The 65,000-nt window shown below is 44.8% G+C and overlaps 2 long non-coding RNA genes across 2 annotated transcripts; one reads left to right on the top strand and one right to left on the bottom strand.

The window, feature by feature from the left end:
- Window positions 1-19,793: 19,793 nt before the first annotated feature.
- Window positions 19,794-21,561, bottom strand: LOC134461194 (uncharacterized). Its single transcript, XR_010037247.1, has 3 exons — window positions 21,245-21,561; window positions 20,575-20,735; window positions 19,794-20,452 (listed from the first exon to the last, which is right to left on the bottom strand). It is a non-coding gene; the product is annotated as an uncharacterized LOC134461194 (long non-coding RNA).
- Window positions 21,562-29,303: 7,742 nt separating this feature from the next.
- LOC134461200 (uncharacterized) lies at window positions 29,304-31,865 on the top strand. Its single transcript, XR_010037248.1, has 5 exons — window positions 29,304-29,340; window positions 30,476-30,531; window positions 30,988-31,057; window positions 31,271-31,357; window positions 31,734-31,865. It is a non-coding gene; the product is annotated as an uncharacterized LOC134461200 (long non-coding RNA).
- Window positions 31,866-65,000: the final 33,135 nt, after the last annotated feature.

Below are 65,000 nucleotides of genomic sequence, written 5' to 3' on the forward strand. Positions count from 1 at the left end.
CATAACCCTCCTTATCCTCCTCATCGCGCCCTGCTTCCCCCTGCCCCCCCCCTCCTCCCCTACACCCACACCCATTCAGACAAAATATATTTGTATTCACAGATCCCCAGTCGTCGGCAGCCAGCAGGCTCAGAGGGCTGAAACCTGGCATAGCAGCACATCATGTTCTCGCATGCCAAAGCAATGGGGGAACAAAACGAACCGACAAATGCAATTCAATTCAATTCACACAGACACAGGCAAGTCAAGTCAGACACAGGCAGTCTCTTAAATAGAGTGAGCTTGCTTGCTTGCCATGTCTTACCTGTGGTAGTAGTAGACCGTGTCACTAAGAGCAGAGAGAGTAGAGAGAGAGAGGTTCCATTGGCCCATTGTTTCCGGGTTCTATTATTGCAAGGGGGAGGGGGGGGGGGGGAGGGGGGGGGAGGGGGGGGGGGGGGGGGGAAATCCCCCTTTAGGCAGACCTAGGCAGACCTAAGGACTGTTCTATTCAATGCTAGGAGTATTATGACACACCCCTTTAGGCAGACCGGAACCTGGTCACGTTAGGTGCCCATAGCAACCTATTACATTGGCATATCTCTATATGCTTAAAGAATCTCTGGCTAAGAGCCCACCAGAGATTCTGTGCGGAGCCAGAGGCACTGGGTATTGGCTGGCTTAACAATGGCTTGACGGTTTGCACATTTTTCACATTTGCATGAAGTGCCTGGCACAGGGTGCTCATGGGGAATGGAGAGCGGCATTGATTTCTTATTTAAACTGCGAAGGATTGCACAGGGGCAGAGTACGAGCTGGCTGGCGGGAAATAGAAGGGCACACATACACAGGGTCGCAATGCCAGAGTTGATTGAGCGAGCAGTTCAATATCAGTAGAAGTATTGTCCCAGAAATAGTAGTGGTACAGTCATTTAGGCAACTTATTATTACTATTCTTCAGTTTTCTCTTCTTTTAAAAAAAAGTTTAACTTTGGCCTTTAATCTGACTGGACTGAGGATGACAAAGAATGAGAAAATAAGTGAAAAAAAATAGAATTGGATCAGGAAATAACCAACGTCCTCAAGGATCACATCTGAAATAAAATATGGAGTACAATCATCAAGTATGAAATTCTTTGCAAACTGTACCCTGCAATACCTACTGAGTGAACGGATTAAGCACACATTTTTTTCTGAAATTGAGAGATGCTCCCACTATATATTGTATTCTATACAGTGAGGAGACTAAGTATTTGATGCCTTGCTGATTGTGCTGGTTTGCCAACTAATAGGCTAAAGACATGATCATGCTATAATATTAATGATAAAATGTATTCTAATATGGAGAGACAGAAAATCAAAAAGAAAATCCAGAAAATAACTTTGAAGAATACATTTTAATTGATTTGTATTCCATTGAGGAAAATAAGTATTTGACCCCTCTAGTCAAAGAAGACGAAATACTTGATGACAAAGCCCTTGTTTTCTCGTACAGAGGTCAGATGTTTCTTTTAGTTAATGACAATGTTTGTGGATATATTAGACAGGATTTTTGTCAACTTTTCTTTGCAGATGATCTCTAAATCATTGACGTTGTATGACTGTAGCTTGGCAAATGGGGCTTCTGTTTCCTTCACAGGATTATTATAGGGTTAATGTTTGGAAACTGTCTAGGCCACTTCATGACCTTAATGTGCTTCTGCTTGAGCTACTCCTTCATTGCTTGGGCTGTATGTTATGGATTATTATCATATTGGGAGGCCTATCCATGACCCACCTTCAGTCTAGTGGTGGTGGGAAAAGGGTTGGCATGCAGAATTGTACGTTTACATGTCTCCCTCCATCCATTTCTTGACGATGTGAAGTTGTCCTGTGTCTTGGCCAGACAAACAACCTCAAAACATAATGTTACCACTTTCATGTATGATGTTGGAGAAGGTGTTGTTCTTGGGATCATAGACAGCATTTCTCTTCCTCCAAACACATCGAGTTGTGTTAATGCCAAACAGTTTGATTTTGGTGTCATCTGATTCCAGCACCTCCCAATCATAAATTAATCCCTAATCCAGTTTGATGTTCATTGGCAAACCTCAGGTGAGCCTGAACAGGTTCCTTCTGAAGCAGGGGTACCATACATGCACTGCAGGGTTTTAATCCGCTGTGGTATTAAGTGTTTCCAATAGTTTTCTCTATGATTGAGGTCCCAGCTGCCTTGAGATCATTTCCCAGCTCCTCCCATACAGTTTTAAGGTGCTTTATCTCTTTTTTTCTGGTCATTAAATTCCCACAAGGTCAAATCTTGTATGGAACCACAGACAGGCCTAAGATTGATGATTGATGATCATCTTTCTTTTATCCTGTAATCAAACAATGGGATGCGATGATGGGAAACCTATCTTGCCCTAGGAATTTAATATGTGTCCCTGGAATAGTCAGGATGTCATGTCCAACTGCTCCCAATACTGTGTGAATCCATTCCTCGACTGGGATCAAGAGGGCAGATTTCAACTTGCAGATTTTTTTCTCAGTCAGACTATTTGCGAATCCGGAGCTGTTATGACACAGTGACCGCCAACTACATTGAGTTGGCTTCTTTGCTGCAAATTTTACCTGCTATTCTGATGCTCTGAGCCCAATAAGAAACCATAGCTCTTTTTAAGATGGCATGGGGAGTCTTTGGGTAACAAGTATCTTGGTATCTCTTGGAGTCCTTTCAGGTCCCCTGGCTGGCTGCTGTTGCCACCTGTGTGTGCAATAATCCAATCCGCCTGCATTGAAAACAGCACACACAACCAGGGTGTTCAGGGGTTGTCTCCTGGGTTGTTAAACAAATTCCAAAGGATGTGCGGCACGCTCGAAATGAATTGGCAGGAATCCCAAGCCTTTAGTAAATCCTTTGCTTGTTAAAGAGCTGTGTGCAAGGCTTGGAAAGCTTGTAATGCTACCCTCACACCCCACCCTCCCCCTTACTTCTCCCTTTCCTCCCATATCCAGGGCCGCTGACAGCCCTCACCGGGCCCGGGACAAAATTGTCTGAAAGAGCCCCCAAATCAATACATACAATGTGTAATGTGGCAACCGATTCTGACCCCCCACCCCCCTTGATGGTTTCCCTGCAGCCCCCCCCCCCCCATCTCTTGCTTTGCTTCCTCAGCATCCCAGCGATCCCACGACGTCGTTTTAACTCCGTTCCTAATGACATTGCTACAGGCCACAGCAGCTTCCCTCTCTTGCCCAAGCTTTAAATGCTAATGATCACTTCAGTCAAAGCGTGCCTGTAGCCTGCTGTAGTTAGAAACTGTGAGTCTACGGCTAGGTGAATCATTGAAAAGTATTTAGACTTGTTTTTTTTTTTTGTTCGGGCTAATCATCAAAACTGCTGGCTGGCTTTTAACCAGAAGAGACCAATTGTGCAAGTCGCTATAGAACAGGGGTGTCAACCATTAGGCCCGGAGGTCAGATGCGGGCCGCCATATGGATTAATCCATCCGGCCCCAGACTCGTGGAAAAAAATAAGCGCGTAAAAAAATGAAGTACCAATATCTAGATTTAGATTTCAGGTTTTCAATTCTTAATAGAAAAGTTGCCTTTTTTGCCCATCATCTATAAGCGATACTCCTGATATACCCATGGTCACCCACCATGAGATGACTGACTAGCAATCCGCTTCCATTTTGAAGCACAAATGTGTGTGAATTTTGCTATTTCTTTACTGGTGTGGTCCGACCCACTTGAGATCAAATTGGTATGTGGCCCCTGAAACGAAACGAAACGAGTTTGACATCCCTGGTTTATAGGTTGTCCAGACAGGCTCTTGTGCCACCATGTAGACAGGTAGTTAACATATTTTATCTTTTGAGTACGGTTCACTCTATTTTGGCAGTATACTTGAACAGTAGCCTATTTGAATTGTTCTCAGACTGGGCACTACTGTCTGTTAGATCGGCTCCCTGTCCACCATTATTGCGTCCATGCTTCTGCAGATGCAAAAAGTAATAAGCCCTGACTCGGAACTGGGTAAAAGTTAAGTCCTCCAGCAGCTGAACAGCTGAGGGCCTCATTCATCTTTTCCCTTCTCTTTTTGAAGGCTCATGTTCTGAAGATCACCTCCTCTCGTTTTGCGTTTCCGCTTGTCTGACTTCATGTTGTGGCTGGTCTCATTATCTCCCAGATCTACCACAGAGGAGAATGGTACAGTGGTCAGACATTTCCTCATCTTCTCCTTCTTCTGGCAAACTTTTATTTCAAATAGTTTGGTGCTTTTGGTGTGCACTGGATGGAACAACGTGCTTCCTCTGTCTTGCACTCTCCTTTCTTCCTCACCCACACCACTCCACACCACTCCACACCACACCACACCACTCCGCCTCTCCTGACCCCTCTCCTGTCTTCAATGTCTGAGAAACTTCTAGAAGGGGAGCCTGCGCCCCTTCGCGTCGACATGAGCTTCCCCTTCAAACTGAGCTACCAAGCCATTACAACACACTACAGCAGCAACCCTAGAGATGAGGGCTCGGGTTTGGGCTATGTCAAAAAATCTCTTGTAGCTCTTTTCGACGAAGCAGCCCAACTGGACGGACGGAACACTGGCACTCACACGAAGGAGCAACAACCCGCCGAGATAATTATGGGTGTGAGCCAAGGCAGGCTGAGCAGTGGAGCGGCAGGGAAGGTGAAGGGTGTGATTCACACAGGAGGTTTAAGTGACCCAAGAAACCCATGAAGGTGTCATGACTTAAAAGGAGCACTACCCCAAATCAGGGAGGACCAGTGACCAGCACTATTAAGATCCTCTATGAGAGTGGTGGTGGGGAACCTACAGTACGTATCAGAGACGGAACAATTGAACAAGGGGCCCCAGGGCAAAACACTGATAGGGCCCCCCATACAGCCTGCCAAAGTCATAATAGGGCCCCCACCACCACTACGGAAGGCCCCTGAGCCCAGGGGCAAATGCCTTACTCGCCCCTCCTATAGCTCTGCCTCTGGTACATACAGTATGTCTTGAGGGCCGTGAGCTTTCACTTTGCAAATCATACTGTGCACTTGTTGCTTTCAATGGCTTGGGTAAACGTTTGCTTTAGGCATACACAGGTATATGTTTGTATTTAGCATTCTATGACCTTAAACATTTGTGTGAATTGAGATATATTATATGATCTCTCACCTATCTACAGTTGTTTTGCTGACTTAGTCCTGCCGTGGAGTTCTTATGACTTAAAGCTTTTAAAAGCCATTTGTCCTCTCTGTGTCTCCTGTTATCTCTGTATTTCCTTGGCCCATCAGGCTATTTGCTACGATGAAATCCCAGCAGTCAGCACCCAGTGTCCTCTGCCAACCCCACCACACATCATATCATTGGCTATAAGACTTCCATCAGTGAAATCCAGACCCTAGTTTGAGGTCGCGGATAACAGACAGACACCCTGGGAGTTTAACTGACTATGCTTTTTAAAAGCATTTGTGCCTTCCATATGAGTTATCGTTGGGTTTCATCATGTGTTTTTGTCCATCATCGTCTTTCAGTGCTTGATTTTTCCACCGTAATTCATGAAAATAGTGCAGAATGCAGAGCAGTTCACATATATCACAATCTCTTTCTCTCTCACTCTCTTTCTCCATGTGTGTGTGTGCGTGCGTGCGTGCATGCGTGCGTGCGTGCGTGCGTACGCGCGTCCATGTGCGTGTGCATTAGTATGTGAACGTGTTGTATGTGTACGGTGCATGTGTATGTGTCTTGTCCCATCATTATTTGTCTGTACATATTTGCCTGGCTGAGAGACATTTCCAATCCCAAGCGGACAAACGGCTAAATAAATGAGGTCTCCTGTCCACGCTGAACCTGAGCACCCCTGGTGGAAGGGTGTAAACTCATCACCAGTGGCCTCACTCTGACGCCTCTGTCTCTGATCAATCCAGCGCCCCTCTGCCCCCTTCCTCCCTTCCACCTCCCTCTCATCTCCTCCAACACCCTCCTCCCTCCATCTCTCCTCTCTTCTGCTCCCCGAGGAGGCCCAATTACTGCAGAGGAAAGAGACAGCCTCCGCTTCTCCTCCGCTTCTCCTCCTCCTCTCTCCTTTCTCTCCTTCTCTCCTATCTCTCTCTCTCTCTTCCTCCCCACTCATCCTCCCCTTCTGACAAACTTGTGACTTGGCTCAATTGGCTCCACCATTTTGTTTTTCCTTCTTCCCCCTTCACAGTCTCTGCACATGTCATCACCTGTTAGCTCAGAGCAAGTCCTGCGCCATCGCAGATAACAAGACAATTACATTCCATAATTTTCACTTGTCCTTATTTGTTTTTTGTTTACTTGTTTGATTGTTGATTTATTTTGTTCATTTGTTTGTTTGTTTGTTTGTTTGTTTGTTTGTTTGTTTGCTGCTCTGACCCTGTCTCTTTTGTGTTTGTGGCCGATCAATTTTACCTCTTTCTCTTCATTAGGCAGGTAAGCAGCTGATGGACCACCCTCCACCCCACTCCCCGTGGAGAGGCACCCTGTGGCCTGGTCAACGAGGATACTCGAGATTTCTCTTTTTTCCCTTTTCTCTCCTCTCTTCTCCTTTCCCCTCCTCTCCCTGACATGAGAGACACATCCCCAGCAGCCTCCAGCCACCACCGGGACATCTGTTTCCCTCAGCGTCCATTTTGACAGAGATTCGATACAACTCTGTGTGTGTGTGTGTGTGTGCGTGTGTGCGTGCATGCGTGCGTGCGTGCGTGCGTGCGTGAGTGAGTGCGAGCGCGAGCGTGCGTGAGTGCGAGCGTGAGTGAGAGCGTGAGAGAGAGAGAGAGAGAGAGAGAGATACCTGTGAGCGTGTGTGTGCACACGCACGCACGTACGCGCGCGTATGCGTGTTAGTGCATGTGTCTGTGTGTGTAGCCTATATGTCTGGCTATAGCAGTAAGTGGGGATGAGAGCAGGGCATCAATGCGAGCCTTAAAGCAAGATAAGCAGAGATGGTCTGGACTGGCTCCCAGGCAGAGGCCTGTGGAGAGGGTGATAGACAGACACATGTTATCTTCCACCTCACCAGCCTGCTTGAAGGATTGATTTCTGCATTATCCCTGAGGGCTCCTGGGATGGATAGAAGGTGCTTCCTTCCCCTAATGGCTACAACACTGACCGCGCTGACAGGCAGCTGGTGAAGGATGCTTTGATGTAGGCCGAGAAGTGAACGTTGTAGCCCCTTTTCAGATCTTTGATTGGTGATGGATTTTGCTACTGGATTTCATGGAATTGATGGCCTTCTCAGTCGGTTGCTTGTCCCTATAAGACTATGGAAACTGTTTTGCTGAACAGGGTCACTGTCAGTCGGAACTGGAATCCTACTGCCATCTAAGATTTACAACACAGAAAACAATTTACTAGGGAGTGTTGCGTCTTGTAACTATTTAACAAAAAATCGGTCGATTATAGGAAGAATGCTTGTGGGACAATGCCTATTTATTTTTAGAGAATGTCATCCTTTCATAGATTTTGCTAGTGTCTCCGTTTTTGGATTATCATTGTTAATACCCTTACTCAGCTTTCCATCCAAAAATGAATTTAGTGTCCCCCCCCATGAGAGCTCAGCACAGTCCCAAACAAAGGTGGGAATGAGATTGCCAATAGACAGTGATCCCTGATAACCACCATCTTCCCACAATGAAGCAGGAAAAAATAAATGTATTCAAAGAATGCAACCGTTGCAGTAGTCTTGGGAGGCCAAAAGTGATGTGGACCTCCAGATAGGCATGAGCAGTCATTAAAAAGAAAGAGATCCGACCGCTCCACAAGGCTAACGCCACCCGGGTGGAAGAATAGAAAAGTGTCCTCATCTACCGCGCAGCACGTCTCTCTGAGCTGATACAAAGAAATGACTGGGAGTCAGATGTTATTCAGTAGAAATGAATGGAGAAAAGGGCTGGCAGAGAGAGAGAGAGAGAGAGAGAGAGAGAGAGAGAGAGAGAGAGAGAGAGAGAGAGAGAGAGAGACAGAGACAGAGAGAGAGATATATATATATGGAGAGAGAGACAGAGAGAGAGAGAGAGAGAGAAGATGAGCTGGACGAAGGCTCATTGTACACCGACTGCGATAGCCGATACCATCTGTGCTGCATGGGAGAGAGTCCTTTGACTGTCGATTTAACGCACTTGCTATGACAATGGGCACCAGCTACAGCAGCCGCATAACAAGATGAACCATTGTCATGGACCGGAAAGGGAGAATTTTAAAAAATCCAAAGTAACCGAAATGAGTGTATTTTAGCAATATGACGATTCTTTGAGATATTAATGCAAATGAGCCTTTTCACTTAGAAATCAATTGGGCAAGTGAAAAAGTAGCCTGGTTAAAGTTGGCTGATGAAGCTTATATAGGGGCACCCCTTCAGCACTTCCATGTCTTCCTTTTGAGAAAGAATAGTCTGTAGGGAAGATTTAAAATTGTAATCTCTAAGCCGACAACCAGTGGCGTGCGCAGACATTTTTAGGTGCAGGTGCTGAAGGGGGGAGTTGGGGGCATGTGGAACTTCTGGCTGCTTCGCTTGGCTATATAGGCTATACATTATATCGGGGAATTGTTGTCACATGCTTTTAAATGTGAAGCATTTCTAGATTATTATGTCAACATGGACCACAGTGCATTGTGACAGAAAAATATTTTGTTTTTGTTTTTTTAAAAGAACGTTCCAAAAGGGCATTTTTTTGTCTAGTTGGGCAAAGGGGCAGGTGCTTCAGCACCACCTTGGCCATACCTGTGCACACCTATGCTGACAGCAGATGCCCACACAGTCAGTATCAGGCTATTTATCCGAAAGACTTATGTTCTCTGCAAGAGTGATGTGTTTGTTCATAGTTATTACTCACTGATTGACTTGGGGCTAAAATGAGATCATTTATAGTTCTGAAACGTCTTCCTATACTAATATCCGACAAAAACATTAATACACAAATTGACTTTTTTTAAATTCAGTCTCCTTTGAGATGGGCTAGTTTGTATTAGAGGTGTGCGAACCTGACCAAATGCTGTCACATAATTGAACAATAATTAGTATGGCCATAAACATTTCTGATGGAAAAGTACCACTTAATCCCTTATGGGGTGATGAATCTTGGACAGACCAAAACAGACGTGATTTATTCGTAGCTACAGTGGTGGGCTAACAGTTAGGAGAGGGACGAAAGGCATATAAATCAAGCCACTGCCAGGGTAGGCAGGAAGCTATTAAATACCCTGCAAATGAGGGAAAAGTCCTAATCCTTACCTTAATGACTGGCTTGCGGAACAATAGGCAAGCCAGACGGTTAATTAGTGGTTATTATGCGTTATACTGAAGATTAGAGAAAGTGTTTTGAAAAGGGAGGGGACATTTTTTTTTATTTATCTCTACCTGGCTGGCCCTGCCAATGCGTTGCCTTCTGCTGTTGTAAATCTCTGTCGTTTAGAATGTTCCGGAACAAGCTGTTCAGTTGCACGGTTAGTAGTACACAATCCAAAAGTAAAACTTTCAGTGTTATTGCAGATAAACTGTTTTTTCAAGTTTTGGCACTCGTGCGTAGAAAACAGAATATCAATGAAGTGTTTTCTCAAGGAAAAATATTGGGAAATAAATAAATATAATGGTAGCATATTTACATTGAGGTTACAAATCAGCATATTCATACAAGGTGCAACAAGCTGTTCAATATAGGCTAGTTATAGACAACACAAACCTGTCATTAAACCTTTGTTTGTTTGCCCTTTGCAGTAGACACAAAGCCTACATATAGACTTACTGCCATTCAGTCCCTATACCAATGCAGTTTGCCATGCGGTTGATTATATCTTGTGTGTCCACGAGTGCCGGCATTGAGATCATGATTGCATCTAATCGCTCTATTTACATACATTTCAGCTGTCAAATAGACCAGACAGCTATGAATACTGCCAGCCGCTAGCGGGGGCCTTTCTTTTTGTCTAGCCCAGGGGCCCATGGACTCATGATCCTTCCCTGGATATGTGTTGTATGCAGCTCAATAGCTGGAGGCTGAGCTGCTCTGCCCAACAAAGGCAAGGTGCAGTACATACTTTGTTCAACAAAGACGCTTTTGCACACCTCTGTAGTTGGGCAGGTGCGTAGGATGTTATCCCAGCGGGGTTGTCAGTCAAGTGCAAAGAAATCCCGCACACTGTCCATTCCACCAACAAACTTAAATACCTGAAGAAGGTCGGATGACCGAAACGTTGTATTAAAGTTTGTTGGTGGAATGGACAGTGTGCGGGATTAAATACCTGAAGAAGGTCGGATGACCGAAACGTTGTATTAAAGTTTGTTGGTGGAATGGACAGTGTGCGGGATTTCTTTGCACTTGCAGTACATACTTTGTCAAAATTACATTGAATTGTTCATAACACCTCCTTTGTCTTGTGAGTGACCAAAGCCTTATGGTCCAAATGTGTCCCATTTGAGAGATAATGCTATGTCAAACTTGCAGTAGCTACAATATCCAACCAAATACCAAACCTTTGAAGGCATTTTTCTCCATTTCAATGTTGCCGTAGTTACTGCACTTTGCTTTTGTTGGGCAGTGCTGTGCTGTGCTGTTGCTGCAGGAGCTTGTACACCTCATGTAGCAACAACACCACAGGGACCTCAGCTTACTTGACTCCATTAATGTCTTGTGTGTTGCGACATGGCTTACGATTCCTCCATCACTTACTTATACACTTTGTGAGGTTTGTGAAGTGAGCTGGCGCCATCGAACATAATCTCTTTTTTTTCTCCCTTTTTTTTGGTGTTGAGTGTGTCGCGGCAATAGATTATGCTTATCTAATTCCTAGAGCACAATGGAGCGGCGTCATTTGCAAAAGCCCATCACTGGATGACAAGCTCAGCAGTAAACACGGGAGTTATGGCTGCTGTTGGGTCCCCAGATGATTTAGAGGCGCTTGATAAATTGGCGCTACCCGGCCCCTACGTTTCCCATAAAAACGTATTAAACATGACCTTGCTCGGTGGCAGGGAGCCGCTCTTTTCTCTTCCTCTCTCTGCTTATCCTTCACGCCTTCTTTACGACTTGAAAGTAGATTATGTTCATAAGGGGCCCCTGAGGGCACAATGAGAGAAATGTATCCCAGGCTTTTCAAGAATCTAGATTTTCTTTTTGCTCGTTTTCTTTTTCTATTGTTCTTGTTGGTTGGGTTTCAATTGTTTCATCTTTTTGTTTTTATTGTTCATATTTCTTTTTGCTTTCTTTTGTTTAATCTTTCAGTCATTCATTCATTACATTACATTACATTACATTGTATTTAGCAGATGCTTTATAACCAAAGCGACTTTCAAAAGAAGACATAGGCCTAATCATAGCCAGCATTACTAGCAGATACAAAGTGTACAGGGAATATACAGAACAACAAGTGCAGATGCAAAGAAGGGTTAGTTAGTTTTTTTTTAAGAGTACACACACACACACACACACACACACACACACACACACACACACACACACACACACACACACACACACACACACACACACACACACACACACACACACACACACACACACACACAATGTCAAGAGTCTGGCCTGGCCTTCATTCATTCATTCATTCTGTCTTTCTTTCTTTCTTTCTTTCTTTCTTTCTTTCTTTCTTTCTTTCTTTCTTTCTTTCTTTCTTTCTTTCTTTCTTTCTTTCTTTCTTTCTTTCTTTTCATGCATTGTCCCTTGGAAGTCAGAGCATTAAAAAGATTACGTCAATATTGATTGGCTTGATTTTCTGTGGTCCTCCATCATCACTGTGAAGGGCGAGGAGGAGGAGGTGCCTATACGTCTACAGTACAGTTGTCAGCGACTGACTGGGTTGTTGGCCAGACTAATTGTCTTTGAGCTTTGAGGAGCAGGGTGTTGAATGAAAAACATCCGTTATGACTTTGACCTGTGGCTGGCTGGTTGTTATTGTAATTGGCTTTGAGTGGTTCTGCAGCAAACTAATTGGCTGTTGCAACCTGTCATTGCAGTAATTCTCAAAACCCTGTGTGCATGCCTTGCGGAAATCCAAACTGCAAACTATTACTGTGTGAGTAGTTTAACACAGAGGATACTGTTGCAAACAAAAGAGACGTGAGAATGTTTTCAAAATCCTCAGTTCAGGGAATAAAATCCCTGCCACGGAATTGATCCAAACATTGTGATGAAAATTCTAAACAAGTATAAGCCTATAGATAAATCATTCCGTGAAGTCACAGAGAGAAAACATGGCAAGGTTTTACTATCTGAACCTGAGATTGAAACGTCTACCTGTGAGTCAGCTGGCAGTCAGTGTTCAGGTTCTTCCAATACTGTCTCCAGAGGCAGAAATGCCACATTTCTTCGAGCCAATTCCCTGAACCAGCAGCTTCATTTCAGCTAATCATCATTGCTTTAAAATGTTTTTAAAAGCCATTTCTTAGATGGGACGGTTGAAGAGATAACCGGAAGTGAGTGGGAGAGAGAAAGAGACAGGGTAGGGTTAGGAGATGACCCAGGCTGGACTCAAACTCAGGTTGTGTGCATATGGTAGGCCTACGGTGTGTTAGCACACTGCGCCACAGCACTCCCTGTAATCATCACACTGTTGAGAGCACAGGCAGAAGAAATACATGGCAGGACAGTAAACTCTCAGTTTGCAACTGAGTGCAGAACCAGAGCCTGGGCAGAACCAGCTGGGTACAGTATTACAGCTCCAGGGGGGAAGACCGGCTTCATGACTCATGATGGTGATTTCTGCACTGTCCTGCTGTTGTGTTGGCAGCAGGTGTAGAGTGGTTAAGAAACACTGTTTGTGGAGTCAAGGATTGCTCTAGGCCAGGTGTCACCAACGTGGTGCCCGCGGGCGCCAGGTAGCCCTCCAGGAGCTTCTGATGTGCCCTTCAAGGATGTTTGTAAACAGTGTCGACTACAAGATTTTAGTCATAGTTAATGTTTTTTCTTAATTTAAATATGCAATTATTTCTTTATAGCCTATAACGAATATTTCCTTATCTTATAAGCAAATTATCATTCAACCTAGAGTGATTTGGGAATTATGTCAAAACATCAGTAGAGGATTTTGAACAAAATAGCCCTCGGGTAGCTCTCAGTAGCCCTCGGGTAGCCCTTGGTAGCCCTCTGACCCAGAAAGGTTGGGGACCCCTGCTCTAGGCTACGGCTTCATTTCTTCTAGCCAGCAGACAATAGAAAATTCTAACCAGAATGCATCAAACTGGTAAAGTGCGCATGCCCACTGCCTAGCAAATCTTACTGCGTCGTCACGAACGAGCCTATTGCTGCAGCCTCTAATTAAGATCAAGTTTAGCATCTATATACGGTATACACTGAGATGTGATACCGTATGAGACCGTCTTATTTTGGGAAAAGAAAAAAAACTTGGGTCTGTTTAAAAGTTTCTTCTGGGAGGCTTATCTCCATTTGTTGAGAGACTTTTCAGACAAGACAAATGTCTGTCCGAATGGAACTCTCAAGGTTAAGGCGGAAGACCCAAAACTTTGCATTTTGTCCCATTGCCACTCAAATGCACCCAAGCAACTCTGCGACTATCAGATAGCTGTCAAGATAGATAGCTGCTGTTTAGGTCAATCCTCAGACTGAGGGGATAACAGGATGGATTTGTTGCTGTCTTATTCTATACCTGCAGGGGAAAAAATGCACTGATAGGGGTGATCACCCACCACAACATGCCCTCTTCCTCTCTCGTCGCCGCAACTATGCCTTAACATGTCCTTGACAACATCCTCTGGTACTTTCAGGGTTGCCAGATGATGCTGATGATTTCCAGCCCAAAAAATGCTCAAAACCCGCCTAGAAGCACAAAATCCCGCCCAATTCTATTGATTTCTATGGCAAAAATTGGGCGGGTTTTTCTGCTAAATGCCATTTTTACCCGCACACGGCCATCCTAAGCAGCCCAATTGGTCAGGTAACAGCCCAATCTGGCAACACTGGGTGCTTTCGGTTGCTGTCTGCAATGTTTGTGGAGATTTTGAAGGAGCATATTTCATGCCTTTAAAGGCATTGTGCAGTTTTGTGCATAATATTGTTATGATTAATGTGCATTCTGTCCCTCTCTAACTGTCCTGTCACTAATGAAAGCACACAAAAGACCCAAAAAATGTCTAAAAAAAAGATTAATGTGAGTTATGTTTTTTTTGCATATTTATGATAATGTAAAAGCCTTTGAGATTCAGTAGTCCAAAGCCCTTCTGCTCAGCCATGTGGAACACTAGGGCTCCGCTCCAGTGGCTGCAGACAGCAGCCAGGCTACTCCCTCCTAGTGACGCAACACCTCCAGCATTGCCTCTAGTCAGGCCAAGAGCAATGTAAATATTGTTTCTGATCTCTGGAAAAATCGGGGACTCAACCCACTTTGTCGGGAACCAATCGACCCGTAGCAAACCAAGGGAGACGGGGTTAACCAGGCCGTTTGGGGAACGGCGTTAGTTATATTTTTGATCGGACCAACATCTCGGTATACAAGATTTGAAAGTTGATGATAAAGCAGGCAAGCAGACAGAACTAGGGTCCATATCTATCTCCTGTGTTCCCTTGTGCTTGTAGCCTCGCAATGACGTCACAATACATCATTGACAATAGAAGTTCAAATTCAATATCTAGCAAAAGCACAATTGCATTCGTGGTGTTGAATGGGGAAAAGACCCCCAAAAGCTTTGTTATTTTTTGCCATGGAAGGGGGACTTAAAGGGACACTGTGCAAAAAAGGTACTGCAACTATGCTGCTTATTGAAATTGGGCTGCCTATTGGCAAATTTGATCTTTACATGAAAGTTTACTAAGTACTAAACAAATATTTTCTAGTATGGTCCAAGTACAGTCATTTTTGCAGCTAAAAATGGCTATTTTTGGAAATTCAAAATGGCGGACCATGGAGAAGATCCCCATTTTCATGTATGAAAAGTGCAATTTTTCCAGTCATAATTAAAACTTAGAATTTGATGCTGGTGGTAAGTATTCATGAAAAAGGTAACATTAGTGAATGGGCAGGATGCATTCTGGAAATAAACAACTAAAAATCTCACACAGTGTCCCTTTAAGCGAAGCAGGAGGCCACAAGCACAAGTTGAGGATGGGAGTTTGGATAATGCCCTGGACCCCTGCCGATGGTGCATGCTGGCTGCTCCTCACAGTAGCCGCCATTAGGAAATCGCTAAGTTGAAAAATTGCTCGCTGTGGCATGTTATTTTATCCTCCGATATTTTTCCGGCAAAATTGACCCCAAACAAGCAGCCAATTGTCTTAAATTTACTGAAGCAGAGACTCACACAGGGTCTCTCTCTCTCTCTCTCTCTCTCTCTCTCTCTCTCTCTCTCTCTCTCTCTCTCTCTCTCTCTCTCTCTCTCTCTCTCTCTCTCTCTCTCTCTCCCTCTCTCCCTCTCTCTCTGTGTATGCGCCTGTGTTCATGCATGCATATCTATCTGGTTGTGTATTTCCCTCTGTGTGTATCTGTGTGTGTGTTTAGTGGTGAGGGCTTTTTTTTGCTGAAAGTCTATTTTAAAGCAATTACAGGCTGTGCTGCTGACACTGAGAACCCATTTTCCCTCCTCATGAGGAACTCTGGGGGTTCCTTCCTCGCCTGGCCTCATTTGCACTGCTGGATATTGCTTGTTTTCTCCAGATAATGGGACACATGCACTTCTAATGGCCTAGCGTCTCAATGCATTGTGCCAGTGAGGCTGCTGCTGTTGCCTCCAACTCTGAAGCTGCTGCCCTGGCCCCTCCGTCCTCTCCTCTCCTCTCTCTCTCTCTCTCTCTCTCTCTCTCTCTCTCTCTCTCTCTCTCTCTGCCTTCCTTATTTGGCCACAGACTCTGGGCCAAGCTCATTGCTTATAGCGGGGCTCTATTTCAAGGGCATTTTCTGTTGTGCTTTCTTTGGGGTCTGTGTATGTTTTTGTTCATTTGTTCATTCGCTTATTTGTAATTGAGTGTGTGAGGCAGTCAGAAAGTGACTGCGTTAGTGTGTGTTTGTGTGTATGCGTTTCTTTGTTTTGACCCTTTGTCGCTTAATCACAGGAAATCGATTGGTGGAATTACTTTTAGTTGTCTTTAGAGTGGTGATAATAGTCTTCTGATTAATGTTTGCTCAATCATTCTCTCATTTGTTTACAACGCGAGAGACCAAGGTGGGACTATACACGTACAAATGGACTGTGGTTATTCCTCATTATTTAATATTTAGCCTATTCTATTTGTTGTATTCCTATGTTCATATAAGAAGACAGCTACTGTGACTGGTTTTGGTTAGCAGCTGTATGTAAAGAAGTTTGAAATGTATAGTGCTGCATTTCCAAAACAAACAAACAAAAAAGTCAAATAACTGTTTTCCTTTTCACTCCCAAGGTTTTTTTTTGGTTGTCGACAAAGATACCATCAGCTAGAGCCAGTTAATTTACAATGCCATTTGTTTAGACTGAAGGCAGTTAATCTTCTCCACAGCAGTTGGGACAAAAGGACAAGGCACGTAAAAAAAGAATTCTCCGTAGCCTCTCTTTTACTTGTTTTTTTCCTCCTTTTTTCATTTAGACCTGTAATTGGTTAAAATGGAATGCTCTTCACATGAGGAGTGGAGTGTCGAGTAGACTGATCAATGGGGATCCTTCATCCCTAACTAAAAAGACTCCATCGGAATTCTATATCTCTAGTTTGTTTGGGTGTAGAAAAGTAGGCTACATAGCTTGGCACTGCTTCTGCATAATACTTTCATAATCAGTATTGTCTTTGTAGTGTCCCTCATCAAAGTTTTTAGAGTGGATATCTATACAGTATATCAACCGTCTCTGGAATAAATATAGGCCTATTTGCCTTTAGTTTTTTTAGACAGGACAGTAGATAGACAGGAAACGAGTGGGGAGAGAGATGGGGAAGGATCAGCAAATGACCTGGGCCAGACTCGAGCCACGGCTGGGTCGTATATTATATTTTGATGTTTTAAAAAAAAGTTAAAAAAACAAAAATAAGATAATACTCAATAGGGATGGATTGCATGTGTGAGAGAGAAAGAAGCTGACAGAGAGATGCAAATTTTATGAGAAGTAAAATGAGTCCAGTCGCCTCTTAATGAAGTGAGTACTCATGGCATAAGGCTTTGATTGTAGGAAGATGAGATTGGTTTTCTTTTTCACTGTCAAACCATATCTTCAGAGAAAGAGAGATAGATGGAGAAAGAGAGAGAGAGCATTTAAAAAACCTCTGTTGTTGTATATTAAAGAAACGACTCAGTGCAAAATCAAAAAGCGCACACATCTCAAATCCAATTATTCTGTTTCATCAAGTAGAATAAACCCGATAAAATATTGGTGTTTTGCTGAAAGTTTTTAAAAATATTGTTATGAATGTATTAGGATCATCACGTGTACAAAAACCCATGATAACTCAAGTCATCATAACTTGTGGACCTCATATTCTCACAATAAACATGTTTCCTAGGACTAAAAAAACCCAAGACAATCAGAAGTTTCATGATGGGGTGGTGTGACTGAGTATGACAGAGTGATTCTGTGACTCTGTAAGTATCCATGTACACACTGTAGGCTATCTAATTGCCCTACCCCTAACCCTAACCTCAAAGGTTAATGCAGTGTAAGCACAGATTGTCATGTGCCGTCGGCACATTTAGCATTCTCTTTTAACACACAACAGTCCTTTACAAATGTATTGTTGCCGATACTGTTTCACATCATGATGAAGCTGTTATTATTAATACCAAGGTTACAGCAGGATCAGAGAAGTAAGAAGATTAAGATAGATTAAGCTCTATCTATCTATCTATCTATCTATCTATCTATCTATCTATCTATCTATCTATCTATCTATCTATCTATCTATCTATCTATCTATCTATCTATCTATCTATCTATCTATCTATCTATCTATCTAAGGAGGATATTTAGTCAAACTATGATACTCCATGAGTCTTTAATCTCTTTCCCCAGTGTCCCATGGGTGCACACGGATGAAGGTTCCACATAAGGATCAAATCTATGGCGTCATTATGTGGACAAAAGGTCCACGAGCGCCACGTACTGCACACGCGAGGTATTTTATTGTGCGCGCGCGCGTAGACACTGTCGCGCGCGCGATTTTGCTCTGCGCGCGCGCGCAAACGCTGCCACGCGCGCGCAAACACCGTCTCACGCGCGAGAGGTGACATGAATTTCCTCACGCGCGCGAGCAGAAATATGAATATTTAAATTATCTCCTCCCACTGATTAGCATAACCAGCGAGGCGGAAGTTTGTTTAGTCCGAAATAGTCATACACAGATATCAAGATCAATTGTTTATATCGTTGCTACGTAGCAGGGACTGCAGCTCGCGTTATCTGACGAGTGGAATGACTGAAGGTTGCTGACAAGGGCATTTACCTCTATTTCTTACCCATTTTTATGAACACATTGTTTTTAATACATGTGTTTGTTTCATGGGCGAACTTGTTGAGATTCGCAGACAGCAGATGAGGAATAAAGTGAGTAGACATGTCATCAACTGAATATGGTTCGTGTTGTAGCCTAGGACTATTCCTGTCAGCTTCATTTTGCTCACGACGGAGTGTGTTTCACTGAAATCCAGCTCCGTGCATGCTGCATGACTGAGAGACATAGCCTACCGGTACAAACCTGTTTCCTACGATGGTCCAGTCCAGTCAGATATTTGTAATGTATAAGGATTCAAGTGTGTTTGATATAAGCATTGCAATAAAAGAGGGAGCCGGATAGTCAATTCAAGCGGTCAGATCAGAAAACCTTTATTGAAATCGGTTGGAACAATCATTCATTTTGCCACTGTCGTGTTCTCCATACCTGGTGACGAGTGGGCAAGACGGCCGCAGTTGACTTGAGATTTAATGTAGGCTATGTATTCAGCGATCCAACGGGTATACACAACTAGAGCTCTAGGTGAATTTAGCCTACATTGCATCAAAGAGCTCACTCTGTGCTTTGGAATGAAATGATGAAGTGGATAGAAAATGAACCGTGCGTGGAGTATCCAGTAGATGGCGTCGACACACTGTAAATAACCAATGACACTACAATACTGACACAAGCACAATGAATGATTAGGCTAGAAAGTATGATCACTTTCTCAAAGTACTGCAATGACTCCCAGAAGTTGACTGGTTCATGGAAAATGGTAGCGCAATACCGGCCTCTTCGAATATAGAGTTGAATAATTGAATCTTTAAGAAGTGACATAAATGGTAGGCCTACAGATCAATAGACTGTATTTACCTGCTCTCTTTGTGTCACTTGGCTAGTACATTTAATGCAATACCAGTGCAATGCAATACATTTAATAAAAAGGTGCAGACATTTTAATAAATAAATAACTCTGCCTTCAGTTGCTGATCGGCGGCCCCTGTACGGAGGTGGTCACACACAGCCAACGAAACCACATGGGCAACATGGAAGAGGTCAGTGTGCAGCCCAGCTTGTCTGACCCAAGCCATTTAAGTGGTTAAAGAATTTAGTGAATCCATCTACACATGCCATATCTACAGGGGCCTAATCTGTCTACCTTTTTTACATGTTGCAGCAATTGCCAAAGCAGGTGGGCCTTTGCCTGGATTTCATCACACAGCAGCAATAGGTCTCTGGTTAGGTAGCCTGTATACACTTTATTTCTGGAAGGTGATGTGGGTGTCATGTTACTTCAGCAAGCAGCACAACGCACACAGTTCATAACATTTCATCCAGGCAAGTTCTTCTCATTTTCATTTAGGGAGCTGCCAATCCCAATAGTGGTAACACAAGTGCAGAGATGTCATGTAGACTATTGAGCTCAACTAAATGGGTCACTAGTAACATAATAACAGCAATAGCTACACCACACGCACAAAGTAAATTGAATAATTGTTGTGATTCCAAATGACCTATTCTCGATGAAGGCACAATCTCTACATTTCTTTGCTGTACAGGAAATTCAGGCATACTGCATATCGGCAGTTGGTGAGATGGCGTGGGAGTTCATAGGCTATGTTTGGGTTCCACTGCAATCCTGTGCCGTCACAAAGATCTGGCAGACCTTTGAATCTACACATTGTACAGGTTTCCAGGATGTGATGTATTTGTGGCAAATAAAGACATTTCTATGTACAGTACACCTGAATCAGATGTATTTGTTATAATGCATTTCTTAACCTCAGTAATGGTTTTTAATGCATATTTAGGTTTTCACATGTATATTTATACATTGTATAGTATAGAAGATGGACTGAAAAGTTTTACAATATCATACACACACACACACACTTGCCCATACAGAGTTTTTGTGTACAATTTTGGGAATCGGCTGTGAGGGCGTCGGATCATCTCCTCTTTTGGGGGTACTGGGTACACACTGCTCAACGGTGGGGGCGATGGCTGCCTCTCACGTGGAGAAGTGTCAAAGTCTTGCTGTAGTGTAGGTCCGCTTTACTTGTCCTTGCCCACTCTCTCTCACTGTTGCACAGTAGTGTAGTGCTGCCTATTGAAACATGTGGTAGAAATTATGGGAAGCGATGATTTTGTTTATTCTGTTAATAGTGATATTGAACGGGATGTCTTTCACCAGCAACATTCTGAGGTTACTGAGAGGTATGAAATTACCTGCTTAGGATGCCATGGTATGTGAACGGCTTCATTTTTGGCGCAAAATGGTTGATGACGTTGTGGATTATGAGCTGATGTCTGGTGACCTGATGCCATTTTCTTGATGTCCTTCACCTAGCCAGTGTCATTGAGGTCATCAAAGTTTCCGGCCTCCTTGTCTGTAATGACAGGATATACAGTATTAAGAACATGACATATCACTGTCGCTCAGTAGTAGTTTTCTACATCTTGTCCAGACAGTGTAAAATAATTCTAATTGTTGGCAAATGAAATCAAACAGGTAATACTCAAGCACTGGCACATAATACAGTCCTTACCATCCTTACCATCTTATAACAATGACGACTTGGCCTGTATTATAGTTCTCAGAGTCGCCAAGAATGCCCAGCTTCCTGCTTGTTTAGCATGACACAGTAGGTCATGCTCGCATTAATTAGTTAGCCTACTAGCCTACTAAAGGACTTGTATTTATAATCAACATAAATCCACCGCCAACAACTGAACTAGCCTAGTGGTCTATTTACATGTCAAACATGGCCCACACAGCACAGAAACAAAAGAAAAGAGAAGAGAAAACATTGTAAGCTGGTCTTCGCCATTCACACACTTTGACAGTGTTTCCTAAATTGTGGCAGACAAATGTCTTTAGAGCAAATACCATACCTACCTAGGCTCTTAAACAGCACCTTCCTGCATTCTGGCGTCCAACTTCAGGAATGGGTCATCATCTCTGTATGACAGCATGCACAGAATTAGTGGTCAATATACAACATTTTTATAAAAGTAAGAGTATGCACATCCCACCTCGCTGAGGCCAGGTGCAGGACAAAGGCGCGTCTAATAGTGGAAAAGAGTAGAAGTCCGCATCCTGTGGCTCCGCTTTGAAAATGTATTCAGGTCATACAACCATGAAGACCCTGTTGGGGGTCAGCTGCTCTATGTTCCCACAGCCCATTGGTCCCACAGCTTATTCTTGCTGCTCCATGTTCCCACAGTTATTCAAATATAGGCCATGTGTTCCACACCTGTTTATTGTTAACACTACTACATAAGCTTGAGGCAGTTTTGAAAACTATCTCTGAACTACAGGAAGCCACATCTTGAGCAGTCACCTATAGCAGAAATGACAAGATCTGAAACAAACTGACTAATTTGAAAGAAAGGGCCCAGTGCATTAAAAAAAGAGAATGCAGACAGCCTATTTCAGGGGACTCAGAAATACTAGGCAGGGCACAGCATAGAGAGAGATCCAGGAGCGGTGGCGTTTAAACGTGACAGAAATCCAAGTTAAAACTTTAGAAAAGTGAGTTATTAAAAAGTCACTGGACTCGGAGGGAGGAGCACTGCGCAGAACATAGGGCTTTTTGATGCATATAATAGTTTACAACGCCTGCTCAATCAAATTCTCAATAACAGCATAAAAGTGAGCTTACCCTGTACTGTACCCTGTACCCTACTGGCTGCCTGGCAATCAAAATCCTTCACAGCTCTACCAGCCAGGGCTGTCCGAAGCGTTGCCACGGCAATCTGCCCAGGCCTCAGCGCTTTGCTTCGTAAGGGGTCTTAGGGGCAAAACATACCAAGGCGGAACGGTCGCGGGACGAACGCGGTCTTTATGCTTAGTTTCGGCCGGCGTGTTTTTCTCTGCCTCACACTGACAGCGTCGGCGTGCGCGGCCAGTCCTGTTCAAAACCCTCCCCACAGCCAAAGCTAGCATGCTACTTTGCCATTCATTTGAATGAGACACCGCGGAACGGTGCAATTATCTCCAGCACATACATTAATTCTCCAGTCTTGTCTAAATTTAAATGTAGGCTATTCCTATGGCGAACTATTCTCAGTTTATTATTATTATTATTAGAGGGTTGCTAAACACATGTCAGTTGAATATTGACTGAACAAACTAACCTCGGTCTGCGAATGATGATTCTCCTCTTTGGCCTCTCTGAAGTCCAGGCGAAAGTTGGCACAGCATCCTTTATAAGCTTTGTGATACCACGGGCGGTCTTTACAAAACACTGCTTCTCAAAGTGCTCAGAGCAAACCTTGGTCTCAGCGTTGATCTGTAACCATAAATACCAGGGTATGCATTTTAGTTCGTTAGCAAAACAACTTGATTTTGGCACAAGTAGGCCTATGCTACTGGTTCTGGTAGCACAAAATCAGTGGCCATCGGATCGCTTACCACACAATTAAAAGCCTAATCTTGAAATAGCGATCTGGAAATATCATATAAATGTAGCGTTGTGTAATTACACATTCATATTTTTTATTTCACCGAGGCATTCGCGTCATTAGGCTACATGAGTCATGACAAGTTTGGCGAGCTAGCTTATTTGTGCTAGCTAATGCGTATGATTGAACATAATTTTGCATCTTACCTTGAAATATGGACCAGGATCCCTCTTGATGTGATTTATACATTCACGGCGAAGTGCCTGCTCTTTGGGGAAACGGTGGAAAGTCTGTCCACGGTAGGATTTTTTCTCTTTGAGGACGAACATTTGGGCACACAACAGTGAGGCGCCATGACAGCTGGTGCGTTGCCGAATGTACCCCTGAAGTGTACCCCTCAACGTCTTTAGAATGTTCCGGGTGAATAAGGCGAACATAGACAGCATATTGACACGTTTTCATCCACCAAAAAATAAAATGGTTTTACGAATAAATATGTGAATGCCCTTGTCAGCAGCAGCCGTGAGTTGCGTTTCAGTTGTGTTTCAAAGGTGGTCGGTTGCAGTCACCGTAGCAACGATAGTCTATCAACAATTGAGATCTGAGCTCTCTGTGTTTGACTATTATGGACTAAACAAACTTCCGCTTCATTTGTTATGCTAACCAGTGGGAGGAGATAATTTAAATATTCATATTTCTGCTCGCGCGCGTGAGGAAATTCATGTCACCTCTCGCGCGTGAGACGGTGTTTGCGCGCGCGTGGCAGCGTTTGCGCGCGCGCAGAGCAAAATCGCGGGCGCGCAGAGCAAAATCGCGCGCGCGACAGTGTCTACGCGCGCGCGCAGAATAAAATACCTCGCGTGTGCTGTAAGTGGCGCTCGTGGACCTTTAGTCCCGATTATAACACCATAGAAATCTCTCTTAAACACCCCCTTCCCTCCCTCCCCCTGGGGCATCCACCTGCCTCTCCTGGGCAATTACGCTGTTCCACTTCTCCTGACAGACGTGTGCAGGTGAGGACACTTAACTGCCTGCCTGCCTGCTTTCACAAAATGGAGGACACCTTTTTGGCGGGCCCCAGAGTGTTTCAGCGATGGCACTCTAGTGTGAGAGGAGTCGACTTTTGTCTTTGCTCACATCCCCCGAATGTCGTCTCCAAGTCCCAGCCTATTTTGGCAGCAATTAGACGAGAGCCAGTCAGATGTAGTGTCATGATGATGAGCATATTCCTCAAGAGAGCGCCGTTTTTGCTCTGGTCTACTGTAGAAAGTGGAGGAATGAGCTGTGTGCCCCTTTGGCGTGCGTTGTTGATGTCATACACTTTCTTTACATTTGCTAACAATTGGCATTGAACGCCATTCCATTCAATCTTCACAGCGATACAGAAGACGTAGAATAAGATGGTGTGAGGGAAACAAAAAAAGATTTACGGCTTTTCATCACTGGCTTGTCTAAGCTCTCCTTTTCCACTGGCCAAGGCGGTTGTCATATTAATGTGACTCATAATGAGAATGGCCTGAATACCATTATGGAGCTGCCTGCCTGCGAGCGAGCAAGCAAGCAAGCCATTCGGTGCTTCCCTCCCTCTTTGGTCTGATTTGTTTACTTTGACAGCGCTGGGGCAAACGGAGACGCGCTCGCTCGCTAAATGGAATCAAAACGCAGTCCATGAATCACCCAGGTTAGGTGCACAAACAACGCAGTATACAGTAGCACAGCACTGCACAGCCCACTACAATAGTGAACAAACACGGGGGTGGGGGGATACAGTATGAATCACTTGGTGGAGCGTAAACACAGACAGTGGAGGAGAGCGAGAGAGAGAGAGAGAGAGAGAGAGAGAGAGAGAGAGAGAGAGAGAGAGAGAGAGAGAGAGAGAGAGAGAGAGAGAAGGGGCAGTGGGGTAGAGAGAGAGAGAGCGAGAGAGAGAGAGAGAGAGAGAGAGAGAGAGAGAGAGAGAGAGAGAGAGAGAGAGAAGGGGCAGTGGGGTAGAGAGAGAGAGATGGGGCACCTGGGAGCAGCTAGTCCAGTCTTGGGCCCAGGGGAGAACATCATGGCTACCACACTCTTACCATGATTACATTACACTTTAGCTGACGCTTTCCTCCAAAGCGACTTACAGATATTACAGTTACAGTCCCTGGAGCAGTGTGGGGTTAGGGGCCTTCCTCAAGGAGTGGAAGGGTGGCAATAGAACCTGGCTGCAACCCTCTGATCTACAGCCCATCTCCTGTGTGTGTGTGTGTGTGTGTGTGTGTGTGTGTGTGTGTGTGTGAGTGAGTGAGTGAGTGAGTGAGTGAGTGAGTGAGAGAGTGAGAGAGTGAGAGAGAGAGAGAGAGAGAGAGAGAGAGAGAGAGAGAGAGAGAGAGAGAGAGAGAGAGATGAGGTAGGGGGGGGTCAGTGGCTTAGGCGGACCTGTAAATCAATCCCGGCTAATGGTTGATGGCCAGGGTAACAGGAACTTAAGAAGAGGTCACACCATGCATCCACTTTTTATTACACACTTTGTTTTGGCACTGCCTTCATCAGTGTGTGGTGGCCAGGGTAAGCAATATAAAAAAATCATCTGAAGGTTGCTTTCAGTTGCTATTTGCTTTTTTCATTCATCATCTCTCCATTCCAATTCTCTTCCTTTTTGTCCTCTTCCATTTGAAAGAGTTGATCAGGGTCAGTTACGTACCTGGGTATGCACACTCGTATGGGCACACTGTGTTCTTTGTGTTTCCAATGTGCCTGTTCTGAGTGCAATTTAAATACTCACGGCTGCAAATTCTACCCCATTCAGATTACTAAGTGCTTGAGAGATGGAGGGAGCGACTACCGTACATGCCAGCGCGATACATAACCCACTCTATGCACATCACCTCACCATGCACTCAGTCAGTGTTAACATTTCACATGTGCTTATCAACATCAGAGGCCTGTCTGCCAAGAGTGATAACTCAGTCAAAAGCATATGCTCCCGGAGGCCGTGAGTGACGAGCACAAGTCCCTAATGTCACCGTAAACATATGTCCCCGTCCCTCACTCCCCCACCCTTCACTGACTCCGTCTCTGGACCACCCGGTTCCGTGACGCTGTTGACACAAGCACACCTCTGGGTCACGGAAGGGCAAACCCTTCTGTCACATCTACGGTAGCAGACAGACAGCACATTGACCACAGGCCAACCTGACACATACAGTATGAGCTGCGGAGAATAGAATAGATCAACCACCTGCTGGCTGTTTTGACACATCATATATATATGTGAGAGAGAGAGAGAGAGAGAGAGAGAGAGAGAGAGAGAGAGAGAGAGATAGAGAGAGAGAGAGAGAGAGAGAGAGAGAGAGAGAGAGAGAGAGAGAGAGAGAGAGAGAGAGAGAAATTTTGCACACACTTTGAGGCATAATTGTGTCAGAAGAGAGAGAGAGGGTTAGGAAGGGAATGGGGGATGAAGTAAGTTGTAATGTGCATGCATTGTCCTTCAGGTCAGCTTGCTGCTGCAGTCCCTGACCTGCTTGGTGAAGGAGGCAGGAGAGGAGAGGAGAGGAGATGGGAGGAGAGGAGAGGAGAGGAGAGGAGGGGTAGAGAAGTGGGGAGGAGAGGAGGAGAGGAGAGGACAGGAGAGATAAGTTGAGGAGAGGTGAGGGGAGGGGAGGAGAGGAGAGATCAGGGGAAGAGAGGCGAGGGAAGGAGAGGAGAGGGGAAGAGAGGAAAGGAGAGGAGAGAAGTGGAGAGGAGAGGGGAAGAGATGATATGAGAGGAGAGGAGAGGAGAGGAGAGGAGAGGAGAGAAATGAAGAGGAGAGGAGAGAAATGAAGAGGAGAGGAGAGGTGGATAGTATACTCCTGCACAGGGCCATTACCATACGGGGTGAAGGTTTATCAGACACGCTGCACAGCATTGATGAACCGGTCGGAGATAGCCCTGTTTGCTCTGGTAGTTGGGGTCGTTTGTCATTGTAAGCGACATATTTACACTGAAATAGACATTTTTCATATAAATGCCGGCTCTGCCTTTTTTATTTTTAATATATAGCCTAGGCTCTGGCTTTATGGCCAGACGCACTGATTTGATTACTTATGGATAATCTAATTGTAAACTGTAATATCTAGTTCACTTGATGGATTACATAGGCTTTCAGATTTTTTATTTTTTCATTTTGGACTCGTGCTGTCAGGAGAAGAAAGTCATTTAGTAGCAGCACTGTATAGTCGGAAAGGGGCGAGTGAGATTTAATATAACTGAAACCTCTAGAGCATGCAGCTGTTGTACAACCACGCTCAGTGGCGGTCCTACAATGAGTTCTTCCCCAGACGATGCCCCATGCGACGCCCCACCCATTTCATGGAGGCCCCGCCCCCAGCAAAAAAAACCCCAAAAAACGGTTCAAATAACCGACTAAAACAACTAATTGTTATGTTATTGTTACATCAATGTGGAAATAATGTAGAAATAACATTTTAAATGCTTTTTGATATACAGTATTTTCAAGTATGTTTATAGCGATTTTCACAATGTTGTTTGGCGGCGCGGCTTTGCAATAGGGGCAGTGATTCCTTGAGGTGCTGCCCCCTCTCGGATGCCACCCCGGGCAATTGCCCAGTTGCCCCACCCCTACACTGCAAAAAACGAAAATCTGTACAAGTGTAATATACTTGAAGTCAGCATTTTGGTCTCATTAGACTTGTTTTTGAATGTATTTTCTTGGTAAGACTGACTATTGTTAAGATGAATTGACTTGTTTCAAGAAAATTCATCTTTTTTATCCTACCTAGATAATAAAACTGGTTCTGAGCAGCTTTTTTCTTAAAATAGAACACATACTGACAGAGTCGCATTAACAATTAGACTGTGAGTACATTTTTACTTGTTTCAAGACAATAAGACAATCCAAATGAACCTGTTTTAAGAACTGGCTCGATCTCACTAAGATATTCTAGCTAATCAACTGTGATTGCATAAAAATGAATAGGGCCAATGAGATTTCCATTCAAGATTCATAGCTTTGACATTTCTGTTGTCTGTGCAGCATTTGGCATAGCAATTTCATGATTGTAAATCTGTATCCCATCTCAATGTGTCAAACACTTGAAATTCACCGCAAAATATACTGTAGATGAATCACTAAAATATATTCAAAAAAAATAGGGAGTCCCATATCTGTGATTATTGTCTTTCCTAATTGTTACCAAGAAACATCCATTTTGGAGATGATATTCAAAAAATCTAATCTTTGAACTGACATATGCCTCTGACGCCTTGATACCGCTGATGTGTGGCCCAATTCTTTTTCATGAGCAAATATACTGTTTGTTTGATGGGTAGGCTACTTTCGTCAATTTTGCTATGATTGTATTTATTTTATTTTTTTAAGATTGTTTTTGGTCTTTTTTACAACTTTATTGATGACAGGACAGTTTGAGAGGTGGACAGGAGGCGAATGGGTAGAAAGATGGGAAGGGGTCGGCAAATGACCCGGACCGGGAATCGAACCCGGGTCGGCCACACGGCAGACGAGTGCCCTACCAGTTGCCCACGGCAGGGCCATTTTGCTTTGATTTACAAGACATTTGCAGACATTTTATAGGCCTAATTTAATTTAGAAATTTAGAATAAAAAATAATGCTTTGACTCTAACCTCATGCACACGTGTCTCATCAAAGTACCCAGTGTGAAGGTAAATGTTGCATATAATGTTGTTTAGGGGGCACGTTGTTGTTCAGGATGCTGCTTTTTAAAGATGCTGCTCTGTCTCAGTTTTTGTAAAGTTTCCGTCATCAGAGCAAAAAAGGTTGTGAGTTATTTCACTTAATTCTATGATAAGATGTATAGCATGGTCCTTGCTGCTGATAAAAACAAAAGTGAATATCTTCAGAAATATCAGCATCTGTCCAGACGACATTTTTAGTTTGTTATCTATCATTAGATTCCATCGTTACACTAATTGGACATGTCTTGTATAGGCCTATTAATATGCAAACCTAGGCCTATAGCCTACCTGAAGTTATAACATCTAGATCAATATGATTTGACAAAATAAAGTGCTTCAATGCACGTTTTATTTCCTTTTGCACAACTGCAACAGCAAGGGCAACAGGTTTTTTTGTGTTCATTTAAGGCACACTCAAAAAATGTTTCTGGGTCCTGGTAAATATTAAGAAATATGTATACAAACAATTTAAGGAATATTGAAATCATATAAACACCATTTGAACTGTCTGCGTATTAACTTTTAAACAAATAATCTAAACAAATAATGTAGGCCTATGCACTTGAAAAAAGCTCATAATATTAACTGACATGCACATCACACTCCAGAACAGTAGGTGGCAGTAAGAAATGAATCGCCTATTGTCGAAACACATTTTCATTGACAGTATTTATCTTCTTCCTGCTGGCACCAAGTTGTTACCTTATTGGTACAGAAATATTTTACATAAATCAAAACTATATATGTGAAATTCATGCTGTAATTCAGGTGGGATAACAAACAAAAACAAAAAAAATCACCAAAGGTTAAAACCGGAAATGGAATTACGTCACTTCCTGTTCGTCAGATGGTCTGTCTCCTGCTTTGAAATTGAGGCAATCGTTTTCAGCCGGGTAAGTTTCACAATCCGTTTCAATCCCTGTCATCTTTGGCAATATGCTTGTATAGAGCTCTTCAGCGTTGACGTCAACTTGTATGCGGCGTTTGGACTACCGGTTCCCTGGCGATTTTTTACATTGCAAAAGGCCATAGAGATTCAGGTTTGGCAAAAATATAAGTTGCACGGCAACAACGAACATTAGCGTGTCCCCGCATCCCTTTCTCATTAGTGGAACGGATCGTATCATCATGTTGGTGTATTCACATGTTAAATCATGACGATTATAATTCAATATTGCTAACCCCTTTCTGATCATTAAAACTTCCGAACTACATACTTTCCTTTGGTTGCCATGGGTACAACCTTCCGCACGTACATGCCGTTAGATACTGGCGCCGTTTCTGTAGTCGCCAAAAGCTTCCGGGTTTAGCATATGGACGCAACATCATATTTATGTCGAAGTTTGACACAAAATGATCAACCATGTCATACCTACAGCCTATTTTTAACACCCTCGACAGTTTGCGGGGGTTCGCTAAGCGCGTGCTTGCACTCGGAGCTTATTTGAAATTTACCCCTATTCATTCCCAATGGAGGCCGGAAGCCGATAGGAACCAGGACGTCCTTAAATGCTAACATGAAAGACTACAATCTACTACATGCTTCCGCTTCCGCTGAAGAACTCTATTAAGACACTATTACAGTCATTTGTGAAGTATACTACGCTATTGTGATGTTTTTGGCGCTTTTGTCTGTATGGAAAGTTAACTGATACGAATATTGTTAGATCATGCTGTGTGATCTGACAAGCTGTTTGTCTTGCATTCAAATATCCACTCTTAAACATTAGCTTATCTTGTGCATCTTTAGGAGTAAAAAAAAATAACCTTAAGGTTTATCGAGTCTGAAGTGTAATTTACCAGCATAATTATTTTAAACATAATTTAACACCTGCTGCTGTTTAGCTTAGCAGCTAGCTATTGCTCTCTAGCTTGCTATTGCCCTGTAATGCCCCACATGTTACTCAAAATATGTATTATATTTTTTGTAATGGGCGTCACTATTGGCCAGTCCTGAATATCACCTTTGAAAAGCCATGTTTGCCGATATTGTGAGTAAAGGTTCATCTCTGTTTTTCAACTTGACAGATGGTTACCCCCTGTGCTAGTGGAAGATGTGACTTTGAAGACAGTCATTGTAAAAGGTAGGATTTCTGTCCATGTTCAATTGTTTTACACTTTACCCTCTGCTTGAACACTTTACTTACACCAAAGCAAAATGAGGATAAAAATATTTTTTAGCCAATTAGCTGTCATTTTCATGTCGGCATGGTGTCAACAGTTATTTTGTATTGTATGAAATATGGATATGGTGAAAAATATTTTAATTCACTTTAATTTCACGCTATCTTAAGTGGCTGTAGTCACGTTATTTACCTATATTCTTCAATGGTGACAATATTCCCCAGTCTAAAAAGTGGTGACGATGTATTTGATATGGCAGATTATATTTGGTTGAGGCTACTCTACTCTCCTTGACCCCTGGTCTCAATTTAGGTTTTACAAGAAGTCAGTCAATGCCATTGTGATGTTAGCCCTCATCTTATCTTGTAATTTCTGTAACATCAACTCCAGCAGTCTAATTATGTGTTTTGTCATAGGTGCAAAAGGCTTGTCTAAGATAAGCTGGCAGTCTACACCGCATGGCCTGCGTTGCTGACATTAAGTGAAGTAAGTGTGGTGGTACATTATGTCATAACAGATAGTATTTAAGTGTTGTTGTATGTCTGTCCTGTAGGATGTCTTTGTGGCTTGACCACAGGTGTTGCCCCACCTGCAGCTCCAGAGATAGAAAGACATAGTGACAAGTCACAGGACAGACAGGAAGCACAACACAACTGGGCCTGACAACCATGTAATTTTCTTGTAATGTGTCTTTGACAGGTTAATGCAGAGTTCCTGTGCCTGACAGATACTTGAGGAAGCATCTTGGAGGTTGTCAAGGAGAAGGGAGGCGTTGCCAGAAGGAAGGTAGGATAACTCATGGCTCCAGCAGCTAATGGAAACATTGTGTTTGAGTTGCAAACAATCTAATGAAGTTGGGTATTAGGTATTAGAAGGTCAGACATTAGGTGTGGGAGATGCATGGCCCACCTCTAGGCTCACTGACTCTGAATTTTGAACAGTTCTGATTATGGTGTTCACAAACGATCTGCACCCCAATAAAGAGAGCATGCGATAAATGGCACCTGCATATCACTGACAAGCACACTATTAAATGCCCCCTATTAGTGGCCATGGTTGTCATTCACTAGATATCAGCATTTTTACATTTAGTGCCATTAAAGCTACATAAAAAGTGTGTGCACAGTGTTAAGCTTTCTGCATTTTCTTTTTCCACCATCAGGACTGGAGTGGCGAAGTGATCCAAAGGCAGACTGCACATCTACGTATATGGTTTGCAAGGAACATCCCGTGCCAGAGACTGTGATACAAGGCATGGAGCTGTACAGTGAACTCGGAGCATCTCTTGTGCATGTGTGATGCTGTTACCGGTATATACCCTCAATCTCAACTCTGTGGATTTGGATTTACAATTTTAAGTATCCAGATGAACTGAAATATATGTTCTGGTGAATTTGGAAAATATGCCCAAAAGGTCCAATCACTATAAACTACAGTAAATATGTTGGACACTGGCAATCTCAGGTTCTAAGCCATTGTATAAAAGGACAATCCATCGCAATTCTATGCATACTTTTCTGTGCTGTTTTCTGATCTGAGTTGATGATTTTTTTGTCCTTTTTTGTCTTTTGTCAGCATGGCATTGAGTATCATTGAGGGGCTTTTTTCTAAACATTGGCTATGCAGATTAAAAGATGAGCACTATAAGGAAAGGCGTAATAACGCCTCAGTAGCACTTCATGGACACATTGATATCATAATTAAAAACATTTCTCTCTCCCTCTCCTCCCCCACTTTGAGAAAGAATCAAAGAGTCAAAAGTGCTCCTGCGGGCAGTTGGTTAATTCTAAAATGTCCATTCACAAATAACATCTTTTTCATTAATGTCTAAGTAAATAAGTGAGTAAATAGACACATACTGTTCTGATGAGAGTATGCTTTTTGGCCTAAGATATCTGACTGCATATCTGACCCAAGCGATTATGACATTATTAGAATTTGATGGTGGTTGTAAGCATTCATGAAAAAGATGACATTTCTGAACAGGCCACATTAATTAATGTGTTACAGTACACTGATAATTTCAGGTTTTCTGTTTAATTTCTGTTTAATCATACGATTATATTGTCAAGATTTTGGTGTTTTATTATCGTTTGACTGCATGTTTGTCCAGCTGATGAAATATTAATAAAAGAAATGTTTTGAAGTTCTTGTCAAGTATATTTTTCTCATACACCTAAACAAGATATTAATTCTACATGAGAAAATAAGTATTCTAGCTAAGAAAATCAGACTAGTTTTAAGACTTTAAATGAGCTGGAAACAAGTAAATTTGCCTTGTTTTAAGCGTCTTGTATGCTTGTTTTAAGCAATAATTTCTTGGAGGACATCTAATTCTAAGCAATAATGACTAATAAAGGAGAAGAAATTGCTTAAAATAAGAGCAAAAATCTTAACAAGCAACAGAAAAATAAGATTTTTATACTTGTTTCAAGTGTTTTTCTATACCTACCGCTTAGATTTTATTTTCTTGTTTTAAGAATTCTTACCAAGTCCAATTTGCTCGCTGCACTGGCAGATTATTTTGCTCAAAATAAGCAATTTTTCACCTAAAACACTATATTTTTTACTTATTTTTTTAGAGGGCTTTTTTGCAGTGTAGGACCGCCCCTGACCACAATGACACATTATAACAAAGGATGCAAAAACCAGACGCCATATTATGGCTCTAACAAAGTGGTAACTCCTGGTCCACTGTGTTTGTGTACACAGAAGCACAGACAACACTTAATGCATTGCGTTCTTTAAAAAAATAAAAAAATTGTTGTAGTAAATAGCAAGTCATGGACCACCAATGCTGTCAGTGACCAGTGGGCTGGGGACCACTCGTTGAGAACCTGTGTTTTGTGGCATTATCTGTTTGACTGTCTGACTGGCAAAGGCATAGCATTCTCCCCATTCAGGGGAGGTTTGGTGGACGCAGAGGCAGAGCTATAGGGAGGGCCAGCAGGGCATTTGCCTCTGGGCCCAGGACCTTCCTGTATTGGAGTTGGGGGCCACATTATGATATTTGGAGGCCGTATGGAGGGCCCTATCAGTGTCTTGCCCTGGGGCCCTGTGCAATTGTTCCGCCACTGTGTGGAAGTGTAGGGTGAGAGACAGAAGGACAGAAAAAGACAGAAAGGTGCAGGAAGAAGTAAGAGCGACCGGCCCTGGGGGTATATGGGAAGGACAAAGCAAATCACAAACATGTCACAAACGCGTTATCAGTGAGTGTGAAACCAAGGAAAAGACGCAGACCATGTCACCATTAGAAGGACAAAAAGAAGTGTGTGTGCATGTGTACCTGCGTGTGTGTGTGTTTGTGTGTGTGTGTGTCAGTGAGAGAGAGAGAGAGAGAGAGAGAGAGAGAGAGAGAGAGCACAGAGAGCACAGAGAGCACAGAGAGAGGAAGCAAGACAGTATTTCCAGAATATTCCATCAAGGGCATTGGAGATGTGGCCAACCACAAGGTTAACCCCTTCATGCCACCTGTGCTTCTGCTCCACTTACCCACAACATTGATAGGCAGGGGAGGATCCTCTTGCACCTGACATCATCCTACATACTCCTTCTCCAAACCCCCACCTGCTATCAGTCCACACACGCATACGCACACATACACGCACACAAACACACACACACACACACACACACACACACACACACACACACACACACACACACACACACACACACACACACACACACACACACACACACACACACACACACACACACATGCACGCAGGCAGGTTCGCACACACACACACACACACGCACACGCACGCACGCACGCACACACACACACACACACACACACACACACACACACACACACACACACACACACACACACACACACACACACACAGCCCTCCCCCTCCCCGTCCAAGGTCATGGGTGGACATGCTGGAGAGGCATTAGAAGTGCTGAGGGCCGGGGGCCATCTGAGCTAATGACAGAAGCCGCACACGCTGGGCAGACAGACAAGCCGAGGGGGCACACCACTCACTCGCCAGTGCTCCGAGACACCGTAAACACACCATGGGGGAGGGGGAGGGAGGGGGAGGATGTGCTGAATGTTCTCTTTTCATTTGGGCTCCTCTTGTCTCTTCTTTCTTCTTTCTTCTCGTCTCATCTCGTCTCGTCTCGTCTCGTCTCGTCTCGTCTCGTCTCTCCGCTTCTCTCCACTCCTCTCCTCCTCTTTTCACATGATGTCTCGTCTGGGGGGTCGTCCACTATCATTGCATGTGGGAGGAGGTCAAGCACATTGTATGAGAAAGTTGTTATTTGAACAAAACCACAGGATGGCAAGGCAGGCCGAGCAGAGTGGCCTCTCTCAGATGAGTGCTGAGAGCTGACATGATCGCACTATTGATTTTCTGATTTGTTGTGTGTACAATCAAGCCAACCTGGTGTTAGTCAGGGGATCCTAACAGTTACCCTTTGAGAGACTTTCATGTTGGACCGTCGTGATATGAAATTATTATTTTGTTTTGTTTTTTTGCTGGGTGACTGTAGTAGGGAGAAAAAAAATCAATATTAGAACAACATGCGCAAAAAAGAGGCTGATTTATTTTCTAAGTTATTTATTTCTGCGCACACTCTAAGACCTAAATGAGCTGTTATACGTAAATGAAGGCTCCCCATTCGGGCACCCTGTCAGCTCTCTTGACCACCAACCAAATCCTTTTTTAAAGAGGATGTCCTTTTCCCCCTCAGCTAGTCTGCGGCTGCAGTATGTCTGTTTTTTATCATCGCTTAGTGTGAAGCTCTCGGGACCCCTTGTCCTCAGCTGTGGCCGCACTTGCCTCTCAGATGCCAAGGGGTCAGTTACCATGGCAGCCTGATCTATGTCGTCTCCACGACAACAGAACTATTTGGCATTCTAAAGTCGCTGGTCGTCCTCAGGCAAGCCGGTGGCGTGCGTGACATATGCTTGCGGCAATTTCTGAGGAAAAGGGTTTGCTGGGAAACATGATCGGCGTTGCAGATGTTTTTCCCCCACATCTTTATTCCCCAGTGGTCTCTGGACCTCTGCCCATATCCTTGGTGCTTGTGTTGGATAATTCTGCCATTGATAAATATTTTAAAATCTTTATTTCACTCCTATCTTAGCAAAAATGCACACAAACACGGGCTTATACAAACAGTAGCCTATCCATTTTCTGTAATGAAACACACTGGCACATGATGGACCCTTTTCAAAATCCTGCCCACCTTTTTTTATCCCTCACAAATTCTCCCCGCTCATTGATTTTCCAGTAATTAGATAACAAATGGCAGCTATAAATGCCCTTGTGGGGAATAGGGAAATGGGCTACGGTGCTATGCATGGAGAATTGATTTGCTGCCCTTCACTGCAGTATGAAAACAACACAGCGCTAATGTTTTCTCATAGCTCAGCTCAGTCTGACATGTTACACCTCACACCTAGCAACACACTGACCGCAAACACTTCATAGCTGAATGGACCCGTACTATGAGCATGGAATGATGAAGAAAACAGGTTAAATGCCAATATAAGAAGGCCTACAGTCTAAAACTTCAAACACATAGTTTAGAGATGATCATCACTAAAACTAGCCAAACTCTAACTCTGGTGCAGTGCATGAAATGGAAACATGTATGTTTTAATTGTACATGGTCCCAATAAACTGAATTGAATTTTACTATGTGTAAGCTAAGTTAGTAGATCTCTTCTGAACCTTGAGTAATCTCCTCTGATCCTTGACTTTTGAGACTTTCTTATCCTTCCCATCTGACTGCTCTAGGTGTCTCATTGGTTCTTTAAGGTGTTATGGCTCAAGCTTTGACAGCATTATTGTCAAAGGCACTCCACATACTACACATAGTGTAATTCTACATACAGCACGGTGGATATAGTAACAGGGTGAAGGAAGCAAACATGATGCTCACGCTGGGAGGTGGTTGTCAGTCAGTCAGTCAGACGGACCAAATAATCTGTAGATAACCTCTGGCAGTCAGGAAGTCACTCACTCACTCACCCAGCCAGCCAGCCAGTCAGCCATTACGGCTGTCTTTACTCCCAGCCCTAAAGAGCTGATATCTTAGCAGTGGCCAGCCATCTGTGGAACAGCATGACAGAAAAAACCATTTCAGGGTCTTGGGCTGATCCGCCCTTTTTGTCATTCACATCTTGCCGGCTCACCCAGGAGCACCCTCGCTCCATTGATGCCTATTAGAGATATGATGAGAGCAATTTCCTGACAGGTGTCGATAATTCAGGTCTCTGACTGACTCAGAGGCTGTTCGGAAGTATTTAGAGAAGGGCCTTTTTGTGAATGGGAGGGATCTCCCCTCCTGCACAGCTCTGGGATGTGTTTCTTGAGCGCGTAGTTGTTGGCCAGTTAGCAATTTGGGTAGTAGCCAATGGGGAACTGTAGGCCTATTGCAAACAACAAAGCAGCTAACATAGTTATCACCTATGGTTTCAAGAAAGGCACCCTGGCCTGGCAGTCACACAGGGCTTAAGAAGGAGCTCAGGCTGAAGATAGAACATGAACCGCTGACGAACATCTCTGATATTCTGAGGAACAGGTTGACAAAACATGAGTGAATAAATGTGTAGCCATCCCTAGATTCCATTTTTTCTTGTTTGAAAAGGCTTGCATAATAGAAAGTATGAGTGAAATGAAAAACAAAGAATTCTAAGACATTTTCATCATTTATATTTTCTAAAAAAGCAAAAAAAAACCTACTATGTGAAAGCAGGATGTTTGTGGACCCATAGCCTAACCTTTCAACCATTGCTGTCTACTCTATTCTCGCTAATTTACTGTAGGCCTACTGTATGGATTGGAGTATTATGAACCGTTATCACTGTTATTGGTCAAAGGAATCCAAAGGTAAAAAATTCAATACGAATCCTGAAGCCCTATTATTTTCACACTCTTGCCCATTGATACCACAAATATGGTGAAATAAACTATACCACCACGTTTCAAACCTTGTGTACTGAAGGGAATTGTGCCTTCTTGAATACAATAGCTGACCTTGAAGCTGACACGTATGTGCGCAGCATGTTTCCTCTCCCAGCTGTCATGACAACACGCCCACGTAGTTCTTCATTCTCAAAGGGCGAATGTCTTCCACAATGTTGTTGTTGCATTCTCTGGCTGTATAAAATGTGAGAACATATGTAAACAACGCATTTAGAAATAAGGCAAAGAGACTACTTGACAGGAATCCTGGATTTCCCTCGAATCTTCAACCGTCTGCGTTTTAAACATGGCATTGAACTTAAAGAGTTTTGAAATGTATTTGTATCATTATCAAAAGTAGATTAAAATAGAAATAAAGAAACACTGCAGCAAATGATGCACCTAGGGTCCTTTTAGGTGCGGGGATATCTCAGCCATTTAGACCCTCAAGCAGAAACATTAAATACAGAAATATTAAAGGTCATAACAGGTAAGTGTATCTGTCTGTTTCTCTTCTACAAACCCCAACTCCGGTGAAGTTGGGACGTTTGGTAAACAGTGAATAAAATCAAAATGCTATCATTTTCAAAACATTCAATCTATTCATTAGATGGAGAATAGTGAAAAGACAACATATTAAGTGTTAAAACCGAGAAAAAATATTGTTTTGGGGGACATATGTACTCATTTCTAATTTGATAGAAGGGTCCTGTGACCTCTGTACCCCTACCTTTTATAGGTAACCAGTTGCGTCTCCCCCGTGTGATGTGGATATGAAAGTAGGCTGTACTGTTCTGTGCACCTACTGACCCTTTACATCGTAACAGTGTGTGTGATAGAGAATACTTGAATCATGCACTTGCACTGAACCCTGCAAATCTAGGGCTAAACCTAAACCTAAACCTAGCCATTGTTTTAACTGTGCACTCCTCACTACTGGCTAGATGTCTGACACACATACGCATCTAGTAATATCTACACACAACTGCATAAGACTGCATAAGACACGTCTTTAATGGAAGCTGTTAAGTGCATCTCAAACTATTATAGTAGAGAGATGGGATTGGTGAAACCACGCTCTTCAAAATTTGCATTCTTAACCGAGCTTTTAACAGTGTTTAAATGAGGGCATATGGAACATTATGTACGCAACTTTGTGCAAGGACCCCAGAAGGTGATCATAGTTGGCTAGACATAAAGGTAAATGACATGGTTCATTTAGAAGTAATTACATTCAATCTTGGTGTAAATGAATGCCCTACAGGATGTAAGCATGAGTATTCTGAGCTTGTTGTATACAGTGCCTGCACAAAGAGGTGTACAAGTAGCCTGGCAAGCCAGACTAAATGTGAGATTATATGTGAATATTTAGTCTGGCCCCGATCAATGAGACATCGGAAGATTGTTGATGGGAACAACCCGTTGTTTTTCAAACTGTGCCTATTGACCAATTAGGCCGGGAGCCAGGTATACCCCTCAGGATGTTTTTTGCTAACTTTTTTTCACTATTATTTCCTGTTAGTCTATACTCTGGGCCATAACGAGTTGATAGGGACAACTCCCAACTCGGCCCCGTTTGGTCTCAGGGCCCAAAAAACTAAATTTTAAGGAAAATCAGCAGGCGAAATTATGTAGCTTTAAATATTAAGTTACTGAAACTGCAAAAATGGTCCTAGAACCCTGTAAATTTACATGGGTCATCCTGTCACATAGGGGAACCTACCTGAAAAATGTTTCAGGGCTTGGGGCTTTTCTTCTGTCAATTTTTATCTTCAACATACCCAAAAAGCCCAAAAAATGCTTGTCCGCCTGACAAATTGTCTTCAAATTTGATCATTTTCAGCTCTGTTATGATATGCATTAGTCCCTCAAATGTAAATGAAAAACTACCCAAGTTCATGAGCTTCAATTTAAGTCTAAGAGGACCTTTCTAGCTAGAGTACAACAGCTGCTATGTCCAAAGTTATTCACAATAGCCTATCCGAAAATAGTAGCCTAGTGGCAGGTATTCAGACACTTTCAGGCATTAACATTTCACATGGGACTATGAGCATCAATTTCACATTAACCATATTTTTTTTTAAAGTATTTGACCTTGACTTGAAAAATGCTATGAATGAAAGTATGATGTGAATAGCATCAAATGTAACTAATGTTACCACCAATTTGTGCACTGTGAACAGGATGCCACCCATGGTACTATCACACAAAAGACAATGACAAATTTATTTAAGGGATGGTTTGTACAGCAGTAGTGTAGAATGTGAAAAATAACTTTTAATCATAATTTAATAATAATCATCATCATCATCATCCTCTTCCTAATAAATACACATTTGTATGGATTTCATCAGTCATGTCTTGTTCATCCGTGTCCTCCTCTGCCAAGACATAAATTAGAGCTTTTGGGATTACATCACCCTCAAACCTAGTGGTTCAAGCTTCCCTGTATACAGTATGTGTTTATGTGAAACCCGTTGTGAAGTGGACTTGAGATCTGTGGGTAATGCTCATGGGCCCTATCCCCTAACTCTGACACCATACTCCATCTCAACAACTTCCTTTTCCAGGCCAATGTGGTTTCATTCAGGATAGAAAATAGTTTTCGTTTCTTACCGGTGCTACCCTCCCCCTACCCGCAAACAAATAATAACCAAGCAAAATAAACATGTGCACTACAGATTTATATCGCTGCATGACTATTTCAGTTGTCTCTTCATAGGAGGACACTTGTCAAATGGTGGTTTTATGTGTTCTTACTCTTTTCAAATGTTGGTTTTGGGTAGCATTAAACCTATTCTCTTACCGGTACTACGCACCAGCTGTAAATTATGTGCTGGTGCTACGCATCTGTGTCTGCCTACTTTCACCCCTGTGTACCAGAGACAATGGATGCAATATCAGAGAGAACATTCACAAGTCTACCTGCATCAGCTAAAACAATATATAGCACAGACCCTAGAACCGTCTTCATTAACCAAAATTAACTGATTTTGCAGAGGTTGTGGTGAACTTTTTATTGTGAATGGACTGAATGATCGCCTTGCTGATTGGAAGGCCTTTCTCACAAACAATGAAAATAAGAAGGCACTCATTCATTTACCACTGGATAGTGTTGCACGATACCATTTTTCGACCCCTATACCGATACCCGATACCTGGATGTGCAGTATCGACCGATACCATACCGATACCACTCTGTGCGTGAGAACGAGAGAAAGAGGCCACATGCACTTCATAAATATTTTGTCTGAATGTTGTGAGCAGGGGTTTCACTGGAGCTGGGTGAAAGAGCTTTAGGTGTGGCAGTTTACGAACATGTGCCTAGTCATAATTAATTAATTGCATTAATTTGTGTTTAAGTGTCATGTTCAAGGCTGCGTTCAAGTGTCATACAAGCATCTGTAAATGGTATTGATGCCCTATTTGTTGGTCCTCACAGATACTGATACCATGATTTTAGTGCCGATCTGGCCCCCGCCCGGTACTACTATGGGTGCAACACTACTACTGTATCACTGGAGCTCCTAAGATACGATGAAAAATGTCCTCCGAAGGCCTGTCAAGCCTACAGGGTAGAATCTTCTTAAAATATGAAGAATCAGATTTTAGGGTGATTATTTACATGCAGTACATCCAGACTGAAATACCGCAAATCAGGACCATTAGAGTCAGAGCTAAATACTCATCTTTGAAATGGGAGATAGACTAATTGACATCAACTCGTTGGCTGAAGATTATTCGCAGGAACACATTGCAGCTCCCCTGGCCCTACACGCCTTCAGTGGTGCTGACTAAACGTCAGAATTAAAAAGCAAAGGAAAGGTGTGACCAATGAAAATATTGAATCAAACATCAAAATTCATTTACATCTTTGCGGAAGTAGATAACTCATGGGATCTTGACGAACAGCTCCTCTATGGTGGTGAAGAGTTCGCCTGCTGCTTGTATGGATTTAGTCGCCGAGTGAAAAGCATTAATGAAGCAAGAGAAATTCAACTAAAGATGATGTCTGGGTCAAACCTTCAGGTTCGTCATTGTCTCTCAATTGACCTATCAACTTTCCCACCGTGCAAGAGGGTCGTCAATGGTGCTTTCCTGGTGCTGTTCACCCTGTAAACCACTGACTTCAACAACAACTCAGCCATTGTTGAATGCATTAAAGGTGGACAGGAGGGGAAGTAAAGGGGCCAGGAGGAGAACTGTGTCAGATGGTGCAGAATCAACCATCTGCAGCTGAGCACCACCAAAACCAAAGAAATGGTGGTTGACTTCAGACGAAACACCCCACCCCTGGTACCTGTCTCTATTGAGGGGAGACAGAAGCGACAGTCTGCACATAAAAGCACCTGGGTGTACACCTGGACAATAAACTGGACTGGTCTGCAAAGTCACAAGCACTGTACAAGAAAGGCCAGAGCAGGCTCTACTTTCTGGGGAAACTGAGATCCTTCCATGTATGCAACAGACTCCTGCAGATGATCTATCAGCCTGTTATGGCCAGTGTGCTCTCCTATGCTGTGGCATGCTGCGATGGTAACATTAGGAGGAGAGATGCTGGACGCCTTGACAGGCTGGTGAGGAAAGCGGAGTCTGTTGTAGGCACAGAACTGGAGGCTCTCACTATCACAGCTGAAAAGAGGACACTAAGCAGACTCGACTCTATAAGTTAATGGACAACTACCAGCACCCTCTGTACCCAGTCTTTGACAACCAGAGAAGCCTGTTCAGTTACAGATTTTGCGCCATCTCCTGCAGGACAGATAGGCTATGGAGGTCCTTTGTCCCCAGGGCCATCCAGCTATTCAACACCACACAGAAGGTGACATAGAATGAGATCGACACAGGTGATTGGACCACATAAACACCTGCACACATTATTTGTACGTATGCCTCCTGTGCTTCTACCTGGACTCCTATCCTACACTTGGGTGTTACCTACCCCCCACAACAATCAGGATGTGTGTGTGTGTGTGTGTGTGTGTGTGTGTGTGTGTGTGTGTGGAGAGGTTGAGCAACACAGTGTGAAACTTGTGATACCCTATTATTTTTCAATGGATATGATGAATACTTGACCCTGGCTCTTTGACTGTGCACAGTGACTTCTGTCACTCCTGGACAATTTTTGGACACTTTGTCTTGGGGTCCTCAGTACCACTCAGCTAAGGCACATGTGATAAAACACTGGAATACTTTTTTGGACACTTCATCACTTTGTTTTTTTGGCTGCTCTATGCCACTTAGCTAAGGCACATGTTACACTGTTACACTGATGTACTTATCACCAACCACAGCCGCGTGCGTGCGTGCATGAGAGAGAGAGAGAGAGAGATAATATCTGCCTTGGGTTGAATTAGGGATGGCGAAAATTTTCACATAAGCCTTTTTTTTGCTGCACAGACAGGACCTGCCATGTCCAGCCACTGTTACCAGATGGAAAATGCTGAATTATCGTACTAAAACATCAAAATTTTTTGGGAGGAAATTATTATTAGTAGTATTATTATTATTACAACCGGTTAACCGGTGGCAGAAAATTTTAACCGGTTAACGTTGATCCGGTCGACTATCGGTTAAACGGTTACTGGTTAACATCCCTAGGTTGAATGTATGTAGGCTATGTAAGAGTGAGCTATATGGTTAATATATGTGTAACGATGTGTGTAATGTCTTGTGTGTGTAATGTATTTTGCATTTATGTATGTATTCTACTTGACACCTTCATTTCCCCCTGGGATTAATACATTATTCTCTACTCTCAACTCAACTCAACACACCATACAAACTTTCAAGTGTGCATCTGGAAGAGGGCCCATGAACATTACCCAGAGATCCCAAGTCCACTTGACCATGGGTTTCACATAAGCACATATACTGGGAAGCTTGAACCACTATGGTTTGAGGGTGATGTAATCCCAAAAGCTCTAATTGATGTCTTGGCAGAGGAGGGCACAGATGAACATGATATGACTGATGAAATCCATAGAAATGTGGATGAAGATGAGGAAGAGGAGGAGGATGATAATGATGATAATGATGATTATTAAATGATGATTACAAGTTTTTATTCACATGTTACACTACTGCTGCTCATTTGATTCATTCCTTTTGTGCAATAGTACCATGTGTTGCATCCTGTTCATAGTTCACCAATAGCTGGTAACATTAGTTACTTTTGATGCTAATCACTTCATACTTTCATTCCTAGCAATTTTCAAGTCAAGGTCAAATACTTTAAACATATAGTTTATGTGAAATTGATGCTCATAGTCCCATGTGAAATGGTAATGCCTGAAAGTGTCTGAATGCCTGCCACCAGGCTACTATTTTCGGATAGGCTATTGTGAATAACTTTGGACATAGCAGCTGTTGTACTCTAGCTAGAAAGGTCCTCTTAGACTTAAATTGAAGCTCATGAACGTGGGTAGTTTTTTATTTACATTTGAGGGACTAATGCATATCATAACAGAGCTGAAAATGATCAAATTTGAAGACAATTTGTCAGGCGGACAAGAATGTTTTGGGGTTTTTGGGTATGTTGATAGATGAAATTGGACAGAAGAAAAGCCCCAAGCCCTGAAACATTTTTCAGGTAGGTTCCCCTATGTGACAGGATGACCTATGTAAATTTACAGGGTTCTAAGACCATTTTTGCAGTTTCAGTAACTTAATATTTAAAGCTACATAATTGCGCCTGCTGATTTTCCTTAAAATTTAGTTTTTTGGGCCCTGAGACCAAACGGGGCCGAGTTGGGAGTTGTCCCTATCAACTCGTTATGGCCCAGGGTATAGACTAACAGGAAATCATAGTGAAAAAAAGTTAGCAAAAAACATCCTGAGGGGTATACCTGGCTCCCGGCCTAAATGCTTTGTCGTCACTCCCTCAAAACCCTGTCCGCTGTGCATCTAAACTGGTCTGCCAGTTTCAGGGCACGAGGCATTGTTTGAAGCTAGACCCACACGCAGGCAAAAATAATTTTGCCCGCTGGCGGGTGGGGCTTACTAGGCTAGTGTGCAAGCGTATTCACAATTCTTCAGACACAATCAGACTTTTTTTGCTATATATTTTTTAATAATACATGTGTAATGCAAACATTTCTGATTTGCTAATCTGTCCAGTATTTTGTTAGAGAGAATTAAAAAAAAGGAATATGAATACCTACTTTAGAGTGAAATTAACATAATTCTTAAACATCATACCCATCTTTTCAGTTATCCCACACAAACACATGCTTCTTAAAAAGCAGGCCATTTCTCTTTCCAGTCCTCATATAGCCTAGTCCTCTGACCTGACTGGCAGACCACAGAGATGTCACTGCTATCGAGTCTACTGCCCCACCCCCCTGGAGTAACAGTGCAGAGGGCCGCAATTAATGGGCCTGCTCATTCACACATATATAATAACCCACACAGGCACAGCCAGGCAGTCCAAAATACCAAGGGTGCTTCGCCTCAGCTTCAGAGAGAAAAATAAAAGTCCTCGGCAGAAACACTGAGAATATTTTTGGACAACAGCACGCTCTACGTCAAAAGGGCCATGCTAAATGGTCAAAACCATAGAGTAATGCTGTTTAATTGGCCATGAAGGAGTTCTTTATGGAAAAAAATATGCAAGTGTTTTTTATGTCAGCCTAGACAAATTCAGCAAAAGCAGACATAGCAGGGAATTGAGGTACAGCAGAGACCTTACCCCAGTCTTTGTCAGTGCCATCATGACGCCTTTGTGAGTTTGCCCAAGCCATCATCGGAGCCACTAAAACTAACCGAGACCGAGACAGAAGCTTCAGCTTGGAACAAATAAGGGGGGCAGGCCACTGCAGGCGGTTCTAACCCCAGATATTTCCTCACAGATTCAGCCAGCTGCACACACACAACGGCTCTCATATAGCACTCTGTTTAGTGTCTAGTGCACTCATTTAAAAAATATTTGTTTTTGGACGTTTTAATATTAAAGAGACACTGTGCAGGAAATGGTCAAAAAAGGTACTGCAACTATGCTGCTTATTGAAACTGGGCTGCCTATTGCCAAATTTGATCTTTACATGAAAGTTTACTAAGTAATAAACACATATTTTTTAGTATGGTCCAAGTACAGTCATTTTTGCTGCTAAAAATGGCTATTTTTGGAAATTCAAAATGGCGGACCATGGAGAAGATCCCAGCTTTCATGTATGAAAAGTGCAATTTTTCCAGTCATAATGAATACTTAGAATTTGATGCTGGTGGTAAGTATTCATGAAAAAGGTCACATTAGTGAATGGGCAGCATTAATTCTGGAAATAAATAACAAAACATCTCACACAGTGTACCTTTAATTTAGACAGGGAAGTCCAAGATAGAGGCAGGAAAGAAGTGGGAGAGAGAGAGAGAGAGAGAGAGAGAGAGAGAGAGAGAGAGAGAGAGAGAGAGAGAGAGAGAGAGAGAGAGCGAGAGAGAGAGAGAGAGAGAGAGAGAGAGAGAGAGAGAGAGAGAGAGAGAGAGAGAGAGAGAGGGGGGGGGTAGGATTGGGACATGACCCAGGCTGGACTCGAACCCAGGTCCCCATGGGCATGCAAGCCCTTTCATGGTCAGAGCCTCAGCATGCTGCAGCACCCCCAACATCCACTCAGTTTTTGATTTGAAGGAAAGTCCAATTAGCATAGAAGTGCACCAAGCATAGAAAAGGGGTCGGACAATGCCAGGGTCTATGCAACATCTATCACATCTGAAAGAGTCTGAACTGCAAAAATGAGGTCTGAACTCTAGTCTCAAAAATCCACCCATTCATAAAACAGAGTCAACTGCATTGTGAAGCTGTCCGCACTCTGCAAACTTCACCCCCCCAGAAGACAGCATCACGCAGGGAACAAGAGCTGCTGGGCACTACATCTGTTTCTTTTACATGTAATACTTTGTGGCATATCTCTTCAAAGAAGCTCTGTCGGGCTGGCCAGGGCAGACAAGCAGTGTCTGAAATCCATCCACAACCATAGATCTTGTCTTCAAGTTGGTTGTCTGTGTGTTGTAGAAGTGGTTATTTTGGACAACTTTTCACTTTTCATCCACAGAGTTGTCCATTCCTCTCTCCCCTCGAACAATGCAGTGTTGTCAGGCTGCCACTGAGATGTGTGGACCATGGTTTTATAAACACCACAGATATCTCATGGAGGCTGCTGAGCAGAGACCACTGGAGGTTGTGCCTCATTTGAACATATCTCAAATGCCATAGCACTCAAAATGACATCTCTTCTCCTCTTCTGATCAAGTTGTTTATTACTGTCTGGCTGGCTCTGACTGACTGTAATGAAAGAGTGAGTGGAGGAAGTGAATGTCTGTGTAGATTCCCATTCATCCACATACTGTTATCGGAGGCCAGTTGAAGGCAGCCAGGCTTTTGTTGTGGAGCTTGCAGACATTTCGTTTGTCATATTATTGTCAGGTCAATGTGAGTAGAATCTCTGTGCAGTGTATCAAGGATTCCTCTGTCCTGTTCCCCATAAGCAGTGGTAGTGAAGAAGACACAGGCTCCACCGTCGAATGTGTAGCCATAACTTTTCAACATGGCCCCCCAACCACAAATAGTAGCCTGACACATGCAGCCCTAAGCACAGACACACACACTAGCAGATCCTGTCAAACTGTTTTAGATGCCTGTGGAAAGTTAGCATGCCAAAGTCACTCCAGACAGGTTGATATGCACTTCTATTGCAGGTTTCTCTTTTTTCTTTTCTTTTCTTTCTTTCTTTCTTTCTTTCTTTCTTTCTTTCTTTCTTTCTTTCTTTCTTTCTTTCTTTCTTTCTTTCCCTCTCTTCTCCTCATTTGTCTGTCTTTTCATTGTTTATTGTAGCTACTTTGGTCAACCATCTGCTCCCGCAACTGTTCGCAGTGGAGGTGTCAGGAAGGGGCCGTCTTTGATAGGCACAGTCTGCTGGCGGACAGACAGCCTCCTACGCAGTTCAGCTCAGCTACACGCAACCTCCAGGGCCTCGGACAAGGCCAACGCAATGCAAAGTGCCCCCCTTGTGCTGCTTCTGTAAGATGTGTGTTCAGGGAAGCCACCGAAGCGGTCAGTTGTCCCGGGCCCAAGGAGAGGGGGGGGCTCCAGAATTGGGTCTCTACTACATTGTATGTATTGGGTACGTGGGTTTGGTTGGGGCTTTCAGATGACCTTGTCCTGCTCTCAAGCTGTCAGCGGCCCTGCATACATTGTTACTGCCTTTTGCGTTTGTGTTTATGGGTAGGCTTATAACCAACGAAGGGTATATGCATTATGTATAGGTATCAAGGAGACATGAACACCATCAGCGCTTTCATGAAGAGACTGTATCCCAGAGGAATTTGCTACCAACTGCAAATAACATTCTGCGAACCTTTCAGAGGATGGCAAAAAGTCAAACTTTGTTATTGAGTGGTCTGAACCTTGTGGATTATAGGTGACCGCTCAGGCAAGATGATGGGGAGAAGTGTAGTAAAGGGCATAGGAGAAGTCACAGCACCTCCTCCAAAGTACCAAACTCTCTGATTGCAGCAATAAAAAAATCACACTCTTGGTATGGCAGTCAGAGCACATCTGCAAGCCCATCACAGTGGGGCTGGAAGATGTGTCTGACATTTGAAATCAGAGGAAACACAGCAATTTCTTTTTTTTTGGAGTGATGTCAAACAATTTCCGTTTTGAAGCAAAGCATGTATAAATGACTACGGTTTTCAGGCAGAAAACCATAGAAAATAATGTTTACGTTTATGTGTATGCCACCATATAGGCCACAACTTACACATGATTTGAATGCATTGACTCGAAAATGTTTGATTTCAGAGAGAGGCCCGGCTATCCACATGCCCAGACATATTACAACTCAATTCAAACTGAACACTTTCTGGCTTACTCATGCTAGATCCCTACCCAGGCTCCGCCCTCGCAGTGACGCAACACCTTCGGCTCAGCTACACACGCTCAGGAAAATTGCTTGTTCAGGTACAATCGGGAATGAGAACTCCACCCACTTTGTCGGGAAGCAATCAACTTGAGCATCACCAACGGTTCTGGGTAGAGGCGTGTTCAAGGCAGTGTCATGGTTTAAGCAGAGACGTTCTATTGGGACTGAGAAATGTTTGGCTTAAACTTTGGCTCTGCCTGTTCTGCCCTCGACCAGTAGCAAACCAAGGGAGGTGGGTCAACCATGCCGTTTGAAGATGTTAGTTGTTATGCTCTTGGTCAGACCAAATCTCGAAGAGATTTGAAAGTCATGATAATCAGGCTACTAGATCCCATGGCACGGTAAAGCATGTCATATATGCTAAATAATTCTCTTTTGAAGAAGAAGAGATACGGAAACAGATAACCAGCCTCTTATCCATGAACAGATGTGTTCCATCATAGTTATGGGTGTGGGAGCAGCGAGCACCATCTTCCTGCTACTCCCTCAAAGGTCAGCCGTCTATCATCCTCCACTCTTCATGCTTTACTCAAATGCGCATTTGCGTGCACACACACACAGACACAGACACAGACACAGACACACAGACACAGACACAGACACACAGACACAGACACACACGCACACACACACACACACACACACACACACACACACACACACACACACACACACACACACACACACACACACACACACACACACACACACACACACACACACACACACACACACATTTACCTATCTATCCTAATGGGATCCTCCCAATTGACTCCCATTCATAGTATGGGAGATAAAGGATGCTACACTGTGCCCATAGCCTAAAAATAATCCTTTAACGCTAACCTGTCATTGAAGAAATATTTTGGCACTTTTAGTTTTCACAACACCATTATCAAAAAAAAACACTGCTGCAATCTGGGCCCCACAATGGACCCCTTGGGGGATTTTTCTATTGCAGTGGGAATAGTTAATGATAGTTAGGATAGCACAAACACACACGCACGCACACACACACACACGCACACACACACACCCAGGCCGCTCTGCAGTGCGGTGCGGTGCGGTGCTGTGCTGTGCTGTGCTGTGCGGTGCTGTGCTGTGCTCGGCTTTTGTCTTGGAAATCCATACAGTGACGACAGAGGGATTTTCAGCCTGCGGCTTACAGAGCAGAGTGGAGCGGAGCGGAGCGGAGCTGAGCAGAGCAGAGGCCGCCCCAGATTCTATCTTCCGCCCCAAAAATAGGAGCTGCTGCAGCGGACGCCATGGATGGAAGATGGAGGATGGAGCGCTCACCGGCTTCCTGCATTTAAAATGGTCCCCCCGCTTCACAAAAGAGATACCAGCCTTTCTCACTTCATTCATTGAGGGGATTTTTGGAATTTCGATTACATCCCATTTCCTGTCTGAGAGCTCTTCTCTTTAGAAAAGCGAGCTTATGTTAGACATAGTGGCGGACTCAATTTTAGATGGGGTTGTATGACAAGGGTATTTATTATTTGAAGTGTGGGAGATAAAACAGAAAAAAACCATTATTTCGTGGCCCACAGTCTACCTACCCTGGAGACCGGCATTATAACATTTTGAACGAGCCCCTCAGTTTTGAACTTTCATACCTGTCTCAAATAATAAATCTTTCCAGCAGTCTATTGCACCTTGTAAAGTTAAGATTAGCTGCTTCACACTTTGTCTCTTGAATTCGTAACACTTGGTTGTAGTGTGCAGTATACATGGCTTGTAGCACCATACCAGTATGCTGCTTACACGCTAAGAAGTACCGTGCCATACATGACACAAATAGAGTAGTGTTGAATGTGTGTGCTGTGTGTGGTCAAGGACAACACATTCTGTTTTAATAGTTAGATGTGTCATCTACGGTACTGTATGTGTGTGTAAGCAGCAGGGGGTAATAGCAGTGTAATAATACGAAATCAATACTTACAATGACTCTTTTTGAGTCATATTCAAGCCACATTCCTATGGTGTACATTTAAAATACATTTAAAATAAGACTAATTAATATGCAATCTAACCCAAAGTGTCAGATATTTTAAACAAATAACAATCATGATGTGTCACATTCCACACATTACAGGTAGGCCTATGTGTTAAAACCATCTTAACACAATGCTCGTGTCAGAAAGATGACACATTCCTTCTTAAAGTGACCACCCATATTTACTGAGCTACTTACTTTCTTCTCATCTCTTGTGGATCTTTTGCCTTTTATTGAGACTTTCTGTGGAAGGGAACACTTACCTATATGATAACAGCTGATTACATGCCAGCTGGTTTCTTAAAGTACACTTACAAATTGCGTATGAATACAGTATTACACTGTAAAAAGGAAGCATTGCCCTTGTTTTTTTCTAGTCAGGGTTTTCAAGACAGCCTTCTGGCTCTGGGTGAAAAGACAAACCACCTGCTTTCATAAAATTGTGTTTCATTGGATAATCTGTATGTGTCACTCTTTGGTCTGACATCGTCTTGTCTTGAAGCCAATAAGAGTGAGCAATGAGACATGGAATACTGGGCTCAGGATGGTGTGTGTGTGTGTGTGTGTGTGTGTGTGTGTGTGTGTGTGTGTGTGTGTGTGTGTGTGTGTGTGTGTGTGTGTGTGTGTGTGTGTGTGTGTGTGTGTGTGCGTGTGTGCGCGCGCGCGCATGTGTGTGTGTGTGTGTATTTGTGTGTGTGCATGTGTGTGTGTGTGTGTTCGCCTCAGGGGGAGTAGATGGCGTGGGGCCCCCTGCTGCTTCGCCTGCTGTGGGGAATCAGGCACAAGTGCTTAATGTGTCTGCTGCTTTGGGGACACAGGCAGACAGGCAGCCCAGCAGACAGAGACATCAAATCACAAAAAAGAAAACAATGACGGGAGGAGAGAGATGCGAGAGAAAGGTGTGCGTGCGTGTGTGCGTGAGAATGGTGTGCGTGCGTGCGTGCGTGCGTGCGTATCTGTGTGTGTGTGTGTGTGTGTGTGTGTGTGTGTGTGTGTGCCTACCTATATGTGTGTGTGCTTGTGTGCGTGTGTCTGTCTCTTTGCCTATCTGTCTGTCTACAATAGGGGGTGAAAGGCGAGGGAGAGGAACAACTTAGACAATGAACTGCAGGCAAATGGGAGTGAATAAAAGACATGAGGTAGTAGAGGACGCGGAGCGAGCAGCCTGGAGCTGTGGATACCAGATTATTACTCCGCTCCTCAAGGACGCCACAGCTACACTACACATAGTATTGTTGCTGGAGGTTTTACATAAACCGAAGCAGTAAAAACAAAAAACTAGCTGCGGCCTCCGCTGTCATTATAAAACAAGCAATGAAAGTGTGTGAGTGCTTGAGGACAAACGTGTTTGTGTGTGTGTGATGGTCAGGCACACATGCACACACTCTCTCACACACGCACACGCACACGCACACACACACACACACACACACACACACACACACACACACACACACACACACACACACACACACACACACACACACACACACACACACCTGTGCGCTCCTCCTGGTTGGTCAGAGCAGTGCAGGGGTTTAGTGGTGCAGTGTGCTGCCTGAGAGCATCAGTGCATGTGTGATTGATAGCAGGACAGCTGGCATTCTCCTCAGCAAAGTGAACCAGGGTCTGGCTACTCTGTTTCTGCCTTCTGCTTTTTGCCGTGTGAGTGTGTGTGTGTGTGTGTGTGTGAGAGAGAGAGAGTGAGAGAGAGAGAGAAAGAGAAAGTGTGTGTGTGTGTGTGTGTGTGAGAGAGAGAGAGAGAGAGAGAGAGAGAGAGAGAGAGAGAGAGAAAGAAAGAGAGAGAGAGAGAGAGAGAGAGAGAGAGAGAGAGAGAGAGAGAGAGAGTTTTGGGGCAGGGTGAGAGATAATTGCTGTGTGTGCTGCTGGGAGGGGATGTTTCTCAGAGAAGAGAAGCGAGCTGTCTCAGAGCCATTTCAGGACAATGGAGCTCATTGCCGCTCACCTGTTTTTCCACACTCTATCTCCTGGCTTGCACAGCCAGATGGGACTTCTTGGATGCACTGATGTGTGTGTGTGTGTGTGTGTGTGTGTGTGTGTGTGTGTGTGTGTGTGTGTGTGTGTGTGTGTGTGTGTGTGTGTGTGTGTGTGTGTGTGTGTGTGTGTGTGTGTGTGTGTGTGTGTGTGTGTGTGTGTGTGTGTGTGTGTTGGGTGTGGCTGTCTGTCTGCCTGTCTTTGTGTGTGTGTGTGTGTGTGTGTGTGTGTGTGTGTGTGTGTGTGTGTGTGTGTGTGTGTGTGTGTGTGTGTGTGTGTGTGTCTGTGTGTGTGTGAGTGTGTGTGTGCACCTGTGTGTGTGTGCACCTGTGTGTGTGTGCACCTGTGTGTGTGTGTGTGTGCACCTGTGTGTGTGTGTGTGTGCGTGTGCATGCGCGTGTGCACCTGTGTGTGTGTGTGTGTGTGTGCGCGCGTATGTGTGTTTGTGTGTGTGTGAATTGCTGAATGATTGCAACTGTCTACAATGGTAAAAATCAATAAATGCAATTTACAAGTTCTCCCGTCGTGCGTTTTGGGGGAAGTAGGTACCCGCTCAACCTTATTTTCACTCCTCACTGCTGTCCGTGGCATCTCCTTGGCCATAGGGGAGGAGGAAAGACCTTAAAAACGAAACGGCAACAGAATTATATATAGATCATTCTCTTTAATGCTTTCAGAGCTCCGTGGAAATTGACTGTCTGGGAGAAAAAAGAAGCCCGGGTCACCAGTACTCTGATGTTCTGAGCAGAAGTAAGTGATTTTGTATTGAAGCTAAATGACCTATCAGGGACTTGCGTGAGAGGTGATGTCAGAGATTTGACAATGGCGTAATTAATGTAGAGTGGATGCTGTAGCATTTACCGCATTGGTTCTGGGGTGAGTTTCTCGAAAGCATAATTGCGTCTTGAGTATAGGTGCCAATGGGAAATTGCATTGGAAACAACAAAGTAGCTAACATAGTTACTAACTATTGTTTCAAGAAATGCAACCCAGGTCTCTTCTTTGGTTATATTCTATTTGGTAGACATTTTTGTTGCCTGAATGTGATGTTTAATACTCCCTTGCAGTCATACGGTCGCATATTGAGTCTCTTAAATGTGCCAAAATAGGGCCATTCGAACGTAAAACTGAGCTATGAAAAGTGTACTAACACAACTTATTTTTACTCCATTGGGCACGTTAAATGAGCACCATAGAACTAATACAAATGAGCACAATCATTCTACCAGTGACATCAAATACTTGACGTATCATGAAATGTGTTTCTGTGTTGTTTGGCTGCCAACCAACAAACAGATCCCCCATAGCACACAAAAACATTTAATTTTGTCCCTCTTGCCACTCCGCATTCATCACTTGGTGTACAGAATAGATACACACCATTTGATTTTGGACTGATGAGAGCCTCTCATACACAGTGACGTTTATTTCCCCAGTCCTTCACAATATGACTATGCATGAAAAGACACACATGGAGGCTGCCATCTGTCTGTCAATTTGAGTGCAAACTCTGTGTTCCAGAACCTTCTCACAGGCTGACTAATTCCATTCATGTCTACCTGTCTGTCTGCCCGACCGTGTGTGTATCTGCCTGCCTTCCTGTGTGTTTGTCTACCTGCCTGCTTGCTATCCTGTTTGTCTGTCTTTCTGATTGTCTGTCTGCTAGCTTCTGTCTTCCTGCTTGACTGTCTGTCTGACTGTCCATCTGTCTACCTGCCTGCCTGCATTACTGCCTGCTCATATGTCTGTCTGTGTGTCCTCCTGCCTGCTTGTCTATCTCTCTACCTGCCTGTCTGCGTGCCTGCTTGCCTGTCTACCCCCCCCCATCTCTCTCTCACTGAGTCTGCCTGCCTGTCTGCTAGCTTGTCTGTCTCTGCCTGCCTGCCTGCCTGCCTGCCAGTCGGTCTCTCTCTGCCTGCCTGCCTGTCTCTGTCTGTCTGTCTGTCTGTCTGTCTGCCAGTCTGCCTCCTGCCTCCCTATCTGTCTGTCTTTCTGTCGGATCTCTGTGAGAGAGTCCACTGAGAGCTGACCTACTGCAGATAGAGGGAAGATGGAGACACACATAGAGGGTGGAGGATGACAAGAGTACCCACAGCCTCTGTCAGGCGCTGGGAGTGCATGTCACCTCTCTCATTGCATCCTGAAGCATGATGTTTGACACATTCTACAGTATAACCCTCGAAACACATATACAGTATACTCTCCCCTTCTCCCAAAATGTAAATGTTTAACTATAACCCTACATACATTGTTTATCATTCTTTTTTTCTTCTCTGGTCCTCATCACTCATGCTTATTCCAGCTCTCAGCAGTCCTGTGTGTCCCTCCACAGTTGCCTCGCATTATACATGATGAGGAGAACAGGGGAAGGGACAGGGAATGAGCTGCCATCTTGGTTTCCTTCCCCTTGGACAAGCCAGTATTAACTTTTCACCAGTCCTTGCTTCAGATGTACTGGTATGTAGTATGAAGTATGAAGTATGAATTCGAATTTTATATTACATGTGATTTAAGTCAGATGTCTTGAGTTCTACTGATTTCATTTCTTATTGTAACCAGCAGTATCCCCTGTAATTTGAACTATGTATCCCATGTTCTTCTGTCAGGGTACCTCAATCATGGAGGAGCATGGGGGAGAGCACTGGTTAATTACTCCCCCCACCAACCTGACGCCTTGGGAGTCGAGCCGGCAACCTTTAGGATACAAGTCTGATGCCCTAACCACTTACCCATGACTGCCCAACTAATACACCTCACTGTCCCTAAGTTGTCTTGTGAATCTCATTGGTCCATTCTGGGACCAATATAGACATCATTGGCCAAGAGAGAAAGATTAAACCCACAACTTTACACAACATGCAACTTGACTTTTAAAATGACACATTTCAACATTTTAAAAGGCAGACTTTATGAACCAAAAGCAGACATTTCAAATAACACTATACTCTTTGAAAGCAGACTAACAAAATAAAACGGTTCAAAAGCAAACTTGACCTTTTATAACCAAGACTCGGACTGCAGAAATATATTGTTGGAAACAGGCCACAAAATAAACTAGCCACGTAATGGAAAAATGCTGGTAGTATAACAGAAAATGACATATTGAGCTGCAGAAATACTCAAGAGATTCCAGGTCCACACATTCTGTCATGACAAAGAAGCTTTCAATACAAGTGAAGCAGACACACAAAGGGCGCATGGTTTTATGATGTCTATTGACATGGACAAAGTGACATTAATAATTCCAATTACCCTGACAGGGATCTCCATCAGACATGATAAGCGAGGAATGTAATAATTGAGAGACCCACACAGTAATATTATCTTTTATAGGGCTCAAAGGGCTTATCAGCAGCCCCAGGCGATCAATGGGAAATATCAACAGCCTTGTAAAGCTCAGTTGATGGCAGCATCCTTAGATATGCGGTACAGCATTTGCTATTGCTTAACATTTTGACATATAGGCACAGCCCCTTGAATTGCTAACACATTAGAAATGACATTACATTACATGTACTGCACAGGAACGCATATGGTTGTCAATCATCCATGGACTGATGGTGGTGGTGGTGGTGGTGCTGGTGGGAGTGTCTGTCTATGATTGCACTTTTGAACAAACACGTCAAAAGACAGTTTCCTTCCAACACAGGTAACTCATCTGAGTAATCAGCAGACCAGAGTACTTGTCTTACAATCAACTGACTGTGACTATGCATTGGATGGAAATTGTGGTGGGGCTCTTGTTAAACTTTTAGTGTTTTTCGGTAACAACACAGTCTATCTACCTCATTAGCTACAAATAGTGTAACAGTTATGAAATATCATGTGCTAGTGTTGTACACACACCATACGTTTACTTTTACTTTTGATTTCGACTCCTCTGCGTTTGAAGAAGAAACAGTGGCATGCCATTATAGTGCATCTTGTGTGCGAGACCCTCATTTTTTCCCCTCTTCCTTCTATCTCCTCCCATCTCTGCTGTGTCCTCGGGACAGTCGAGGAAATGCAATCAGCACTCACACATCTGGAATCTGCCCAGAAAAGAGGAGGCCTCGGGGGTCAGAAGCATGGGCTGACTAAGGAGAGGCTGCTGATTGCTGTGTGTGTGCGTGTGTGTGTGTGTGTGTGTATTTGAGTGACTATGGGAGTGTTTGAGTGACTATGTGTGACTGCACATTTGCGTGTGTGTGTGTGTGTGTGTGTGTGTGTGTGTGTGTGTGTGTATCTGTGTGTATCTGTGTGTATCTGCGTGCGTGTGTGCGTGCGTGCATTCGTGCGTGTGCTTGTGTTTTGTGCTGTCTGTGTGAATCAGTGAGCACTATGTTGAGATTGAAGGCGTTTAAATATAATTCAAGTTATTATTTAGAGGAATCTGAGAGTGCTGTGATTGCAGCCTCTATATTTCTATTGAAAGGCTTTTATCAATCTTGCCGTGCAGCTGACGGCACACTAGATTAATGGAGGATTTCTTTCACCCGCTTTGATGTGCACTTAAGAAATACACAAAGCAAGCGACGGGATGGATGTGAAACATTCACATTCATTCCTGGCTCTTCATCAACAGTGTTGTTATGTGGGCTATTATTGTCATGAGCACTCTCTCTCCCTGGTAGCAACCTTAATTGCATTCAATTCTCTGCCACTCTGCTCACTCTCTCCCTACTCTGCCTAACGAGCTCCACCTGGCTCCGCCCTGCTCTGCTCTTGTTACCTGGCCAGCTGCACTGCATTTCCCACTCACCATCCTCACCTTGCCTCACTCTGTTCTAATTACTCTGCCAGCTGCACTGCATTTCCCCACTAACCTCTCCCAGTATATCAAGCCCTGTTTTTCAGCCAAGCCCTGTCAGATCGTCTTCAAACCCGGACCAGTAACCTGCCTGTCTGCGCTCTGACTCCTGTTTGTGATACCAATCCTTTCTTGACTGCCTCCTTGTTCTACTACCCCGACTATCCCGACCTGCCTTCTGGATCTCGACTACTCTCCGATCTTCAGCCCCTCCGGTAACTCGATTCTGCCTTCTGTCTCTCACCACGATATTTGCCCAGCCCTGATCTGTACTTCTGCCTGCCATTCATATTGCTGTTGTGTGTGTGTTCCCCCAGGTCTCCGACCACCAGATGAGCGAGCCCAGACGCTTCACCACCCTCAGCCCGATACGCCGCTCCATCACTGGGGGACACACACACTAAGCACTTGGACTGGACACCCCCGGACATTTGGTGACCCCCGGAGCCCAGGTAACCCACAGGACCCTGAAAAACCCCAGAACCCCAAGCACCCCTGGAACCCCTGACACCCCTGGCACTCCTAGCACCCCTGGAACCGGAACCTCTCAAGATCCACTCACTCCTCTTCCCCCCTGAACCCTTCAATAAACAACTCTGAATTTGAACTTGCGCTCTTGGGTCGTCTTCTGTCCGTGACAGAACGATCTGACCATCATGGACCCAGCGCACCCCCTGACCACTATGGAGGAAGAGCCAGAGATGACTGCCCTACAGCGTTTGGAGCGCACTGAGGGAGACATCAATCGGATGGCCGGCGACATCGTTTCCCTTCTCCAGCTAGGCAACCAACAACAACAGCAATAGCTTCAGCAGCAGCAGCAACAGTTTCAGCTACAACAGCAAGAGTTTCAACTGCAGCAACAACAGCTAGCCCAAGCCCTGCAACTACTCTCAAACCCGGCTACTCCACCTGCACCCACCCCTGGTTCTTCTGTTCCTGTACCACCGACACTCCTTCATCCCTCCGCTGGAGCTTCTCCAGATGCCCTAGGTCCCAATGCTGCAGGCCCGGCAGTGCTGCCACCAGATCCCCACGCTCCTGAACCAAAGATTGGGAACCCGGAACGTTTCGATGGGAACCAGAAGCAAGTAAGGCCATTCTTGAGCAGCTGCCGAATCCAGTTCGCACTACAGCCCAGGACCTTCTCAACGGAGGGAGCCAAGGTGGGGTATGTCATCACCCATCTCACCGGCCGAGCTCGGTTGTGGGGAACGGCAGAATTCGACCGGCAAACCCCAGCCTGTGCCTCCTTCAGTGCCTTTGAGGAGGAGATGTTAAAGGTCTTTGACCTAGGCTCGCCAACAGCCGAAGCGTCACAAGCTCTGCTCACCATCCGTCAGGGCAATCGGACAGTGGCAGACTTCTCCATTGACTTTCGTACCCTGGCCAGTCAAAGCTCGTTTAACTCAGAGGCACTGGTGCAAGCCTTCCTCCACAGCTTGGCGGACTATATCAAAGACGAGCTTGTTTCTCATGACCCGCCCTCAACACTTGATGCCGTCATTGACCTTGCCGTCCGCATTGACCGCCGTATACAGACCCGGAGGAGGGAGAAGGGGCGTCTCAGTCAACCTGCCATCCGCACTCGGGTTGATATCTCCTCTGCCCAGCCCCTGCCTGTCAAGTCCCAAAGTCAACTCAATCAGCCTGAGGCCATGGAGATTGGCCGTGCCTCTCTGACTCCCGAGGAGCGTCGGCGCCGTCTAAGCTCCAACCTTTGCCTCTACTGTGGTGGTGAAAATCACCGTGTCGCCAACTGTCCGGCAAAAGCCGCAGCTCACCAGGTGTAGGGGAGATCCGGGTGAGCTCAACAAATCTTCAGTCTCCCCCCATCCGAAAAACCCTGCTTCATCTCCGCCTTCAGCTTTCCGACACGACTCATACATTGGCCGCCCTTGTGGATTCCGGAGCCGAAGCAAACATCATGGACCCTGAGCTTGCACGGCAACTGGGCGTGAACCATCATCAACTGACACAACCCATTCCTGCACGAGCCCTGGATGGGCATCATCTTGGCACGGTCACTCACATCTCCGCCCCTGTGACAATTCTGTTGTCAGGAAACCACCAGGAGTCCATTCAGTTTCACCTCCTACACTCACCTGGCCAACCACTCATTCTCGGATACCCGTGGCTCCGTCAGCACAACCCCCACATCGACTGGGAGACAGGAACAGTCCGTGAGTGGGGAAGGAGTTGTCACCAGACCTGTTTAGGGGGGGCCACCCTGCCCGTTCACCGGGAAATATCTAACGCTACCCCCGACATATCCAATGTTCCGGCCTGTTACCACAGCCTGAAAGAGGTGTTCAACAAATCCAAGGCGACATCTCTACCCCCACACAGACCCTATGACTGCGCGATTGATCTCCTGCCTGGCACAGCACCTCCCAAGGGTCGTCTTTATTCACTGTCAGCCCCGGAAAGAAAGGCCATGGAAGACTACATTAATGACTCTCTTGCCGCCGGGATAATCAGACCGTCATCTTCCCCCGCAGGAGCGGGATTCTTCTTCGTCGGCAAGAAGGACGGTTCTCTTCGTCCATGCATAGATTACCGGGGTCTGAATGACATCACGGTTAAGAATCGCTACCCACTGCCCTTACTTTCGTCTGCCTTCGAACTGCTGCAGGGAGCCACCGTATTCACAAAGCTGGACCTTCGCAATGCCTACCATCTGGTGCGAGTGAGAGAGGGAGACGAATGGAAGACAGCCTTCAACACACCAACCGGCCACTATGAATACCTCGTCATGCCCTTCGGCCTCACCAATGCCCCAGCAGTTTTTCAAGCCCTAGTGAATGATATCCTCAGGGACATGCTAAATAAATTCGTATTTGTGTACCTTGACGATATTTTAATATTCTCAAAGACTCTGTCAGAACACACGCACCATGTCCAGTTGGTCCTGCGCCGCCTGCTGGAGAACTCTCTTTTCGTGAAGGCAGAGAAGTGCGAGTTCCATGCAAAGACTGTTTCATTCCTGGGGTATGTGGTGACCGAGGGCAGCATTCAGATGGATCTCATGAAGGTGTCGGCTGTCACCTCCTGGCCAGTTCCTGAGTCTCGGAAGAAGTTGCAACAGTTCTTGGGCTTTGCGAACTTTTATAGAAGGTTCATCAGAAACTATAGCACAGTGGCTGCACCACTCACGGCGCTAACCAGCACTAAACAACCGTACCAATGGACAGCAGCTGCTGACAAGGCCTTCAATATCCTCAAGACACGTTTCACTTCTGCTCCCATCCTCCAGATGCCAGATGCAGCAAGGCAGTTTGTGGTGGAGGTAGATGCTTCGGACGTGGGAGTGGGTGCAGTGCTTTCTCAAAGAGCAGCTGAGGATGGCAAGATGCACCCCTGTGCCTTCTACTCCCGTCGGCTAACCCCTGCCGAATGCAACTACGACATTGGGAACCGCGAGCTGTTGGCTGTCAAGCTCGCCCTTGAAGAATGGCGGCACTGGTTAGAGGGGTCAAAGGAACCATTCATAGTGTGGACAGACCACAAAAACCTGGAGTATATCCAAACAGCCAGGAGGCTGAACTCCCGTCAACAGCGGTGGTCTCTGTTCTTTACCCGCTTCAATTTCACGCTCTCCTACCGCCCGGGATCTCGCAACATCAAACCTGATGCCCTTTCCCGGATGTTTCAGAAGGACGAGACCACTGCCATGACAGCCCCCATTCTTCCCAGCCAATTTGTCGTAGCGGCCCTCACCTGGGAGATCGAGAAGCAGGTCATGGAGGCTCTTCGGGACCAGCCAGGCCCAAGCACCAGCGCCCCCAACCGTCTGTTTGTTCCAGCAAATCTCAGGTCACCTGTGATACAGTGGGGGCACGAATCCCGTCTGGCCTGTCATCCCGGCATCACTCGCACCCTTCATCTGGTCCGCCAGCGGTTCTGGTGGCGGCGGATGAGACGGGATGTCCGAGAATTCATCCGAGCTTGTCCCACTTGTAACCGAAACAAGACCCCCAACCAGCCTCCTGCTGGGTTGCTGCAACCCCTACTCATACCCAAGAGGCCCTGGTCCCACGTTTCACTGGACTTTGTTACGGGTCTTCCGCCCTCTGACGGACACACAGTCATCCTTACCATTGTTGACCGCTTTAGTAAGATGACCCACTTCGTGCCCCTTCCCAAACTACCCTCTGCTAAGGAGACCGCCCAGGTGGTCCTGGAACAGGTGTTTCGTATCCATGGCCTACCCCAGGATATAGTGTCAGACCGGGGCCCGCAATTCTCAGCAACCTTTTGGAAGGAGTTCTGTCATCTCCTTAGGGCCACCGCCAGCCTATCGTCTGGATTCCACCCGCAGTCAAACGGCCAAACTGAACGCATGAACCAGGAGCTGGAGAAGGCACTGAGGTGCGTGGCCTCCCAAAATCCCCGGGCCTGGGCTCAACACCTGCTCTGGGTGGAATATGCCCATAATTCACTCACCAGTTCCTCCACCGGTTTCTCCCCCTTTCAGTGTGTCTACGGGTATCAACCTCCACTGTTTGCCAGCCAGGAAGCGGATGCCACCTGTCCGTCTGCTCTTGCGTATGCCCGCCGCTGCCGCCGCACTTGGGCCCAGGCTCGCACTGTGCTCCTGAAGTCTGGAACCAGCTACGCCGTCGGTGCCAACCGACGGAGGACCCCAGCACCTACTTACCGGGTTGGTCAGAAGGTCTGGCTGTCTGCCCGGGATCTGCCGCTGCGGGTTGAATCACGAAAGCTGGCCCCTCGCTTCATTGGTCCTTTTCCTGTGCAGAAAGTCATCAGTCCAACAGCGGTCCGGCTTCAGTTGCCCGCTTCCATGCGGGTCCACCCCACCTTCCACGTCTCCAAGGTCAAGCCGGTCCATGAAAGTCCCCTGGTCCCTGCAGCTCCGGCGCCGCCTCCTCCGCGCCTCGTAGATGGCGGTCCTGTCTTCACCGTCCGGCGGCTGCTCCGCTCTAGGCGAAGGGGTAGGGGTCTCCAGTACCTCGTTGACTGGGAGGGATATGGTCCAGAGGAGAGGACCTGGATCCCGGCCAGGAGGATAGTGGACCGGACCCTCATCACTGACTTCCACCGACTACATCCTGATCAGCCTGCAATCCGTAGGGGCCGTCCAAGAGGGGTCCCTAGCCGTCCTGCCAACCCTGCTCCTGTCTCAGTGCCTGTCCTGTCTCCCGACCGTGACCCTCCAGCTCCTTCTGAGGATGAGGATATTCACTCGGACCGCTCGGAAGAGTTCTGACCCGCCGCCTGCTCCCCTCCACCCTCCCGGCATGATGTTGTTCTTGGGACTTCTGGGGCCGTCCCTTGGAGGGGGGGTCCTGTCATGAGCACTCTCTCTCCCTGGTAGCAACCTTAATTGCATTCAATTCTCTGCCACTCTGCTCACTCTCTCCCTACTCTGCCTAACGAGCTCCACCTGGCTCCGCCCTGCTCTGCTCTTGTTACCTGGCCAGCTGCACTGCATTTCCCACTCACCATCCTCACCTTGCCTCACTCTGTTCTAATTACTCTGCCAGCTGCACTGCATTTCCCCACTAACCTCTCCCAGTATATCAAGCCCTGTTTTTCAGCCAAGCCCTGTCAGATCGTCTTCAAACCCCGGACCAGTAACCTGCCTGTCTGCGCTCTGACTCCTGTTTGTGATACCAATCCTTTCTTGACTGCCTCCTTGTTCTACTACCGCGACTATCCCGACCTGCCTTCTGGATCTCGACTACTCTCCGATCTTCAGCCCCTCCGGTAACTCGATTCTGCCTTCTGTCTCTCACCACGATATTTGCCCAGCCCTGATCTGTACTTCTGCCTGCCATTCATATTGCTGTTGTGTGTGTGTTCCCCCAGGTCTCCGACCACCAGATGAGCGAGCCCAGACGCTTCACCACCCTCAGCCCGATACGCCGCTCCATCACTGGGGGACACACACACTAAGCACTTGGACTGGACACCCCCGGACATTTGGTGACCCCCGGAGCCCAGGTAACCCACAGGACCCTGAAAAACCCCAGAACCCCAAGCACCCCTGGAACCCCTGACACCCCTGGCACTCCTAGCACCCCTGGAACCGGAACCTCTCAAGATCCACTCACTCCTCTTCCCCCCTGAACCCTTCAATAAACAACTCTGAATTTGAACTTGCGCTCTTGGGTCGTCTTCTGTCCGTGACAATTATAGCGTTGTAAATCACCCTTAAATCACACTGTCAGTGGCTTTGTGGTGATTCAGCAGCCAAAACAATGTCAAAAACGATAAAACTCCCTTGAAAGATAAAGATTTAAGTCTGTCGGTCATGAGACATGAATTATGTGTTGCATGTACTGTATGCAGGGCCCCCCTTCAAGTTATTGGGCCATCCATCTTCTGAGCATCACACATAGTAATTCTGTATGTCAGGATTTGCTCTAATTCTTACACCCATCACCAGGGCCGGTGGCAGATTTTGCCGTCCATTCATGCCTTGGCATCTTGGGATGCATACGTTTGTAGAAAGCAGGAATTTCAGTAAAAGAAACATGTAACACTTATATTTTCCGTTGTTACACTAGAATTGGTAGGATATATCGAAGGGGGGGTTTTCGTGCTTCAGTTTTGTCTGATACGTAGTTGTCTGAACTACAGGTGTAAATCTCACCTGCCTTCTTCTTGTTGCCTTCTGCTCTGGAAGGTGTTACTCTCTAATGGGCACTCTGAAATGAAACCTGAGGCCTGTGACTCTCCTTCCCAACACCAAAAACCTGGATAATTGATAGTGACACACACATCTTTCCTCTCGTCCCTCACATACCATCCTCTCCTCCTCATTCCCTCTTTCTGTCTGTCTGTCTGTCTGTCTACCTACCTGCCTGCCTGTCTGTCTTTCTATCGTGCTGTTCTTCCGTACACCACCGTGTGGCATATGGTTGAGGTTTGTTTGTTCTCATTACCACTCGCTTAGCCTACACTGCTCCCACAGAGTTCAGCGTATTCAACTAAAGCTGTGCTGACCTTGAGTTTGTGCGGCTGCTGCTTTAGTGGCCATTTAGATTCCTCTTTCCAAAGCAATTAATCCCTATCCAGTGCCATTAGATATACATGGCTGCCATTCCCTCTGTGTGACCTTGGACAGATGGAGGCTTTCAGGTGTGTACAGGTATGTGTTCGCATGAAAGCGGCTTTCTGCTTCTACATGCTGCTTCTGTGGCGCAGTAAGGACTCTGGTCACTACTGCACATGCATGGCCAGCATAGCTCGCTGGGTGATGCTAATTATGATGGGAATCTTGAGAAAGTGGTTTTGATTGGTCTCTTAGTCTCAACTATATCGAAGCAAGGCATTTTGGAGGAAGGTCCAACAGAAAAAGAAGAAAAAATATTCTGTAAAATGTATTGTTAAGGTGTGATGTGATCATTGACGTGTCAGTGGCTGTCACTGATATTACATGCAAAGAAAGAGGTAAATGCATTAAAATATTCAAAATGTGGTACAGCTGTTTTGGCAGACACATAGCAAAACTCAGAGAAAGCTCCAGAGAAAACTTAACATCCTATCTGGTGGACAATTTATCACACGGATTGATGTTTTTTTCTGTGACAGTCCCAAAATCACCCATGAATATCCTTTTGAAGCTGCTCAAAAACAGCCTTCTCCATACACTTATAAGAGGAGTAGGAAGTGTAATAGAACTCAGCCTTTAATGCATGCACTGCATCCCACTGAGAGGGCCAGACGCCTTGAAAATCAGAGCACATTTTGTTCTGTAGCGAGAACGGCAAGCAAAAATATAAATGTCACCGGGTTTTTGATTAAAAAAGTGACTGCTTTCATTTTCCTGTTGAATGTT

This window comes from Engraulis encrasicolus, chromosome 2, assembly GCF_034702125.1.
Source record: "Engraulis encrasicolus isolate BLACKSEA-1 chromosome 2, IST_EnEncr_1.0, whole genome shotgun sequence".
Taxonomy (NCBI): domain Eukaryota; kingdom Metazoa; phylum Chordata; class Actinopteri; order Clupeiformes; family Engraulidae; genus Engraulis; species Engraulis encrasicolus.